The sequence below is a fragment of the Phoca vitulina genome, unplaced genomic scaffold (genome assembly GCF_004348235.1).
Source record: "Phoca vitulina isolate PV1807 unplaced genomic scaffold, GSC_HSeal_1.0 scaffold52, whole genome shotgun sequence".
In the NCBI taxonomy this organism is placed as follows: domain Eukaryota; kingdom Metazoa; phylum Chordata; class Mammalia; order Carnivora; family Phocidae; genus Phoca; species Phoca vitulina.
Genome location: NW_022589755.1, coordinates 8,800,352 through 8,869,392, shown reverse-complemented (window position 1 = coordinate 8,869,392; position 69,041 = coordinate 8,800,352). Strand labels below are relative to the sequence as shown.

At 54.7% G+C, this 69,041-nt stretch overlaps 2 protein-coding genes across 6 annotated transcripts; both read left to right on the top strand.

Annotated features, from left to right (window-relative positions):
- The first annotated feature begins 10,752 nt into the window (after positions 1 to 10,752).
- Positions 10,753 to 39,031, top strand: HIF3A (hypoxia inducible factor 3 subunit alpha). 5 transcript variants are annotated; one of them, XM_032388253.1, is made up of 15 exons: positions 10,753 to 10,836; positions 15,737 to 15,927; positions 16,781 to 16,926; positions 18,561 to 18,645; positions 18,928 to 19,040; positions 19,180 to 19,388; positions 20,814 to 20,920; positions 21,133 to 21,280; positions 24,672 to 24,790; positions 25,860 to 26,050; positions 26,993 to 27,097; positions 30,984 to 31,255; positions 32,353 to 32,470; positions 34,046 to 34,127; positions 36,398 to 39,031. In XM_032388253.1, the coding sequence occupies exons 1-15, from the start codon at positions 10,811 to 10,813 to the stop codon at positions 36,493 to 36,495; spliced, it is 2,010 nt and encodes a 669-aa protein (XP_032244144.1). In that variant the 5' UTR covers positions 10,753 to 10,810; the 3' UTR covers positions 36,496 to 39,031. The 5 variants fall into 5 exon arrangements, with proteins under 5 accessions (XP_032244144.1, XP_032244141.1, XP_032244142.1 ...); XM_032388250.1 differs by lacking the exon at positions 10,753 to 10,836 and having other exon boundaries at positions 15,372 to 15,927; XM_032388251.1 differs by lacking the exons at positions 10,753 to 10,836; positions 34,046 to 34,127; positions 36,398 to 39,031 and adding an exon at positions 33,093 to 33,459 and having other exon boundaries at positions 15,372 to 15,927.
- Positions 39,032 to 41,646: 2,615 nt separating this feature from the next.
- On the top strand, positions 41,647 to 63,584 carry PPP5C (protein phosphatase 5 catalytic subunit). Its single transcript, XM_032388256.1, has 13 exons — positions 41,647 to 41,870; positions 47,881 to 48,122; positions 54,732 to 54,879; positions 55,604 to 55,725; positions 58,061 to 58,126; positions 58,460 to 58,558; positions 59,389 to 59,494; positions 60,275 to 60,417; positions 60,570 to 60,657; positions 61,491 to 61,531; positions 61,622 to 61,800; positions 62,866 to 62,947; positions 63,065 to 63,584. The coding sequence occupies exons 1-13, from the start codon at positions 41,750 to 41,752 to the stop codon at positions 63,125 to 63,127; spliced, it is 1,500 nt and encodes a 499-aa protein (XP_032244147.1). The 5' UTR covers positions 41,647 to 41,749; the 3' UTR covers positions 63,128 to 63,584.
- The last annotated feature ends 5,457 nt before the right edge of the window (positions 63,585 to 69,041 follow it).

Genomic DNA, 69,041 nt, shown 5'->3' with positions numbered 1-69,041 from the left:
TAAATCCCTTACATTACTGTCAGAGCAATGACATCATCACATATCACATAGCGTCTGAGAAACCTCACTGCGCTCTGGGGAAAATAATACGCAAATAACATCTTAGAATTATTATGAGAATAGTTTTGACCTTGAGGATCCCATGGATGGATCTTAGAGACCGCCAGGCGTCTGCAGACCATACTTTGGGAACCACTGGCTTAGAACTTCAGTTCTCAACTCCATTCAATCCAGTACCCTTCTTTAAAAAAAAATAGATATTTTAGGAGCGCCTGGGTGATTCAGTCGGTTAAGTGTCTGCCTTTGGCTCAGGTCGTGATCCCAGGGTCCTGAGATTGAGCCCCGCATTGGGCTCCTTGCTCAGCAAGGAGCCTGCTTCTCCCTCTGCCTGCCGCCCCCCCTGCTTGTGCTCTCTCTCTCTCTCTCTCTGTGTCAAATAAATAAAATCTTAGAAAAAATAAAAATAGATATTTTATAATATCCTTTTATTATTGTGAAATGAAATCCGTACACAGCCTACCTTACCCATGCATATGATCTCTAACTAAAATTCATTGGGATAGGGGCGCCTGGGTGGCTCAGTCGTTAAGGGTCTGCCTTCGGCTCAGGTCATGATCCCAGGGTCCTGGGATCGAGCCCCGCATCGGGCTCTCTGTTCAGCGGGGAGCCTGCTTCTCCCTCTCCCACTCTGCCTGCTTGTGTTCCCTCTCTCACTGTCTCTCTCTGTCAAATAAATAAATAAAATCTTAAAAAAAAATTCATTGGGATATATTGTCTGTAATATAGAGAAGAAACAAAGGAAAAATACAATCTTCTGTCCTTCACCAGACACATGCGTTTAAGGATCGAGGAGGTGGTTAGATTTTAGACGGGCGGCGTACATACACGGCGCCTAGGCTGTAACAGCCCAGCTGGGGTCAGGGTGGCTCCTGGATTCAAGCTCTTCAGTATTTCGGCAGGGAAATGTGGCTCTTCACCTCAAAGTGGGGTGTATGCAGATTACCAAGAAGAGCCTGTGTCAGGTCAGGCTTTGCCATCAAATTAGACAACAGTCTTTCCTTTTCCAGGGGTATTTGGATCGTGGAATCATGAGTGGCTGATGGAGAGCCTGGAATTTATAAGGAATAGGAAGTGCTCCATTAGCTCAATGCTCACAGACGTAACAGAGCCAGCTGTCCCTGCTTTTGGTGAATTATACGTTTAGATTTCAGGTGAATAAGACAAGAGTCAGTGAAATGTCTATTTTATTTATCGTTGACATTTTGGAATAAGGGCTAAGCAAGGACATTGATCTGTCCATGTGGACTACCGGAGAAGTCAAAGCAGAGTGGCCGGCTAGATTGTCTGGGATCCAAATACCACGATGAGGGGAGACATCGATGATCGGATTCTTTGAAATGGCGAACGCTCCCAATACCAGCTTCTGCCCCAAACAGGGTATGATCTTCCCTTGATTCACATGGACTTGCTCTTCTGGAAAATTCAGAGCAGATGAAAATAGTGCAAAATTCTTGCTGTTTAGATATATAATGGGAGCCGCTGTAGCCTCTGACAGGAACAGATTCCTCCTGCACAAGCAGACTCCAGCAGGACCCAGGAAACCCCACCTCGTCAGGGCTGCCCAGTGCATCACAAGACGCCTAGGGTCCCTGATCCCAGCCACCAGTTGCCAGAAACCTTAGGTTTACATAGACCTCCTGGGGGCGCCCTGGCTCCTGAGGCTGCTCGCTGAGCTCTGAAAGGTGTGAGCAGGTGAGGTGGGGGGATCAGGGCTCTTGGGGGGGGACTCCCTGGCCCCGCAGAGTCTAGTGAGAGATTCTCTTGCAGGGGGCGCCAGGGCGCTGAGGAAGTGAGCAGGAGGGGAGGGCGGGGACTTGGGCTACAGCGTCCATCCATCATCCCAGTGTCCCGGGCACTTACCTGTACCAACACAAACATACACCTCAGCATCCGTACAGGGAACTATGACATGCGTGTGACCATAGAGGTGAATGTGAGCTTTCGCCTGTTTTCTGGATGACAGGTACCCTTAATTGCAGAACCCAGATATGCACTGGTGCCAACATGCATCCACGTGCCAACATGCATCCACGTGCCAACATCGACAGGCATGCTAGTAATCAAGGTGTGCCGAAGGCTAAGACACAGAGCTCAATCTTGAGCTACAACACGCGTATGTGTCAGAATCCACGGCGGTTGATACGGACGTGTGTTAACGGCAGCCTGTTTTGTGACACGTACATGTGTGATGTCGACATGCACGTGACATGTTTGCATGTGGACACGTGGGTCGCGAAAGTGCCTGTCTGAGCCTTTTCCATCCACCCTCCAGGCTGGAGCCCCTTGCCCAGCAGGGGCGGTTCTGGTGATATCCTGTGTCCTCTCCATCGGGCGGAGAATAGATGAATCATAAATGCCTGAATGAATGAGCAAGCGAATGAATGAGCAAGTGAATGGCACCCGATACTTGAGCTTACCACGTGTGGGGCGCTCTGCTAAGCACACACATGCCTGCTCTCATTAAACCCACATCACAGTCTCTGAGACATAGGGACTATTATATCTTCACCCTGCAGATGAGGAAAACTGAGTCATCAAGACACTATGTAACTTTGGGGCGCCTGGGTGGCTCAGTAGGGTAAGCGGCCAGATCTTGATTTCAGCTCAGGTTATGGTCTCAGGGTTGTGAGATCGAGCCCCACGCCGGGCTCTGCTGGGCATGGAGCCTGCTTGGGATTCTCTCTCCCTTTCCCTCTGCTCCTCCCCTCTCGCTCTCTCTTTCTCTTTCTCTCTCTCAAAAAAAAAGGGGGTGCCTTGGTGGCTCAGTCGGTTAAGCGTCTGTCTTCAGCTCAGGTCATGATCTCAGGGTCCTGGGATCGAGCCCCACATCGGGCTCTCTGCTCAGCGGGGAGTCTGCCTCTCCCTCTCTCTCTGATCCTCCTCCACTTGTGCTCTATCTGTCTCTGTCTGTCTCAAATAAATAAATAAAATCTTTAAAAAAAAAATTGGCAGGGGCGCCTGGGTGGCTCAGTTGGTTAAGCGGCTGCCTTCGGCTCAGGTCATGATCCTGGAGTCCCGGGATCGAGTCCCACATCGGGCTCCCTGCTCGGCGGGGAGTCTGCTTCTCCCTCTGACCCTCCTCCCTCTCATGCTCTCTGTCTCTCATTGTCTCTCTCGCAAATAAATAAAATCTTTAAAAAAAAAAATTAAAAATAAATAAAAATAAATAAAAATAAAAATAAAAAATAAAAAATAAAAAAAAATTGGCAGACCCTGTATTTGACCCAGGCCTCATAAACTCCAGACTGAGTGTGCTTAACCACTGGCCTGTTCCGATCCCCTCCCCCAGTTCTTGGGATCCACCGCCATCCTTCTAAGGCAGGCACTCGGCAAGCTAGAAGAACAGAAGGCAGCCTTCTATCATCAATTCAGAGAAGAAAAGAGGTAGACACAGTTTAATCCCAATTTAATTCAGGAACGCCTGATCCTGCGTGTGTGGGGGGGCGGTGCCTAGTGGACAATTAACTTACAAGCAGAAGAAGGGGGTCCTTCTCCCTCCGCCATCATCATGGATCCATAGCCCTTATGTTAGTGAGGATGTGGACGTATCGGAACCCTTGTTCATTGCCAGTGGGAATATAAAGTGGCACAGCCGCTGTGGAAAACAGTTTGGCAGTTCCTCCAAAAGTCAGAATTAGCAGCAATTCCACCTTCCAGGCAGGTACCCCCAAAGAACCGAAAACAGGCGTTCAAGCAAATACTTGTCCGTGAATGTTCACCATGGCGTCATTCATAAGGACCACAAGATAGGAGCAAACCCAAACGTCTGTCAGCTGATGAATGGATCAGCAGCATGTGAAACAGCCAAATAATGGCATAACGCAGTAACACCCACGCGAAGCAATGAAGTCGTGATACCCGCGACACCGTGCATTACTGCCGGAACCTTGCAAACGCTGTGCTCGGGGAAAGAAGCCAGACACAAAAGGCCACGTAGTGTGCGTGCGACTCCATTTATATGAGATGCCTAAAATACATAAATCCACAGAGACGAAGAGTAGGGTGGTGGTGGCCAGGGGCTGGACGGGGCAGGGCTGAGAGGGACGGGTTTTCTTTTGGGCAGATGAAAGTGTTTTGGGACTGCATACAGGTGATGAGTGCACAGCATCATGAACGTACTCAATGTCGCTGAATCATACACTTTAAAACGGTTCATTTTATGGTATGTGAATTTCACCTCAATAAAAAAAGATAGGGCGCCTGGGTGGCTCAGATGGTTAAGCGTCTGCCTTCTGCTCAGGTCATGATCCCAGGGTCCTGGGATCGAGCCCCACATCGGGCTCCCTGCTCCGCGGGAAGCCTGCTTCTCCCTCTCCCACTCCCCCTGCTTGTGTTCCCTCTCTCGCTGTGTCTTTCTCTGTCAAATAAATAAATAAAATCTTTTAAAAAAATAAAATAAAATAAAATAAATAAAAAATAAAAAAAGATAAAGGCGTACCTCTGGGGCGCCTGCGTGGCTCGGTCAATTGAGTGTCCGGCTCTTGGTTTTGGCTTAGATCGTGATCTCAGGGTCGTGGGGGGCTCTGCGCTCAGCGGGGAGTCTGCTTGAGATTCTCTCCCTCTGCCCCTCCCCCCACTCCCTCGTGCTCTCCCTCTCTCTTTCTAAAATAAATAAATAAATCATGGGGCGCCTGGGTGGCTCAGTCGTTGGGTGTCTGCCTTCGGCTCAGGTCATGATCCCGGGGTCCTGGGATCGAGCCCCGCATCGGGCTCCCTGCTCAGCCGGGGGCCTGCTTCTCCCTCTCCCACTCCCCCTGCTTGTGTTCCCGCTCTAGCTGTCTCTCTCTGTGTGTCAAATAAATAAAATCTTTAACAAATAAATAAATAAATCTTAAAAAAAAAAAAAAAGAAAAGAAGGAGCTATCCCAAAATTAAAAAAAAAAAAAAGAAGGAGCTATCCCAGAAACTAAAAATAAAAAATTCAGTTCCTCAGTCACACTGCGTACATTTCAAGGGCTCAGGAGTCACACGGGGCCAGTGGCCACCATACTGGATGGTACAGACAGAGAACATTTCCATCATCGTGGGAAGTTCTACTGGACAGTGCTGGCCTAGGGTTTCCCGCAGTCTCCATCTGGCTGATTGTTTTTTCATAGTGTTGTTTAATGTGTTCTTCTGTCCACTGTCTTTCCTATGAATGGATAGTTATATCCGGAAGCTTGATCTGATTCAGGTTCGGTTACTTTGGCGGAAGTATTTCATGGGCGCTGCTGTGTCCTCCCAACAGGAGGCACATCACGTTTGGTGGAGTCTTTGGTGTACGTGTAAGGACAGCAGCATCTTTCCCATCTCGTTGGCCAAGCGATGGATGTCACATGACCAAATGGGCCAGGGAATGTATGTGATTTACTCAGGAGGGCCTCCATGGGCACATAGTGAAATCATGGATGTGCGGTTCTATAACAAGGAGGAAATGGAGATCGGGAGACAATAATCCACTCTACCCCGGGTGACAGTGTGGTTTTTATCAAATGCGTTTTTCGGAAATGACTCTCTGAGTCGCAGAGAAGTTAAGTAACTTGCCCAAGGTCACAGAGCTGGCAAGCGAGGGATCCAAGGTTTGAATCCAGGCAGGCAGGCGCCAGCGCCCTGGATGGTAATGCTACACCACAGGGGTAATACCTGATGGGGTTGTCGTGATGTTCTAGTAAGAGCGGGAATGCGAAGGGCTTAGTACGGCACTTGGCACGGGAGCGGTGCATGATACTTCTGACCCGTGCTGTTTATTTCCATCATCTAATTCCAGGTTAGTCTTGGCTCGAGGTTGGAGGGATTTTCTGCCCCTGGCAGCATTCCAGGAATGCCAGCTGGCCTTTATAAACCCATATGATTAGGAGTCAGAGTCCGGGGAAGGGAGAGTGGAGAGAGAATCAGACCACAAGAGGTAGCTGTAAAGAGGTTAGGAGCAGGGGCGCCTGGGTGGCTCAGTCAGTTGAGCATCTGCCTTCGGCTCGGGTCATGATCTCGGGGTCCTGGGATCAAGCCCCGCATCGGGCTCCCTGCTTAACGGGGAGCCTGCTTCTCCCTCTCCCTCTGCTGCTCCCCCCTACGTACGCGCTTGCTCTCTCTCTCTCTGTCAAATAAATAAAATCTTAAAAAAAAAAAAGAGGTTAGAAGCAACTCCCGCCTGTCTCCAGCAGCAGGGAGGGTGAACATAGGGAGGTGAACACCAGGGGTAAAATGTCTGAGCAGATGTACAGGAGAGAGTGGCCAGAGATCCTGACTTATCAGATTTGGGTGTGTGCACAGTTCTGGGGACCCTATCCCCCTGCTCCTTCTCCGGTATCTCAAAGCTCAAGACTCCACCCCCCACCCTGGGGCTGCTCCTAGGCAGAGCTCCAAGATGGTCTTATGAGGAGTGTGGCTGATATTCCCCCTGCCAAATGGCCACAGGAATATTTTGAGTCCCACGCGCTCTTCCTTGTGCAAGCTTGCCCCTACCCATCAGGAAGTGGAGTCTCTTCCCTCCCCTGGAAGCTGGGCGGGACCTCGTGACTGACTTGAGAAAGGGGCATGGAGGTGACACTGCATGGCTTCCAGGTCTAGGTCATAAAGGAGACACGGCTCCTGCCTGTTCCCTCGATCGATCTTCCTCCCTCCCTCCCTCCCGGGGCCCCAGCTGCCATGATGTGGGAAAGCCCAAGCGACCACGTGGAAAGGTCGCGTGTGGAGGTTCCAGCCACAGCCCACAGGTGAGGTCCCAGCTGAGAGCAGCAACAACACGCAGGTGCGTGGGGGAGCTGCAGATCATGCCAGCCCACTGCCTTGGAGCAGCCCCTGCTGATGCCAGGTAGGGTGGAGGTGAGCTGTCTGCGCAGAGCCCTGCCCAGATGGCAATTCATGAGCAAAATAAATCTCTCCATGGGATGGTTTGTTTTGTAAACGAGGGAGCTTCCAATTCTTTCCCACCTGAAGGGAACGAGGACTTCATTCAAACCTAACCCAGATGTCACGTCCCTGTTCAAAAGCCTCCCATGCTCCCATCACCCTCCGAGTGAAAGCCAAGGTCCACACGTAACCTAAAAACCCATCCTACGTGATCTTCCCATACTGCTGTCCACCTCATACCCCACACCACCTTTTCTGACCTCATCTCCCACTCTCCGCATCCATCCCTCTGCTCTAGCCACACTGGCCTCCATGCTGATCCCTGAACTTATGGGCCAGTCCAACCTCAGGACCTTTGCACTTGCTGTTTCTTCGTTTAGCACACTCTTCTCCCAGAAATCCATGGTGTTTCCCCCGTCCTCATCTTCAAGTCTTTGCTCAGATGTCACCTTCTCATTAAGCTCTTCCACAACCAAACCATTTAAAATTATAGCTCCCACTGCCAAAAATCACTACGCCCTCCATTCTCTGGGTTACATCTTTCTATAGCACTTGTTATAATGTACTGTATATTTCACTTACGTTTCTGTGTATAGTCATTTTGCCCAAATAGAGTATAAGTTCCATGAAGGCAGGTCAGGGATCTTAACCTGTCTTGTTCACCACCGTATCCCCAGTGCCTACAACAGCTCCTCTTGTATATTTAGCACTCTGTCCCCTGAGTCCTTCGGCCTATCTATCAATATTTGTTTGCTCTTCAGATTTTTCTCTTTTGAGATAAAACTTACATATAACAAGATGCACAAATCTTAAGAGTACGATTTGCTGAGTTTTGACAAATGCATATACCTTTGTAACCCAAACTCTTGTCAAGATAAGGAACCACTGTCCTGATTTTTTTTTTCCCACCTGCGATCAGCCTGGCCCATTCTGGAACTTCATGTAATTGAAATCACATAGCATACTTTGTTTTGTGTCTGGCTTCTTTCATTCAGCATAATGATCCTGAGATTCATCCATGTCGGATGTGTATCAATAGTTCATCCTTTTTCTTGCCGAACAGTGTTCACCATATGGGTATACCACAGTTTGTTATTCATATTGATATATTGATGTGTTGGTATGTGAACCTCAATATCTCTTCAATCCATCTCCTCTCCTTCACCCCCCATGGCTCTGCCCTGGCCACGGTCTTCTTTATACCCAGCCTCCTTGCTGTTCTCTGACCTCCTGTCTCACCCCATCGTCCGCTCTCCACAGAGCAACCAGAGGAATCTTTATAAGGCACACATTGTGTTCCTGTCCTGCTCAAGACTCTGCCATGGCTCCCTAGTGCCCTCAGGAGATCGCCCAATCTTCTTCAATGCCTTTCAGACCTGCTTCGATCTCACCTGCATGCACCACCCCAGCGTCACCTCCCACCTCTTCTCTTTACGCTCCAGGTTGCAGGCAGTCTCCTTCTCAGGTCCTTCATGGTACCAAGCTCTCTTGCCTCCGCACCATTATATTCTCTTCCCTCTGTCCAGAGTACTTTTCCCTAGCCCTCTCTTTACCTTCCTAACTGCTATTCATCCTATTCATTCAGATGTCTCCTCCTTAGGAAACCTTCTTGAGAGGCTGGGTGAGACACCTCCACAGAGCTCCCATGGTCCCTGGTGGCTCAGATCACTCTACATTTTAATAACAAAAAGGTCTCTGCTAAACTTCCGTTCCAGGAACAAACCTTGTTTCTCGAGACAAACAAGAACACATCCATTCAGCAAAAATGGGAAACCATTTCAGTGAACACATTTCCCCTATTGCCTTAGCTGCCAGGAAGCACCGAGTGAAGCTTCATGCTAACCTAGATCATAGATGCCTGGTGCATCCATACGTATTTGTAAATTCTGTTTTGATGTGTGTTTAACAAGTGCCAGTTTTCCTTGGGTCCTGTAGATCCTCACATTGGCTCTCTGCTGTGTCTTGCATAGCCCCTACTTCTTCGTGTAGGATACTGCTTCCCCTGCAGCCCTTTCTAATTTAGGCCTCTTGTTTTCTCATACTCCACATGCCTGCACACTGGAGCGTGGGAGATATTTTCTCTGTTTATCAAGATTCTTTCTTTTTGGGTGAAAGCAGCTAAAATCAATTCACACCAATCTAAGCACAAAGTAAATGAATAAAGTAATATTTAACAACAACAGCAACAGCCAAAAAATCCCATAATGGTTCTGAGATTAAAGTGGAGTTCATGTACGGCTGGATCCAGGTACCCAAGTGCTGATGTCAGAACTGTCTTTCACAAATTTTCATTTCTGCTTTCTTCTGTATAAACTTTCATCTCATAAAGCCTCTTCTTTCCTGGTGACCAGCTCACCTCCCACCAGCTGGGCAACTCCAGTAGAAATAAAGAACCTTTTTCTTTAGTTGCAGCAAATGTCTCAGGGTTGGTTCTCACTGGCCAGGTTAGGTCACATGTCTTCCCTGAACCAATTACTGTGACCAAGGAAACAGAATAAACTGATTGGCTAGGTTTGGATCCTATGTCTCTGGAGCTGGTGAGGGGAGGGTTATGGCCAGCCCTATTCAAATTTAATAGAGTGAGAGCAGAAAGAAGTGGTTTCCCACAAGAAAGCTGAGTGAGGGCAAAGCTGGGGAGGGCAAATCCTACAAACTTTGGCTATAGTATCCTTTTCCCTGTCCAAAGCTTCATCCAGAATACCGGTCCCCTGTGGATTAGTAAACCGTCCCCTACATACACACACACACACACACACACACAATACCGGTCCCCTGTGGATTAGTAAACCGTCCCCTACATACACACACACACACACACACAATACCGGTCCCCTGTGGATTAGTAAACCGTCCCCTACACACATACACATACACACACACACACACACACACACACATACACACACACACACACAACACCGGTCCCCTGTGGATTAGTAAACCGTCCCCTACACACATACACATACACACACACACACACACACACAATACCGGTCCCCTGTGGATTAGTAAACCGTCCCCTACACACACACACACACACACACACACACACACACACGTGTACACACACTTCCCTAGCCAATCCTAATGCTTTAGCCACTCCTTGGTGACCTTGTACCTCTCTCTTCTTACTTCACTAGTAGAAAGATACCATTTCTCTGCTCTTTTAAAAAGTGGGTGTGTTTGGGTTTTACATATTTACTTGACATAAACGTAATCATTCAACAGTGGGAACTTGAAAAGGGAGTGAGGGAGGCAAGGAGGTGGGACTGGTGTACAAAGGGTGGCAGACTGGAGGAGCGGGGTGAGGTGGGGGTACTGGCTGCAGGGATGGGGGCAGAGGGGCTGCGGACCGAGAGGGAATGGGGGAGTACAAAGGGGGAGGGATTGTAGAGCTGCGGTGGGGGTGGCGAGAAGCGGGGGTTCTCAGTGGATAAGGAGGAGGAGATGGAAGAAGCAGAGCTGGGCGACTTGCAGGGGGTGGGACTGGTGGTCTGAGGGGCCCAACCGGGGGGGGGGGAAATGGAGGGGTGGGCCGGGGCTGAGGGTTGGAGGGTGCGGTGTCAGGTCAGAGTGAACTGGGTGGCTCGGGAGAGGGCTGGTGTCGGAACTTCGCGAGAGAGGCTGGGCCAGGAGGCGCGGCCCGCGGACCCTGCGGGTGACACTGCCGAGGAAGCCCGCGGCTAGGGGTGTGGCTGGGGGGCGGTGTACGCCGCGGTATCCCCCCACTCCGGGAGTTCCAGGTCTTCGCCTCTGGTCCCGCCTCTTTCTCGGAAGTGGCACACCCGTCGTCCAACCGGAGCCGCGGGCCGGGCGCGGCGCAGCCAACGGCGCGGCGGGGGGCGGAGCTGGGGAGGGGGCTCGCTGGGCCAGGGGAGGGGGCTAGGGGCCTCGAAGGGCTCCGGAGCGGCGACGGCGAGCCATGGCGCTGGGGCTACAGCGCGCAAGGTACTGGGATTCGGGGCAGGAATGATGGGAAGCGGGGGGCTTTCCTTCCAGGGAACCCCCCGAGCCGGGTGGGAGATGCGCGGGTGCAAGCCGAGGACGCCCCGGGACGCGCGGTTGGAGGCACATCCCCGGCGCACCCTCCACCCTAGGGGATTGCAGGCGAGGGGGATTTCCCCAAGTCCCCGGCTGCCCCGCCCCGCCCCTTTAGCCTGGAGTGACTTCAGGGTGGTGATCCCCAATTTCCTGCTGCTCCGGGTTCGCTTTCCCTCCTGGTTAGGGTCCGTACGGAATTGGGGGTGCTTGTGTTCGAGTAGTTCCCGGGCTTCTGCGGAAGGCGTTCTCCTTCCACGTACTGAACCTACCGGCCTCCGAATTCCCAGCATTGAGGTTGTTCCTTGCCACGGGACCCCGGGGATCCTAGGGTATATTGGATACCCCAAAACTGAGCCTTCCCAGATTCAGGGAGTCCCTTGGAATGGGAAGTCAGATTCTGAGTTCAAGAGCAGAGAGATCCCTTATAATTGGATGCTCCCTGACAGTCTCTCAAACCTTGGGTTCCTTAGAAATAAGCGGGGGGGGGGGGTCCCCTTTCGGCAACTACCTGGGACCGTTCCCAGGGACCTTTTTGTATCCTTTTGAAAGGTAGAGTCACCCCTTTTAATAACAGAGAAACAGCCTGACCTACTTCCCAAACTCTAGCCCCTTATCTCCCTCTCCACCCCCACTCAGTGCCTGTGACTGTGGACAGGGGCACACCATCCAAGCCTTATTTGGGGAGTCCCCCATGGAGGGTGCTGTGCCTGATTCAGTGCAAGCCTTGATGGGAGCACCCCCTGCCGAAGTGTTCAGCTGGGTCCTACTGGCCAGAGGGTAGGTTTCTGTGATCACCTCCATCTGCTGAGTGCTCTGGGTCCAATGCCAGGGGGTCTACCTGGCCATGTTTTCTTGGGGCCCTGGAAAATCTTGCAGGCCCTTGGTTTCCCTTGTCCAATCTGAGGCATCCAGGAAGCCTCACCCCCTTCCCTCCTCCCTGGCTTCCCAGGTCTGATTGGGTCTGTCCACACCCCCATGTTTTTTAGTCCCCCCTCCCCTGCTGTTCCCCCCTTCAGTTCTTTTCCAGTCTCTGGCTCTGGGCCTGCCAGGGAACTCCATCCCACCCCTTCTGGGCCAGTCTCAGCCCAGCCCCTCCCAGTGCCCCCTCCTGGCTAGGTGGGGGCCCCTCTTGGCTGAGCTGGGGCGCTCCCCCCTCCCCACCAAGGCCAGCCCTTTCCTGTGGTGTCATCCCAGTGCTGTGCACCACCCACTTATAACTCGCACCCGGATCCTGGCCACGCTCCGTCCCCTCCTGCACCCCTAGGATGGCCCTTGGGCCAAAGGGGGCCTGGGTGATGGTGAGTGGGCCCCCATACCTCCTCACCCCCTTCCCTTCTTCCAGCTCAGGCTTACTGCCATCCTACCCCGGGCAGGGATGTTCTTGGGAAGTCCCTGATGGGTATAAGCGCCCAGGTGCCCCCCAGATCTGAGGGTTCCCAGAGAAGATGGACTTTGGGTACAGGTACCCCACTGGATTACCATGTCCTTGGGAATGAGCAGAGGCAGAGGCAGAGAGACTCCTGACTGACCCCACCCCAAGTCCTTTCTCAAACCCAAACCCTGCTTCTGGACAACCTAAGGCCCCACAAATCCTCTATACTTTCTTCAAGACCCCCACTACCCTCTCAGTGTCAGAAGCGAGAGGGCCAAGAGCAGCCCTGAGTGTGGCTCAGGGTCTTCCTACTTTCTCCTTGCCTTTGCTCTCTGGTGGCAGTTTCTTCAGAGGTGGGCTTCTCCCTCTCATGGTTGGGCGGGGCGGGGGTACTGGGCCCCAGCCCCCATTCCCAGGCCTCACTCTGGGGCCTCCAGACCCTGGCCCCGCCTTCTGTTCTCTGCTGGAACACAGAGGAAGGGTGGCAGGGTTCCAGCCGCACGTCCCAAGCTGGGCAGAGTGCCAGGGGGCTGGACCAGGGCTGGGCATGGGGCCAGCTGGGGAGGCTGGCCAGCTGGGGAAATCCGGAGGCAGCAGAGGTGGGACAAGGGGAAGGCACTGAGGCCACCGGGCAAAGGAGGGACAGGGCGGGGGCCCCTGGGGTGGACGTGCCCACCCAGGCATGCATTTAAGAGCAGAGGCCCTAAAGTCAGGTTCAGATCCCCGCTCATCACCTTCTTGGGTGTGTGGCCTTGGGCCAGTGACTGCCTCTCTGAGCCTCAGTGACATATCCTGGAAAATGGGGGGTCATACCTCCCCTCCCCTGCACCACATCAAAATAAGGAGCAGTGAGGGAACCGATCTTTAGGGGCAGGATACCCTACAGGTTGCAATAAACTGTGTTCAAGTCAGACAGTGTTCTGGGTAGAAGTAGATACACCGTGGGACTCACTGAGATGGGGGGGACACAGTTGCCCTGGGGGGGGGGGGGCTGATTACCAGCTGGGTTACTTGGGCCAGTGATGCCATTGCTCAGAGCCTCGGGTTCAGGCCCTGTGAAAGGGAGACCACTTTTCCTGCTGCATCGGGCTGTTGAGAGGATTTAAGGGTGTCTCTAGCTCCTTGAGCGCTCAGTACAGCAAAGCGATCATGATGATTACTCTCATGATGCTTTGGTCTACTTCCAAGGCGCCTGAGTGAAGGTCATGTACACACACCACACCACGGGGTTACCACCAAAGCCCACGGGTCTCTCCAGTGCGCAGGAGACTCCGGAGCCTTCCATCCCTGATGTGGACAAAGAGGGAATAATAAAAAGTTTAGCCTTCTCATGGCACTTATCAATTGCCAGGCCTGCTCTAAGTCCTTGACGTATATGAATTCATGTACTCTTTTAAAACAACCCTGTGGGGTCGTGTCGTTATGCTCAGGGAAGGCCTGCAATTTGTCCCAAAGTAACACAGCTCTTAAGTCGTGGAGTCGACACTGGAACCCTGCACCGGGCGAACTCATCCCTACTCAGTTTAACGAAAGAAAGGCCAGAGACCCAGGCTTCTCTGAGCCAGGACTTCCTGTCAGAAGAACATCCGGAGGTCAGGCTGGGAGCTGGAAGGAGAGTCCCGTGCAGCCACCAGCTGGCTCCTTCTATGGAGGGAGAAGTCAGCCACAGAGAGGATTGCTGAGCCCAGCTGCCCAGGAGGTGGGGGGCTGGCCCCACCCCATCCCCCTGCTCCCACTCCCTCTTCCCTCTGTCTGGGCCCCCAGCTCGGTGAGGCCCGCCCACCCCCACCCTCTGGGCAGGAAGACAAACAGGGCTGGAACAGAACAGGACAGGACGGAATGTCCTCTGGGCAGAGTAGGACTGGAGGGAGGCCCCTGCCTCCCACCAGCCAGGAGGGAGGGGATGGGGGTGACTGCTGGCTCCCTCCACCCCTCCAACCCAGCCTGCCCCCTTCTGTGCCTCCCACTGGTTGCATGGAGTTTTTTCCGTCTGCAGCCTGACAGGACAGTCCCCTCCCCTCTCCCCATCAGGCCTGTGGGTGGGGCTGCAGGTCTCCTGCTTGGCGGCGAGGTTGATGCCATCCCCAGGAGTGGCCTCTGGTTTTTGGAAGGGACAGCCTCCCTTCCTAGAGTTCGGCTTCCCTGGGGTGGGTCACAAGGAAGGAATCAGAGAGAAGAAGGCAGGCTTTGGAACCGCGCTGCCTGAGTTCGAATTCCGGCTCTGCCGGTTACTAGCTTTGTGACTTTTTGGGGAAAGGACTTTACCTTTCAGAGCCCCGGTGTCCCCTTTGTGAAGTGGAAATTTAAGGTGCGTCCTGGGATTGAATGAGTGCACATAGGCAGAGTACTTAGAACAGTGCCAGACCCATGCATGCTCAGCAAATCGTAACTGCTTATTAACGGTTTTATCAATATTATAAATATACAGAAGATTACGCATACTGTACTATATGTAATATACTCCAGTTGTTTTTTTTTTTCTTCAAAACCTATGTTGTTTGGATTCAGACATTTAAGACAGTGAGAAGCACTAACCTGGAGATAACTGAAGAGTTCAGGCAGACGACTGTTCAAACCTGCCTTCACTCCTTAGGAGCAAGCACTACAACCTCTCTGTGCCTTGGTTTCCTCATCTGTTCAATGGGGATAACGTTATTACCTTCTTTCTGGGGTTGTCTGAGCTCTTAGTGGGTTAATGTAAGTTACCCACTCGGCACAGGGCACTGACGGAAAAAAGCTGGATAAGTGGCAGGTATTTCTGACAAAACAGTCCTCATCCTTCTACCCGCCCCCCATCCCACATTTGAAGTGGATTAAAGGGTAGGGGTGAGTGGTTAGCTGTTGGCTGCAAGAACACTAGGGTTGGTTTGCTGTATGACATCGGCAGGGCCCCTGTTTGGTGGGTGGTTGGACTTTGAGATCTGTGTTCTAAGATTCTGAGGATTCAGCTCAGCTGAGGAGGGGAAAGGGCAGGAGAGGGGGTTCAGGGAGGCTGGAGGGCTGGAGGGCAGGGGGCCCCGGAGGCTGCTGACATCGTCATGTTCCCTCCCTTCCCTGGCTTGGGGCCAGCTCGGCCAGCCCCCTCCCAGCAGGAGGCCTCCCTGTCCCCCAGGCGTCCCAAGCCCGGGGAACAAACAGCAGATAAGTCAGGGAGGGGACAGCGGGCCCCGGGCACGCCTCAGAGAGCGAGGCGCTGGGGGCAGCCTGGGCTGGCGCAGGGACAGATAAAATCTGCGGCTAGGAGCTGGCCCGCAGTATAACCCTCGCAGGCCCAGAGAGCTCCGGGAACTCGCCCGGGCCACACAGCGAGCCCTGCCCGGTCGCGGCCCTGCCCTCTGTGAGCCCGGGCCCCATGTGGCAGCGCCCCACGTGCATGTCCCATCCAACTCTTTCCCTTCCGGGGGCGCCGCCAGTGAACGCTGCCGATGCCCGCAGGTCGAGCACGGAGCTGCGCAAGGAGAAGTCCCGGGATGCGGCCCGCAGCCGGCGCAGCCAGGAGACCGAGGTGCTGTACCAGCTGGCGCACACGCTGCCCTTCGCTCGCGGGGTCAGCGCCCACCTGGACAAGGCCTCCATCATGCGCCTCACCATCAGCTACCTGCGCATGCACCGCCTCTGCGCCGCAGGTGAGCCCCGCCCCCGGGAAGGCCCACCTCGACAAGGCCCCGCCCCCTAACGTGTTCCCGCCCCTTGGGAAGCCCCACCTCCTTCGAGTTGGAATTCTAAGGCGTAGGGAGGCCAGCTAACTCCCTTGGGTGCTTCAACCCTTAGGATTTGGTCCCCAGGGAGACCTTCTTGCAATAAATATCCCTGCGAGGCTTAGCTGCCCGATTTTTAATGACCACTTGAGAGAGTCCCCTCCCTAGCTCCCCGGGTCCGTCTCCCCTCCCCTCAGTGCCATCCTCTTGAATTCCCAGCCAGTTAGAATTCTACCCTGCAGGGGGCTTTCATACACACACACCCCTTGGAATCCCCGAGACCCTGAAAAGATTTTATTTACGAGGTCACCTGGGAGTCCCTGCTTCTTTAGAATTCTGCCCATCTCCCCCCCCCCCCCCCCCCCCCCCCCATCTACAAGGTCCTGGCCCAAGAATTCTGAAATTCTGAACTCCTGGGAGGCTTGCCCCCCGCTTAGAAATCTGACTCCCTCTAGCTCCTGGCCCCTTAAATCTTGACCCCTGGGAATCCCATCCTTTTAGAAGTCTGTCCCCCTAGGAGGCCCACCCCCTTAGAATTTGATTCTCGTGGGAGACCCCCACCTCCTTAGAATTCTGTGCCCTTGGGAAGCCCTGCCCCCTGAGGATTATAATCATTGGTGGCCCTGCCCCCTTCCTTGGAACTCCCAAACCACTGGCATATGTTCTTGCTCACCTGGGGGCACCTGTAAGTTCTTCTGAGTGAGGGAAGGCAGAGGGAGGCTAGCCAGGGTGGCTCCGTGGCTGACTAGAGACACTCCATCCACCCTGATGCGGACACCAGGGGAGTGGAACCAGGTGGGAGCAGGGGGCGAAGCTCTGGATGCCTGCTACCTGAAGGCCCTGGAGGGCTTCGTCATGGTGCTCACTGCCGAGGGAGACATGGCTTACCTGTCGGAGAATGTCAGCAAACACCTGGGCCTCAGTCAGGTGAGAGGGGCTGTCTGCTTTGTGCCTGGCCCTGCGCAGGTGATGCCAGGATACAGAGGTGACTGAGACTGCCCTAGCCCTGCCTTTACAGGGCTCACGGCACAGAGGGGAGACAGATGTGTCACCAGCCCGGAAGATGCAGAAGGGTCAGGGCTGGGGTGGAGCAGCCTAGGGGGCCCTGTGAGCCAGGGGAAGGGGGTTACCTGAGCCAGCCTCAGGGGGAGTCGAGGGCTTCCTGGAAAAGAAGACATCTGAGCCGAAACCTGAAAGACTTAGCCAGTCAGAAGTTATGGGCAACGGATGGGAACAGCGAAGACTGGGAATGTGCATGGCTGAGGGAACAGAATATGCAAAGACCCAGAGGTGAGAGAAAACAGAGCATTGGCGGGGAATAAAGATGTTTATCCTGGCTAAGTGCAGAGTGCAATGGGAAAGGTGAGAGAAAAAAGTCTAGAGAGGTCAACAGAGCTAGATAATTTAGGGCCAAATTAGGTTTATTGCCAGGGCACCGGGGAACCGTGGATGGATTTTCATCAGGGGAGAGGCTGTGAGAGAGGCAGAATCGGATTTACCATTTGAAAAGCTCCCTCTTGGTGCCCACAGAGGTAGAGTTGGAGGGATAGGACTAGAGGCTGAGGGTCCATCCACAGGGAGGGGTACAGGGCCCTGGGTGGGAGACGAGGAGTATGAGCAGCGGTCTGGCGACGGGAAGGCAGGAGACACGGGGAGAACTGATTTCAGCGAATCCATACAGCATGCCCCACCGGAGAGTTATTGTTCTTTTTCCTATTTCACACAAATGGGCTCCATAGTTGGCATCTATTCCTTTCTCCTTCCTTGTTATCCCACTCCTGGTACCAGTTTCTCTGTTAGCTTGAGCTCTTCTTGGGTTCAGACAGGTGAATGTCCCAAGGCCCCAAAGCTAGGAAGTGGCAGAGCCAGGATTTGAATCCAGCTATAGGAGGTGCTGTCAGAGGAGAGAGATCCCTCTCCACTGGACTGTGAGCTGTGAGGGTCCCCTCCTGCCAGCACCATGCCCATTTCCTGAATTGAAACAACCTGCCGAATCTTTGGCTTGGCAAAGATTGGGATCCGAATGGGGTCTCACCTCAGGGCCTTTGCACTTGCTGTTCCCTCTTTCCAGAACACTCCAGAGAGCCACATGACCACCTCCCTGGCTTGGTTCAGCAATTTGTTTAAATATCACCTCAAGACACAGACTCTGACTACGGCCTCTAAGATAGCATGCCATCATTTCATGGCCTTATGCTAGTTTTCTTCCTAATACTTACCATTTTGTTTTATATCTGTGTTGTTTTGTTTTATTTGTTTCCTTATTGACCATCTGCCCTGCTAGCCAGTAAGCTCTGAGAGGCAGGGATTTTGTCTGTGTGGTCACAGAAGCTCTGCCTACCCATCTGGAAGGGGGCCTGGCTATAGCAGGTGCTAAAGCGATGGTTGCTCAGTGAGCGTGTGAGTGAGTGAGTGAATGAATGAATGAATGAACAAATGAATGAATGGACTAGTGAAGTAATCCAGGCTCGTGAATCAGGGCAGGGATGGTGAGGATGGGAAGGAGGACTCCGGTGAAAGTGCTCTTCCTCCCAGACACCCCCTGCTTCCCTCCCTGGCAGCTTGAGCTCATCGGACACAGTATCTTTGATTTCATCCATCCCTGTGACCAAGAGGAGCTCCAGGACGCCCTGACCCCCCAGCAGAGTGAGTTCCTCAGAGGCCTCTGACCCTGGTTGTAGAAGCCGAGGCTCCACCCTCCCCTCAGCATATCCCCTCCTCCTCTGGACGACTGGACTGAGGAAGATGGAAGAGGGGACATGGCCCTGCCCTGGGGTATCTGAAGGAGCATTCCCTCCCCGTGGGGGCCCCTCCCCGGTTCCAGGTCTCAACTCTGGGGAATGAGGCTGGCGGGGCGCTGGAGGGAACTGGGCCCTGTCCAGAGCCTCCTGGTGACCTGCTCACCCCCCTCCCCGTGGCCCTCCCCAGGCCTGTCCAAAAAGAAGCTGGAGGCCCCCACCGAGCGGTGCTTCTCCTTGCGCATGAAGAGCACCCTCACCAGCCGCGGGCGCACCCTCAACCTCAAGGCGGCCACCTGGAAGGTGGGCAGGGCCTGGCCTGGAGGAGGGTAGAGGTTTCTCCTTCTCAGCTCCCAGTGGGGCCCCCAGAGACATACTTCCCAGCCCCATGGGAGCCCCAGGCCCACGTGCATCCCCGCCTTGCCCCCCTCACCCCAACCAGGTGCTGCACTGCTCTGGACACATGAGGGCCTACAAGCCCCCTACACAGACTTCCCCAGCAGGGAGCCCCAACTCGGAGCCCCCCCTGCAATGCCTGGTGCTCATCTGTGAAGCCATCCCCCACCCGGGCAGCCTGGAGCCCCCACTAGGCCGGGGGGCCTTCCTCAGCCGCCACAGCCTGGACATGAAGTTCACCTACTGTGATGAGAGGTGGGCAGGAGCCCCGCTGCCCCCCCACCCCTCCACTGGCCCGGCTCCTCTTCCTTTCTGCCCAGGGTCCCTCACTGGTTCTTCTCCCACCCCCCGGTTCTCCCTCTGGTCCAGCTCCGTCTCTCTCTGATGCCATCTATCTGTCTCTGTGGCTGTCCGTCTTGGCATTCTCTGTGGGTCTTTTTACCTTGGGTTCTCTCCCTGTCCGCTTTGAGTCTTCATTACTCCCTCCCTGTCCTTCTGTTGCTTTCCTTAAGTGAGTAGGTGCGCCTCAAGCAGTTAGCGCAGTGCCCAACACGGAAGGCAGCACTCAGCACACTGTCCTTACTCATCGCCCCCCATCCTTCCCTTTCTCTCTCCTTCTCTTCCTCCCTCTCCCCCTCTCTCCCTTCAGCCCTTCGTGTTCCTGCGTCTTCCCTCCTTCCCTCGGCCTGGAGTCATGCTGGGGAATGGCAAGCCTGGGCTCCGTCAGCTCGGGTTTAAAGCCTGGCTGTGGCCAGACGTGGGCACCTCTCTGCACTGTGCTCTCCTGGTCTGTCCTGTGGAGTGAAACCAGAACCTCCTTAGAGCAGTTGTTCTGAGCACCCAGCGCGTTGCCTGGTGCAGAACACTACAGAGGTGTGTTTTAAAAAAAAAAATTTTTTTTTTATTCAGTGGGGCTCGAACTCATGACCCTGAGATCAAGAGTCACATGCTCCACCGACTGAGCCAGCCAGGCGCCCCCGGAAGTGTATATTTTTAATCCTTATCATCATTATTACGTCTTATTTTATTCATTTCTTCCTGTCTTTCTTTTTCTGGTTTTCTTTCTTCCTTTCTCTTCCCTGCTCCTTTCCTCTCTTTCTTTTCTTTACTCTCCCCATCCCCGTCACCCCTGTCCCTTTCTTGCTGTGGCGGTAACAATCACCACAAGCCAAGGGGCTCAACACAACACACGTTCACCATCTCACAACTCTGGAGGCTCCTTGCCTTAAACACTTCTGGAATCTTCCTACATTCCTTGGTTTGGAGCCCCTTCCTCCATCTTCAAAGCCCATGGCCCTGCCATCTGCCTCCAACAGAACAGAACAGAACAGAACCTGTGCTGTTCTCCGAATCCCTCTGTAAGGGCCCCTGTCGCCACATGGGGCCCATCTGGCTTGTCCAGGTGAAGCTCCACATCTCAAGACCCTTCCCTTCATCAGCCCTGCAGAGTGCCCTTTGCCCTGTGAGGTCGCGGTAGTCACAGGTCCCCGGGATTAGGAGGTGGACCTCTCCGAGGGCCATTGTTCAGCCTATCACAGTCCCTTTTCTCTTTCTGACTCTCCCTTTCTCTCTGTTACAACCCTGTCCATCTCTGCCTTGCTGGCTTCATCCCCGTGTCCCCCAGCCCCACCCTCCACCTTAGCCAGTTGAACTGACCAGGCCCCACTGCACCCACCCCAGGATCGCGGAGGTCGCTGGCTACAGCCCCGATGACCTGATCGGCTGCTCCGCCTACGAGTACATTCACGCTCTGGACTCGGACGCTGTTGGCCAGAGCATCCACACCCGTACGTGAGACCTCCTGGCACTCTGAAACCAGCTCCCCAGCCCCCCATGCTCCAGGGAGCCTCCCCCCACACCCCGACACCAGCTCCCTGCTCCCCATGCCCCAAGGAACCTTCTCTTCCCTGGTCCCTCGTACCCAAGCCCCTGCCCCCAGCGCCTTCTCTCCCCATCTGCCCCTTCTATGGCCCTGACCCCTCCCCGTCCCCCTCCCCAGTGCTGAGCAAGGGCCAGGCAGTAACGGGGCAGTATCGCTTCCTGGCCCGGAGTGGTGGCTATCTGTGGACCCAGACTCAGGCCACAGTGGTGTCAGGGGGCCGGGGTCCCCAGTCTGAGAGTATCGTCTGCGTCCACTTCCTGATCAGGTAAGTGGGAGGGGGTGTGCGTGGGTGTGGTCTGCATGAGTGTGGTTAGGTGTGTGTGTGCGCGCATGACTGTGAGAGGGAGTGCTCACATGTCTGTGTATGCAGACCATGTGTGATTGGATGCACACGGGTGTGTCTGCATGTACACACACGTGCGTGGGTGTGTGCACACCCACGCACGTGTGCGTACTGTTCACTGAAATTGAAAAGTACTCTATATCCAAATTAAAGTAAGAAATCTAGCAGAATCATGGGGGCTTTTTTGCTTTTTAAAAATTGAAGTGTAATTTACATATAATAAATTCACTTCTTGCTCTACGGTACTATGAGTTTTGACAAAGGCGTGGGATTGTGTAATCACTTCCACAATCAAGCTATAGAGAATCACCCAAAAATATTTTGTCATAGTGAATCCCACCTCCCCTAACCACCCCCACCCCCACCCCAAGTCCCTGGCAACCACCGAGCTGTTCTCTGACCCCTAGCATTTTGCCTTTTCCAGAATGTCATGTTCATAGAATCCTGCAGGATGGAGCATTTTGAGTCTGGCTTCTTTCCCTTAGCATAATATATTTAAAATGGATCTCTGCTGTGTGTATCAGTCGCACCTTTTTAATGTTGAGTGGTGTTCTATGGTATGAATATGAACAGACCACAGAGTTTGTTTATCCATTCGCCAGTTGGAGGACATTTGGGCTGGTTCCTATTTCGGGTGATTACGAAAAAAGCTACTGTAAACATTCTCATAGAAGATTTTGTGAGGTCATGTTTTTGTTTCCCTTGGGTAAACACCTAGGCATGGTCAGTGTATATTTAACTTCATAAGAAACTACCAGGTCATTTTCCCAAAAGGCTGCACCATTTTGCCTTCCCACCAGCAATGTGAGGGTTCCCGTTCTCCTGCATGGCTGCCAGCATTTTGTGTTGTCTGTTTTTGTCTTCTTTGCTTTTAATTTTAACCATTCTAATGGATGTGCAGTGGTAAATCACAGGCTGTTCTCCACTGCATTCAGCATATTAGAAGTCTTTCACCACGACAACATTGTGACAAGGGGCAGCAAATTAGCACAGAAAACAGAGAATTACAGCTTTTCTTTGAAAATTATCTTCCAGGACATGGTATCAATTTCTAAAGCCTTAGGTGTTTCCCTACGTCTTTTTGATCAAGGACAGGTTCTATTCGAAAACGGAAGTGGGGAGGGGAGCCTGGGTGGCTCCAGTCAGTTAAGCATCTGGCTCTTGATCTCAGCTCCGGTCTCGAGATCTCACAGTCGTCAGCGTTGGGCTCCATGCTGGGTGTGGAACCTACTTAAAAAAAAAAAAAAAAAAAAAAGCGGGTAGCAGGAATATCCGTAGTCTTTGTATTGCACAAGAAAACAAGACTGATCATCTGTGGAATGTTCTCATGTTAACACTTTTCCAAATCAGAGTCTGAATAACTTGTCCACGTAGCAAGAGGGGCCTCGCCATTGTCACTGTGAAGGAGAGGGGACCTGCCCCCGCATCTTCTGGAAACTCCTTTTATTCATTGTGAAGATTTGCCTTTCTATGGCCAGGCCCTGTGGTTTCAGTCTTCTGTACTCTAAGCAAAGAGCAGGCCGGAGAGTTCATTTTTATTGGCAGACATGGGTGAAGAAGGAATAGCTTACTTAATTACAGTGAAATAAGGAGCATATGGTATTAATTGTCCTTGTTCTGTGTACGTTATGTGGTGTGCAGTTGTGTGGCTATTTGTGTGTGCTCGGGTGCTTATACTTTGTAGTATAAAAACTCCTCCCCTTCCAGACCTGAGCCTCCCTCCATTGCAGTGAGCAATCGCTTTGTAAGAATAAAACTCATTTACACAGGGCACTGCTGAATCTTCAGCACCTAGAACAGCGCCTGGCACCTAGTAGTTGTTCAATAAACAAGAATCGCAAATACTTACATAGAGCTCACCATTTGCCAGGCACAGTTCTATGCATTTTATGTGTATTAGCCCACTTAGGCCTCCTAATAACCTGGGGAGGAGGTTTGGTTTTTTTTTTTAGATTTTATTTACTTATTTATTTGAGAGAGAGAGCATGATCAGGGAGGAGGATTAGAGGGGGAGTAGTAGACTCTCTGATGAGCAGGGAGCCCGATGCAGGACTCGATCCCAGGACCCTGGGATCATGACCTGAGCTGAGGGCAGACGCTTAACCAACTGAGCCACCCAGGCGCTTGGGAGGAGGTATTATTTTATTCCTCCTCTTTACAGAGGAGGAAGCTGAGGCGCAGAAAGGTTCAGCCACAGGCTCGAGGTCACACAGCTTCTAAGTGGCATGACTGGGATTTGACCCCAGGCTGCTGGCTGTAGGTCCATTGCTCTTAGCCACCAGACAGTACTAGTTGTCTAGGACATGTTTATGGAATGAACGAATGAATGAACGAATGAGTGAACTTCATGTGCCGAATATGCGTGAGTGTGGGAATAGGGATTATGAGTGCACATCTGTCTGTGTATACACTTGGATGTATATGAGTGCTCCTGTTTGTGCTCGCGTGAACCGTGCGTATACATGTGGGCCAGCTGCATGCTTGCGTTTTTCAAAGGGGAAGGTGTGGCTTTGGTCCAGCCTAAACTGGGAGGTGTTGAGCCCAGAAGGGGTTTTGGTGAGGGTGGGGAAGGGGCATAGCTTCTCAAAGAGCCAGTGGGAGGACCACCCATGTGCCAGCCTGGGTATTGTTATGCAAATGAGATGCAAACGAGGGCCTGGTTTTCAGCCCCCTGGCCAAATCTCCAAAAGCCGATTGGGCTCAGAACATTTGGGTTGTCTCAGCAGCTAGAGACTGGGGAGAAGGTAGGCGCGGGGGCATAAGAAGGATATATTTATAAATCCATTCCCTTGAATATGAAAAATGTCTATGAATAGAAACTTCATAAATAAAATCTTATTCATTAAAATATATCCCTCTGAATTCTTCATATTTGGTAATGTAAGAATGTTAAATATATATACTTCATCAATCATTTATAAGAGTATGTTTATAAGTAAATATAAAGAGAATATTTCGTTCTTACGCCTTTTGACTCTCCCCTTCTCTGTTCCCCGTTCCCCCCACCCGTCTCCCCTCTCTATCCAAGCTGTGTTAAATGCCAACTTTTTTTTTTTTCCCCGTCTCCTTCCACAGAGAGAGCTTGGGAAGACACACATAACTTTATTTTAAATGCTATTATAATAAAAAGCATCCAACCAAAATTAAATCCATAAAAGAAACAAGTAAATGTGGCAAATTATTTCCTGCACAATGCCCTCCTGCCCCTGAACAAGATCACCTCCTGTGATGGGACATCATCTAAGGGGGCTGCCTGGGCCGGGGCCCGAGGACGCTCCCTGACTTCCGCTCCCCTTTTTGCCCTATACCCCAGCCGGGTGGAAGAGACCGGAGTGGTGCTGTCCCTGGAGCAAACGGAGAGACACTCTCGCAGACCCATTCAGAGGGGCACCCCCTCCCAGAAGGACGCCCCTAATTCCAGGGACAGCTTTGGTATGGGGCAGGGCTGGGACTGGGAGGGGTTGTGGCCCCAGGACGCTTGAGGGAAAGCCCAGACGCCTTAAGAATGGGGCCCACCAGGCCCTGTGTGACCTGACTCCCGCCTTCCTCCCGTGAATGGGGCTCACCAGGCCCTGTGTGACCTGACTCCTGCCTTCCTCCCCTTCTCACTCACTCTCTGAGCTCCCAGCTTCCTTAGTGCTGTCGGAATGCTAGTCTCTCATGCCTCCGGGCCTATGCACTGCCAGCTTCCTCTGCCCAGGATGCTCTTCTCTCTTCTGTCCTTCCACTTATCCTCTGTCCCTGGGATGATTGCTTCAGTCTTGTTGCTCCTCTGCTCGGAATCCTGCTATGGCTCCTCATTGCCCCCACCCTTCAGCTGGTTCCCTGCTCCCACCTCACTGCTCGCTGGCATCCAATAATCCTGATCCTCCTGAGTCTGGCTCCTTTCTCCCTCTTCCTTCTCTCCCATCTGACCCCCGCCAATCCCGGAGGAGTTTCTCTTCCTGTTGGTTCTTCAAGGCCATCACCTTCTTCAAGCTGTTGCTGGCAGCCCATGCTCCTGGGTGTGGTGTGGGGTCACTGATATCCTTTCCTTTTCTGGCTTAAAACTCACCTCCAGGGACCTTAGAACCTCCTTGAGGGCCTGGGGCCAGTCTTTTCTCCTAATATGCAAGCCCCCCAGAGCAGAGTGGCTGATTGCTGCTCTGTGCCATTGGAGAATTGGGTCAGTCGTATGCCTTGGTCTGGCCATGCTAATTTTAAATACTAAAACGTTTCCCCATCACTGGGCAGTTGCTACTCTCCCCAGCCTACTGTGTGCCCCCCACCCCCCACTGGCCCCTCTAGGACCCTCCAGGGTCTCACCACAGTCTGGCAACTGGAGGGATAGAACCTGGTCCCACAAGGGTTGTCCAGAACTCAGCTCCTCAGCACTGTGAACAGCCTCCACCCTGACTGGTTATAGAAAATGTCAACGAGGCTCCCTGGGGTTGGTGGGGAGGGCTCTGCCCCTCAGCCCTGGATGACCATCCTGTGTCCTCCCCATCTGTGTGTCCCGTAGATGCCTCTGGTCCCCGGATCCTGGCCTTCCTGCACCCCCCCGCCCTGAGCGAGGCCACCCTGGCCGCTGACCCTCGTCGCTTCTGCAGCCCTGACCTGCGTCGCCTCCTGGCACCTATCCTGGATGGGACTTCAGGAGCTGCCACCCCGAACGCACCCCCAGCCACACGGCGCTCCCAAAGTCCTCTTCCAGTAAGCCGTCCCTCCCAAGTAAACCCTCAGCATCCAGGCTGCTTTTGGCCTTCGGCTTGAATCTTGCTATTCTCCGGGCCTCAGTTTCTCCCACTGTGCAGTGGGAAGGTTGGGGTGAGATGGGGTTCCTTTAAGACCTAGATCCCAGATTCTTCAACTGTTATCTGGACCAAAACCTAGGTTATTTGGGACTGGCATGGGTGACCCCTCCCTCCTCCTCGCTTGTGACCCATCATCCAGGCTCTCAAAGAGTCAAGAATGTCTAATGTCTTAAATGACACAGACCAGGATTCAAATCCTGAATCTGCCACTTACCAGCTGTGTTACCCTGGACATGTGGGCCCTCAGTGTCTTCATCTATAAAATTAGGATCATAGCAAGTAGCCATCTCATTGGCGTAAGTGAGGGTTCATTGCGATCATTCATGGGAAGCACTTAGTAGACACCTGATACCTAGTAGGTGCTCAATATACCATACCAGTTACTTTTTTTTTCACTTGAGTTCAGATAGTGTGACTTGACTTGGGGGCCCATATTATCTGGTATTGACTCTCCTCATCCTTCCCCAACCCCCCACACCTCCAAGATCTTCTCTCCACCAGAGAAATAAGACTGTGGCCTTTGACCTCACCTGTACACCTGGGAGAGTGGACTCTGCATCATTTTACCCAGACTCCAGACACCAAGAGGGCCTGAATATCTTGGCCTCAGGCTTTGGTCTTTGAATCTTCGAGTTTTCCCTGTCAATCTATCCCTGGCCACTTCCACCTTCTGAACACCCAGGTCCAGAATTCACTCGCTTTTGCTGTTTGACCCCCTTGGTGTCCCAGCTCTCTGACATTTAACCCTCATTTCTGCCCCTGAGCTCAGATGTCCACACTATCTTACTGTTAACATTTCCTAGACTCCAGATTTCCTTAAGTGTCTACTCTCTCCCCACAGGCCGATCTCCCAGATGAACCACTCGTGAACATGGAGAATACACACAAACTCTTGGCCTCGGGGAAAGACCTTGAGGCTGTGGAGACGGATCTAGATATAGCTCAGGTAAGGGCTGGCCTGGAAAGAACAGTCTTTACCTCTGTGCTCTGGGGGCTGACATATCTGAGCTTTAGAGAGGGTGGTAGCATGGTTGAGGGGACGAGTGGATGGATGGATAGAGAGGCCATTGTATTCTTTAGGTGGATGACGGTGGATAGATGGATGGGTGATAGTTAGAAAGATAGATGGAGGGATGGATGGATGGACAACTGTATTCATTAGGTGATGATGGGGGATAGATGGATGGGTGATGGTTAGATATATGGATGGACGGGTGGCTTGATGGACCACTATATTCATTAGGTGGAGGATGGGGGATAGATGGATGGGTGACGGTTAGACGGATGGATGGATGGATGGATGAATAATGGATGTTTGGATGGGTAGTTAGACAGACAGGCCACTGGTTCATTGGATAGATGATAGATGGATGGATAATGTTTGGATGATTGAGCGGCTAGATGAATGACAGTAACATGATGTAGTAGTTATCTATTGCTCCATAACAAATCACCCCCAAACCAAGCACCTTGAAACAACTAACATTTATCATGCACACCATTTCTGAGATTCAGGAATCTGGGAGCAGTTCAGCTGGATGGTTTTTGCTGAGTCTCTTCTGAGGCTGAAGTCAAGCTCTCCATCAGGGGTACAGTCATGTGGGGCTAGAGGATCCATGTCCAAGCTCACACACATGGTTGTTGGCAGGCATCAGTCCCTCATTGGCTCTGGCTGGAGGCCTCAGTTCCTTACCACGTAGGCAAGGAACCCAAGAGATAATGAGAGTGAGCCCAAGACAGAAAATGCAGTCTTGTATAACCTAATCTCAGAAGCAACATACCATCACTTCACTGTATTGTATTGGTCATAGAGACCAACCCTGGTACAATGCAGAAGGCATCCGCATACACCAGAAGGCAAGGGTCATTGGGGCCCCCAATAATTCATGTCTCTCCCTCATGCAAAACACACTCACCCCCTCCCAAGTGCCCCCAAGTTCTCTTCCCATGACAGTATCAGCCTAATGTCTGGAACCTCATCACCTACATCGGGTCTGGGCATGAAGCGCTCACTGTGTTGGCCCGTGAACTAAAGAGACAAGTGATGTGCCACCAGCCACATGCCCCGCATACAGTAGTGAGACAGGCACAGAGTAAGGCCATGCATTCCCCTACTCAACTAGAGGGAGAGGACTGGAGTGCGTACAGGTGTCACTGGTCCACAGCAGTTTTGAAATCCGGTTGGACAACTATGGGAAGTTCCTTGATGGGAAGCACTCATTCCTACTACTTCCTGGGGCCTTTCTCCATGGTTCTTGTCTCCACTGTCTAGACGCTGGGCTCCTCACTTGGAGTCCTCCTTGCTTTTTCATAAAGGGTAACGTGTATTTGCAGCTGAGAGGGTTTTCATGACCACCTTTCTCGTTAGGGAACTTTGGTGGCCCAAAGGTCTCTTTTCATTTAGTACCATCTCTGTCCCTTCTAGTCCAAGCTGACAACGTTTCTGTTTATATAATAATCTTAAAAAAAAAAAAATGTGTGGGTTTTATGTGAATCTCTTCGGAGGTTACTCCTTTAGACAAAAGTCATGCCCATGATCTCTTTGAGATAAGCCCTTCTCTACTTTGGGCTTTTACTGAGATGCTGAGTGACAGTCCTCAGAAATTTAACAGAAGCCCCATTGTCTGATTGAGAGGATATGTGAGGCACATCCTTAAACTCCAAAGTGCCGTTGTCTGACTGAGGGATATTCTAGGCAACATCTTTGATCTTCCTTAACAAAGAATTTTATAGTCATACCCTGGGCTTCATCGTTAGACCATGCCCTCCCAAGAGTGCTCTTCTCTGCTCAGTTTTCGCATCCTTTGCCACCTGGGGAGTTCCCAGGGTCAGCCAAACCCAAGGTGAGGGCCGCAGTCCTCCTGTCTGCCAAGTCTGTCCAGGACTTCTAACATCAGCTGCAAGCTCGGGGTGGGAGGGGGGTGCCCAGGGCCACCCTCACTATAGACCAGCTGCCTACAAATTCAGAGATCCCCACTGACTCCCCCAGTCTCAATAATTTGCTAGAAGTAGCTCTAGAACTTAGGACAGCACTGGACTTATGATGATAGTTTTATTACTTCAAAAGAATATTATAGTCAAACGAAGAGATGTATAGGGTGGAATCTGGGACTGGGAGGGTCCCAAATGCAAAACTTTCATGACCCTGGGGACATGTCATGCTCCCAGCAGCACACATGGCGTGTTGCCACACCAGGAAGCTCACCCAAGTTGTGGTGTCCAGAGTTTTTTTTTTTTAAGATGTATTATTTATTTGAGAGAGAGAGAGAGCATGAGCAGGGGGAGAGGCAGAGGGAGAGAATATCCAAGCAGACTCCTGCTGAACTCAGAGCCTGAAGTGGAGCTCAATCCCTGAGATCATAACCTGAGCCGAAACCAAGAGGCAGACACAACCCACTGAGCCAACCAGATGCCCCAGGTGTCCAGAGTTTTCACTGAAGGATCATTATGTAGGCATGGCTGAATTATTGCCCATGCAGTTGGCCTTGATCTTCATCTCTACCTCCTCAACACACACGCTTCCCCTGGAGGTCAGGCTGATCTCACATGGCCCCAATCCTCTCATCACATGGTTGGCTCTTAGGGCACGGCCAGCCCCCAGCCTGAATCATCTTGTTGGCATACACTGTCAGATGTGGCCCCAGAGGCTCACCATGAGGAGCAAAGACACGCCTGTCACTCAGGAAATCCCAAGGAGCCGGGGCAAAGGCCGTACCTCGTTTTGGGTAAAGTTAATTCTTCATTTGAACGGTGAGGTTGAGAATCTTCCAGACGTTCAAGTCCCCAGCTCCTTCGTGTTTCACATTTCTCCTTCAGCTCCTCTCTCCACTTGCCTTTACTCCAAGTGGCAAGAAGAAATCAGGCAGCCGTTCAGCACTCGGGCTGGGAATCTCGTAGCTGGATCGCCCGGCTCACTAGTTACCTGTTCCGCGTTCCACAAAACTGCACGCGACACTAAAACTTTAGCCACCACACAACAAAAACGACCTTTCCTCAGACTTCTGGTCACGTGTTCCTCACCTCCCTTTATGCCCTCACGGGCCGGCTCCTCATGCTTCACGTTTCCACTAATAGTTTGTTCAAGGCAGTCTAGGCTCCGACAGGTTCTCCAGAGCCCTTCTGGCCCCCACCCCCTGCCCAGTGCCAAAGCCCAGTGCCAAAGAGTGCAGCACCCCACTCTTGGGATCAAAATCCTACCTGTCATTTGTTTGTGGGTAACAAATTCCCGTAAAACTGAAAATAACAAGCATGTACAACCTCACATAATTTCTGGGGATCAGGGGCCTGGGAGCCACTTAGCGGGGTGGCGTTTGCTCCGGGTCTCTCTCTCGAGGTTGCAATCAAGATGTCATCGCCCAGGGCTGCCATCACTTGAAGGTTTGCAAGGGACTAGAGGATGCGCTTCTAAGATGACTCGCTCGTCCGTTGGCAGGATGTCTCAGTTTCTTGCCATTTGAGCCTCTCTGTAGGGCTTCCCCCAGAGCACGTGACCCGAGAGAGTTTGCAGCAAAAACAGAAGCCATGGTATCTTTATAACCTAATGTTGGGAGTCCCACACTATCATCCCCTCAATATCCTATTGTTCCCAGCTCAACTCCAGTCACTGTAGTGGGGGATTACACTAGGGCTCAAATACCAAGAGATGAGGATCCTTGGGGGCCATCTTGGTGACTGGCTACCACAGAGTCCTTCCACCCATTTTACAGATGAGGAAAGTGAAGCTCAGACTCTTGACCTCGGGCACACAACTCAGAAGTGGTGGAGCTGGGAGTCCAGCTCAGGCCCACCTGAGGCTGAGGCCCTTGCTCTTAACCTCCTCCTGCCTCCCGCAGGACGTCGATGCTCTGGATCTGGAGATGCTGGCCCCCTACATCTCCATGGATGATGACTTCCAGCTCAACTCCAGCGAGCAGCTACCCAGGGCCTTCCACAGACCTCCAGGCGCTGTCCCCCGGCCCCGTGCTCGGAGCTTCCATGGCCTGTCGCCCCCAACCCCTGAGCCCTCCCTGCTGCCCCGCTGGGGGAGTGACCCCCGGCTGAGCTGCTCCAGCCCTTCCAGAGGGGACCCCTTGGCACCCTCCCCCATGGCCGGGGCTCGGAAGAGGTGAGCCACAGTAGAGGGAGGATATAAAGGGAGTGACCCCCTGTCTTGCTCTTGCCTCCTGTTCCAGCCCCATCCCTCATCATTCCTCCTGCTGACCTGCTGATCTCTGTTCCAGCCAGGCCACGTCCCCAGCCCGTGCCATGTTTGTTCCAGCCTCCGGCTCTGCCTCGGCTGTGCCCCCTGGAGTGCCCTCCACTCTTCTCCTCGTTTATCCAAATCCCACCAGTCCACTAGGGCCCTCTCCTTTACGACATATTTATATCTGGCCTCGTCAGGATTTTTGTCACAGTTAAGAGAACATTGCAACAGTGTCAAAGAAACTGTCTAGAACCAAGTTTCCTAACACCTTTGAGAATCTGTTGAAAGCTATGGACTCTTTCCCAAGAACATTTACACATACATACACATGCACAATTTTGCATATAATTTTAGAGGGTCCACGTCCTCCTTCCAGAGACATTAAATTACTAATACTCGAGCTTTTGCTCTCCACGTTGCAGGCATGGGCCCATTTAGTGTCCAGAACGGTTCCTTTACTATCCGTATGAGGTTTTATAGATACATCTCATTATTTCCCAAAGCTCTCAGCTTTGTGCTGGATATAGAGTGGGTGCCTAATAAAGACTCACTGAATGAGGGAGGGAGGGAATTAATGAATATAGTAGGTGGATGGATGGATGGTGAGTGGGTGGGTGGTAGATGGATCACTGGATAGATGAATGGGAAGATGGATTGGCGGGTGGGTGGATGGAAGGATGGATGGATGGGTAGATGGGTAGATGGACGGATGGGTGGGTGGATGGGTGGATAGATGGATGGATGGACAGATGGGTGAACAGATGGGTGGGTCGATGGACAGATGGATGGATGGATGGATGGACGGGTGGACGGGTGGATGGACGATCGGTAGATGGATGGATGGGTGCGTGGATAGATGGGTGGATGAATGGATGATGGATAGAAGGATGGGTAGATGTATGAGTAAAGGAATAAATAGGCACTTGGGAGAGTGAATGAGTGCTCATCACCTGCTTACAGTGGTGCCCACACCTGCTCAGGTTTGTTGTGTTCTGAGATTCTGACCTGTTTCCCTCCAGAACCCTGGCTCAGAGCTCAGAGGACGAAGCCGAGGGGGTGGAGCTGCTGGGAGTGAGACCCCCAAAACGGTCCCCCAGCCCAGAGCCCGAAAACTTCCTGCTGCCTCCCCTCAGCCTGGTATGTTGGGGGATTTGTGGGATTCTCTGGCCCTCAGAACCTAGTGGGCTTAAACCTACTGTTTTACGGGTGGGAAAATCAGAGGGGCAGGGGCTGGCTGAAGGTCAAATGGAAGGTCAGTCATCCAGGTGAGGCTAGGACCCTGATTTGCTAGCTCAGGTCATGGGTATGAAAAGGCTCTGCAAATTTATATAAGTTGGTGGTAAGTTCTAAGAAGAAAAATTAAGCAGGGTAAAGGGGGGAAATGACAAAGGTTAGTATGTATAGGAACTTCTCCTGTGGGCCTCCCTCCCAAACCTAGAACAGTTCTTGGCCTTGGATTATTAGTGTAGCATTAAGAGTATAGACACTGAAGTCAGACTGACCTGGGTTCAAGTCCCAGGTCTGCCACCTAGTAACTGCAAGGCCTTGGGCAGGTGATGGGACCACCATGAACCTCAGTTTCCTCATCTGGGAAGTGGGATGGTTACATCTCACAGGACTCATGAGAAGCAAATGAAAATAGGCCGATCCTTAGTGGCTATCGATAAATAGTATAAAAACAACCAAGCAAAGGCAACATACCCCGTCCCCCTCCTTCCCCCACCTCCCTGCTTCCATCTTGCCCCTGCTGTCCTTTCAGCACAATGGCAACCAGGACGCCCTTTCCAAAACCTGGCCTAGGCTGCGCCCCTGCCACCAGGCCTCCCTCCAGGACCTTCCATGGCTCTCTGGCTCCTCACTCGGAGCAGGGCTGTTTGAACGCGAGAGGTGTGTGACGGTATCCACAGCTGATGGTTACTGAGTGCCCACCTTGCGGCAGATGCTGCACGAAATGCCTTGTGTGATTAAACTATTTCATCCCCACGACCACTCTTCAGATACTGTCGCCGTGATCATTATTCTTCGCGGTCACATTTGCACACGAGAGGACGAGCAACTGCATGGGTCAGAGTCTGGGCAGGAAACAGCACGCTCACATGGGGGCATTGAGGAGCATTTAAAGGCAGGACCACTGGGGCGCCTGGGTGGCTCGGTCGTTAAGGTCGTGATCCCAGGGTCCTGGGATCGAGCCCCACATCGGGCTCCCTGCTCGGCGGGAGGCCTGCTTCTCCCTCTCCCACTCCCCCTGCTTGTGTTCCCTCTCTCGCTGTCTCTCTCTCTGTCAAATAAATTAAAAAAAATCTTTAAAAATAAATAAGTAAAAGCAGGACTGGCAAAGGTGTGGGCAGCACACTGGGAATCAGCAAGAGGTGGCTCATCGCAGAGAAGCAGCTGGATCAAATAGCCCCGCTTCCTCCTCCCTCCTGCTGGCATCTCCTGTTTGGCGGACCCAGCAGGAGCACGTGCAGCAAGGACTCCGTGATTCTGGAGCCCACATGCACGGTCCACCTGCTGGGGCACAGACGAAGGGGAGGACGAGGCTCTGGCGGGGACGCACGGAGGAGATCTAGGACGCTCGCTTCACCCACAGTCAGATAGCCCGTAAGCGGCCGCTGGGCCCCGCCGGGCTCTGAACCACCACCGCACCATTGTACCTCCTGGGACACTGACAGTGACGATGGTGGTGGTGGCAGCTTTGTCTTTCTCCCGCAGAGCTTCCTTCTGACAGGAGGGCCAGCCCCAGGGAGCCAGCAGGACGCCAGCACCCACCTCCTGGAACTGAATGAGCCCCTGCGTGAGTAGCACGGCCCTGCGTCCCTCTCTCCGCGAGCAGGTGCCCCAGATGGCTGAGAGAGGGGAGGGGTGGGGCAATCCAGAAGGTGGGAGGGGGCGCTGTCAGTGGCTGGACGTGACCTTGGTAAAGACAGACAGCCCTACCCTGCTCTCAGCGGCACTGAGGGGGGAGAGAGAGGCCCCCAGGGAGGCAGGGGCTTGCCAAAGCTGCCCCTTGGGGTGGAAGCTGAGTCCAGGCCCAGGCTAGGCCTCCGGAAGCCTGTGTCTGATTACCATTTGGGCTTGCCCTTCCTTGGTCGTTCCCAGCTGTGTGGCTTTGGGAAAGACTTAGGACCTGTTACAATAGTTCTAACCTTAAGGAGATGTTTTCAGGATCTGTGGAGGGGCAGCACAGGAAAAGCTTATTAGCACCAGACCTGATTGGTAGTAAACGCTCGAGAAACGTCTGCCCTCACGTGATGTTGGTGCTGCACGGAGCGAGACAACCGCTAGGCTTCTTTAGGTTACCGATCTCATCTTCCAGCACAATTGTCGGTCGCCAGAGCTCCACCCCAAACCTCCACGCATCAGCTAGGGGATCTTCTTCCCAAAGCACAAATCTGACCCTGGCCTCCCTCTGCTCCCAACTCATCCATGGCTCCCTAGTGCCCTTCTGAGAAAGAGCAACCTCCTCACCTTGTGCTCCAATCTCTGCGGGGTCCAACCGCTGCCTCATCTCAGACCACACTTGGCTTCACATCCTCTCTTCCAGCCACGGTTACGGTCTTTTGGTTCATTCTGTCCTTTATACACGTAACAAAGATTTACTGAACGCAGAGTCAATGCCAGGCACTGTCCTAGGAGCTGGAGACACAACTGTGAACAAAAACAGAAATCCCTGCTGTCACAGTGCTGATGTTCTAGCGGGGGACACGGTCCAGAATACAGACACAAATACAAGAAGGGGCGCTAGAGAGGTAGATAAGTGCTTCTGGGAAAAAAATAATGCATGCAAAGGGAAAGGGAACTCGGGGGTGGGGGGATTTCAGTTTTAAGTAGTACGATTAAGTGGTCTTATTGAGAAGGTGACATTTGAGCAAAGACCTGAAGGAAGTGAGGGAGTAAGCCGTGACAATTTCTGGGGGAGGAGCATTCCAGGCAGAGGGGACAACAAATGCAAAGGTCCTGAGGTGGGAGTATATCTTAGTTGAGGAAAACAAGGCCAGGATAGCTGTAGCAGAGACAAGGGGAGAAGGGTGGGGGGCTAATTGCGTGGGGACTCTGTAGGGCACTGTGCTGACCTTGAAGTAATCTCACTTGAGGAGACAGCCTCAGGACCTTGGCATATGCTGATCCTTCTGCCTGAATGCTTTTCCTTCTATTCTTCGCCTAATTACTGCATCCTTTAGATCTCAGATCAAATATTACACCTTCCATGAAGCCCTCCCTAACTTCCTAAGCTCATGGCTCATAACATCGTAGACCATATTTATGTGGGTGTTTATGTCATTATTTGATTTTTGGCTGTCCTTTCTCTGTGGGTGTGAGCCGTGTGAGGGCAGGGGCCAGGCTTGTCTTGTCACGGCCCTACTCTACTGTCTGTGAGGCAGGGCAGTGGCTGGACACAGAGCAGGGCGTCCGTACATATTTGGAAAGGAAGAGCTAATATTTATCTAGCACTCACTCTGTGCCAAGTTTTGTGCAAAACCTATTGTGTACATGACCGACGGACACCCCTCCCTGGCACTCAGGGCAGGGAGTTTCGTCTGTCCTGTTAACTGCTGGGTCCCGGGTGCCTGGCACAAAGCAGGTGCTCAATAAATATTTTCTGACTGGGTAAATTCTCACGAGTGGGGTAGGTCTAAGTCTCCCTGTTTCCTGGCTAATAGCAGGAGCTCACTTACTGAGCGCTCACCAGTACTAATTATTGTTCAAAGCACTTTACATGGATTCACTCATTTCCTTCCCACAGTAGCCCTGGAAAGGAAGTATTGTTGGCTCGTTTTACATATCAGGTAGCCCGGGCACAGACAGGTGAAGTCACCTGCCTCAGGTCACACAGCAAGTAAAGAGCAGAGCCGGGGATTCAAACTCAGGCCGCATGTGGCTCCAGCCTTCTTAACTACTGCCTTGCACATCCTGAGCACCTTGAGGTTCAGAGACTAGAACTTGCCCAAGATTTTACCACGACTTGAATCTAGGCACGCCTGCCTCACCACCCACGCTTTTAACTGTCAAGAGGGGAAGACGGGTTTGGGGAGTAATCCCCCACCTTCCATCTTCCCCCCACAGGCCTGGGCCCCTCGCTGCTCTCTCTCTACCCGGATGAGGACACCGCTGAGCCCAGGAGCCACTTCCAGCCAGCAGCAGGCTTGGCCCAGGCCAACTGAGCCAGCCCCCCTTCCCTTCTACTCCCCAGAAAGGACCTCAACCACACTCCACGCCGGCAGCCAACGCACAGGATGGGGGTACCAGGAGAGGGGTTCCCTCTCTCCTCTCAGCGGCGCCCCCCCCGCCCACCTTGGGCCTACCTCAGCCCTCACCCCTCTGCCCCCCCACGTCTGGGGGCTCTTTGGGGTGGTCTCAGCTCAGTGACCTCTGGGAGGGGGGCCCCTGGAGCCCTCCTCCTCCTTCTCTCAGGACTTCCCTTGGGGTTCTCAATACTGGTGACCTCATCCCTTTCTCCAACTCTCCTGGCTGAAGGTTGGGGTTCAGATCTGTGTTTCTGGGCTCTGGGGAGTATTGATAACCATAATCACATTTCTTTTCCATCCATCTTTTATTATTTCTTTTTGTCATTTTCGTGATAGGTTTTGAATTGCTATGAATGGCCTGGGGTCCATAGGAATGCAGGACTCTGATCCCCCCTCCTCCCTCAGGTGTTAATGGCGGGGGGGTCTCGGGCAGACCTCACCCCTAGCAACTCGATTAGCCCCTTAGCCTTCCAAGTGGCCACCCCACTCTGCCTGCCCCTCCACTGGGGACTTCCACTGCCCCCAGCCTCGCCTGGACACTGGTCTCATTTCCGGGGGTAGCCTCCAGCTTCCTCTGCTCCCAGACCAGGCAACCTCCGGCTCTCTATGGTTCTAGACCACACAACTTCTGACCTGCTCTTCTAGACTGCCCCGCCCCCAACACATCCTCTAAACCCCTCTGACTCCAGACCTCGCAAAGTCCAGCTTTCTCATTCTGGACCTCCCCGACTCCAGCACTGTCTCTTTTCATACCTCCATGGCCTCCCAAGTTATCTGGTTCTAGGTCTCCACGGCCTCCAAGTCCCTCAAGCTCCAGAGCCTACACCCACCAGAGTCCTCTCGTTCTAGAACTCACTCTGACGTCCTCTGGTTCTAGACCTTTCCTTGTAAATAAGTCTCCCTTGTAACAGATGTCACATGCTCTGATTCCTGCTGATTCCAGCTCTTACAACCAACAGCTGCCTCCGATTCTGGACCCCATGACCCAAGCTTCGTATTGGTTCTAGTCTTCCTGATCTGGAATACACCTGGCTCCAATTCCAGACTTCCTAATTTCTGAATCATTTTGGTGGTACGCTTCATGATGCCCAGCTCCTTCCTTTTCAACTTTCTACCCTCAAGACTTACTTTTCCCATCAAAAAGAAGTAAAATGAGTTTTAAGTCGATCTTATAACCATTATAGTACTTCCGGGGCAGACTCCATGCTCTAGCTCTCTCCTGCTCTAGACCTTGTGACCTCCACCATCCACTGGTTCGAGACCACCCAACCTTTAGAACTTGCAGTTCCCAGGAGCCTCTGATTCCGTATCTGCTGATCTCACTTTTCTCTGATTCTTGAATTTGGCTTCAAAGGTCTTCGGGTTCCAGACCTCACCCTATCGATTCCCTTGGTTCTAGACCTCACAATCTCCAGTTTGCTCCCCAGATCTTATGACCCCAAATTACTCTAGATCTAGAACTTAGCCTTCAGACTTCTGATTATAGACCTTGCCTTTACCAGTTTTTCTGGTTCTAGACCCTACAATGCCCAGCTCCTGATTTTAGATCTTATGACTCCAAAATCCCTCTGGTTCTAGAACTCGGACCTCAGAGTTTTTTTAATTCTATTCTTACTCTATAGATTCCTCTGGTTCTAGGCCTCACAGCCTCCAACTGTCTCTGATTTCAGATCCAAATTCTTTTGGTTGAAGAACTCAGCCTCCAGGTGCTTCTGATTCTAGAATCTGGACGTCACCCTGTGGATTCCTCTGGTTCAGAATCTTAAGACCTCTGACTCTCTGATTCCAGACCCCACCCTCCTAATTCTATTCTGGGCTTCCTGCCCTACTCAGCTTGCCCCAATTCCTGCTCTGTCTGAAGTCTTCCCATTCCAGGTCCCTCCACTAGTGGACCTCATGCTCAAGCCTCGCCATCCTTGAGCTCATATCCCTACAGTTTCCCTGTCGTGGAACCCTCAGCTCTCCAGGGATGCACTTACCTTTACTTTACCCCAGGTACCTGGGGGGCCTGGGGCTCCCTTACAATCCAGGAGACTTCCCCAGCCGTGCAGACACACGCACAGCCCTATCTGCATATCACGGGGGTGGGGAGAGAGGCCAGGACTCCTTAATACTCCTGCCACCGCCTGTGTGTCGCTCTTACCCTCCAACCCTGTTTCTATGATGGTGCTACTTTTGGGTCTCCCACACGAAAAGGCCCCCCCTCTCTCAGCCCAATTCACCCCCTTTTTGGAAGGCACTTCTCACTCTGTTTTGTCATGGGATGGCCTATCCAGATTGGTGCTATGGGGAAGAAGGGTCGGGTCCCTCCTTCCCTCAGGGGGTAACCTGGGCCCTCAATGGAGGGAACTGGGCTGGGGTGGGGAAGGGAAGGGACTGGCCCAGCCACTCTGGCTCTGAAACCCACTAATCTCTACGCCGCCATAAAGACCTCGCCTTGGTAGGCACCAGAGCTCTGTGTGTTGACTCATCTTTGGGGTCGCCTCAGGGTGTGTGGGTACACTGGTTGTCCCCGTGTGGCTGTGATTGTGTGTGTACGTGTGACTCTGTGTTCCTGCATGGGTCTATGTAACATTGTGGGTCTGGTGATGTTGTAATTCTACATATGTGTCTTTGTGACGTAATTCTGTGACCCTGTGGGGGTGGGGAGTTGTAATTCCATCTACCTGTGTGTTAGTATCCGAGCGCAATGATCCTGCTTTATGTGTGTTTCTGGTGACCCCGGGTTTCTGTGTTCCCGAGTGTGGGAGGTTTTGTGGTGTTGAAATTGTGCTTACACATATAGGACTCTTTGACACTATCATTCTGTATACTGATATCTATGTGACATGGTTTTCTGTACTTGAGTGTGTGTGTGAGAGAGATGGTGTGTCTACAGATCCATGGGCAGATGGGCATGCCTGTTGTGCCCCATCTCTGTGTATCATTCTTGTAACCCCTCTCCTATGTTCCATGTAGGAATCTTTTTTTTGGTCATGTTTTCTTATTTTTTTTTTTTAAAGATTTTTATTTTATTTATTTATTTGACAGAAAGAGACACAGCGAGAGAGGGAACACAAGCAGGGGGAGTGGGAGAGGGAGAAGCAGGCTTCCCACTGAGCAGGGAGCCCTATGCGGGGCTCGATCCCAGGCCCCTGGGGTCATGACCTGAGCTGAAGGCAGACGCTTAACGACTGAGCCACCCAGGCGCCCATGTTTTCTTATTTTTAAGTAATCTCTATGCCCAACGGGGGCTTGAACTCATGACCCCAAGGTCAAGAGCCACATGCTCTACAGGGCCAGCCATGTGCCCCATCATGTAGGAATCTTTTCAAAGAAAGACAACACTTTCAAGCCTTGACACGTGTTGCCCCCTTGCCTTAAATGCCTTTCTCCCTTCCTTCTTTTCACTTGGTTATCTCCTACTCACACTTCAGATCTTGGTTCAGATACCCCCTCCTCCAGGAAGTCTTCCCTGCCCGCCCAGCAAGATGAGGTCCTCCTAAGACCTCCTGAGAGCCCCTCCCCTCACAGCTCTAGGTACTCAGTCCCACTCTGGATATTTATAATGGAGTAGATACTAAAAAGTACTTACTCCGTGTCAGGCCCTCTGCCAAACACTTTATTCCTACGATCTTATCAAACTTTCCTCTAATCATCTATAATAGGCACAGTTATCGTCCCCATTTCGCAGAGGACGAAACTGAGATTCAGAGAGGATGATCACTTGCTAAGGTCACACAGCAGGGAAGGACTGAGCTGGATTTGAATCTGGGATTCAAATCCATTACAGCAGCTTTCCCATACACACTCCTAAAAATCTCAAAAATCTAACCCACAAGGTGGGCTATGGAGCGTAGAGACAGTAGAGTAGGACTGAAGAGCACAGAATCAGGTGGGACAAGGTGAAGTCCTGGCTCTGCCGCTCTCATTGTATGACCTTGGGCAAGTTTGTTGACCTCTACATATCTCAGTGCCCTCAGTGGTAAAATGGAGCTGATACTAGTATCTACCTTCTAGGCTGATGGTTGGCTGTGACAGGAGGTGGTGGGATCAGGCTGCCAGGACAAGGAGATAGGGGAATGGGATAGCTCATGCTTCCAAGAGGGGAAGCCACAGCAGGGCCTTAAAGGATTTAGTGCTATAGTTCCACAGGAGTCCCAGCTGAGGGCTTGGAAAGGACGGCCGGCAAGGGGGTACAGTGGGGGGGGGGGGGGGGGGGGTAGCATCTGGAGCTACCGCCTGAGGCTGTACTATTCAGGGTTTCCTAGGTCATTAGAAAGAGTTTAGAAGACCCTGGGGCCTACCATCATTATGCATTCAAGATTTGAGTTTGAATAACTTCATCAAGACTTAGATCCTCTTCAAAAGCCTCAAGTCTCATCTGCATTAAAGCTCTCCATTGAACCCTCTCACAAAAGTAAAAGCTTACAGGGACTAAAATCCACTAATACATTCCATTTTATATCCTTAAAAAAAAAAAAAAAAGAGTTTAGGGTTTTTTTCCTAAGGGCACTGAGGCACCTTGGCAGGCTGGGGACTGGGGGATGAGGATGAAGAAAGGAGATGGTGTAACAAACTTCTGAGCCTTGCTCAGGACTAGGGGATCCAGGGCGCCTACAGTTAACAGCTAGAACCACTGACCTCAAGATTGGAACTTTATTCTCTTGGTTTGAGAAACCACGCATTTTTCAGAGGGGGGGAACTGCCCCTAATTGCTCAAGGTCACACAAATAATTGCCAGGAGGTCTAGTCTCCCGGCTCCGGTTCTGCGCTGGGCCCGGGGCTGCCCTGCAACCACACCCACCCACCCGAGAAGCCGGGGCGGGGAAATCCCACCGTGGAAGCCCTTCTCCCCCTGCCCCCTCCCCCCCAACTTCTGCGGCCTTGGCACACGGGAACTTTGGGAGCGGGGGCCAGGCCAGACCTTCCTCCCCCTCGCCCCGCGCGCCCCCTTTCGCCCTCCCCATTGGCTCGTTCTAAGAAGGGCGCTGTCTAGGGACCCTCTGGTCACCTTGTCCTCCGCGCGCTCTACGGCGAAAGGGCCCTGCGCACGCGCGCGAAGGGCGCCTTCGGGGCCCGCGCTTTACGACACTTGTGCAGCAGCGGCAGCAGCAACTCGGCACTCCTTCGCGACGATTCGGCCGGGTGCCCCTGGCGGCCGTTGCCAGGGTGGGGGTCGCTTTGCGGCATGGCGATGGCGGAGGGCGAGCGGACTGAGTGTGCTGAGCCCCCCCGGGACGAGCCCCCGGCTGATGGCGCTCTGAATCGGGCAGAGGAGCTCAAGACGCAGGCCAACGACTACTTCAAAGGTGAGCCCACCCCGGAGGGGACCCAGGGAGGGTGGAGAGCGGCCCAGGGCAAGGGGTGCCCGGCCCGCGCGGAACCATGGCAACGCGGAGCGGCAGCCTGGGCGCGGGGCAGACACTACCAAGTGACCCGGCGTGGGGAGGCCCAGGATGGCGCTACGAGGGGGCGACCAAAGGGGCTTCTGACAGAAGGGGTAATACCTAGTAGTGGCATTCGGAGCGGGTGCTACTGAGTGGGGAGACTGGGGAGGGCGCTACCAAGTGTGAGGCGGGAGGGGGACGGGAACGAGGGCATATCCATACGTGAGATCCTTGAGAGGTGCTAGTTATGGTGAGACCTGAAGAGGGCGCTGTCAGGTAGCGACGGGGCTGGGGAGTGATGGTGCTACCATATGGGGAGATCTGGGGTGGTGGCACCAGGTGGGGCGTGGGGGGCACTGTCCCAATAGAGTAGGGAATTGTAAGGGTGGGGAATAGATCATTAGGTGGGAGGGCAAGGAGATAGGAGATTTGGGGTTGCAGGAGGAAAAGGGATGCGTGGGAGGCCCTGGGAGTAAAGGTGGGAAATCCCAAGAATAGTATGACATAAGATCTTGGGAAAGAGTAAGATGTGGGGGCACTCATTCATTCACTAATTCAGCATGTTTATTGAGCACCTGCTTTGTGCTAAGGCCTGTGCTAGACTCTGGGGATTTAGCAGTGAATGAGGCAGATGTGGCCCTGCCCTTTTATAGCATGTAATTTAGCAGGAGAATCAGACATTGGGTAAAAACACAAGAAATAATAAAATACTTAGAAGTTGTGAGGAATGCTTTGAAAACAACCCCCACAGGGTGTGAAGTAGAGAACAAGGGCTGGAGGCTACTTTAGAAAGCATGGTCAGGGAAGGCCTTACTGAGGAGAAGGCATTTATGTTGAAAAGAATCTCAAAGGAGTGTTCCAGGTGGGTGCAGCCACATGTACAAAGGCCCTGAGGTAGGAAATGAGAGGCTGGCGTGGCTGAAACTTTAGCGAGTTAGCGGGGAGACTGATACAAGATGAGTTTAGAACAGGGGCCAGACCAGATAGGGTTTTACAAGTCACTGCAAAGCTAGTTTGGATTTTACTCCAAGAGGAGACATTGAGTAGATAGATGGGCCAGTCTGGAGCTCCGAGGAGAATTTGGGCATGGTCATCCTATGAATGGAATAGAACACCTGGGAATGGATGAGGTCATATAGGGAGAGAAGGGGCCAGAACCTTGAGGAATTTTAATGTTTAGAAAAGAAGGAGAAGAGGCTGAGGAGGAGTAGTCAGTGAAGTGGAAAGAAAGTCGGGAAAGGTGTCAGGAAAGATGAGAGAAGAGAGTGCTTCCAGAAGGAGAGGGCTGTGCCTTGGGTCGGGTGCTGCCAGGGTGAGCACTGAGCCTTGACTGTTGGATTTGATTCCACGAATGTTGGTGGTAGCCTTAACAAGAGCAGTTTGCAAGAGCAGTTTCTGGGGAATAATGAAGGTGGTAGTCAGCTAGGTAGTCACTCACCCAAAAGTGAACAGGAAGTGAGGAAGTAGAGACAGCAGATGTTGACAAAGTGGTTTGAGTATTTTGGTCCTAAAAGGGAGTGGAGAAACAGGGAGGGGGAGCTGCTTTTTTTTTTTTTTTTTTTTTTAAAGGGTGGATGAGTCCAAGAGTCTGGTCCGATAGCCAGAATTGATCCTGCAGGAGAGAAGGGAGACTTACAGCAGCAAAGCCGGGAGAAGGGAGCAGGGGAGGAATCTAGAGCCTTTAGCGGCCTTCAGTTGGCCTTTAGTGGGAGCACAAGGGGATTCAGAGTGGGAGCATTTGGTCGGGCTGCAGCCACAAGGAGGTAGGACCTGTGAGGGATGAGGCTGGAGGTGGAGCGTTGGAGGCCTGGTCAGGGAGTGTGGATGTCATCCTCAGGGTGGTGGGGAGGCATGGTAAGATCCCCCAGCTTCCTGGCTGGGATTGGATGCAAAGGCAGAGCTGGAGCCAGGAAGGAGACTAGGATGGTGGACAGGTGAGGGATGGTGGCGTCGCTGACCAGAGACAGAAACCAACTTAAGAAATGTTTCAGAGAGGAAATGAGGGCTGGAGAGAGGGAGGAGGGAATGCCAGGCAGAAAGAACAGGATGGCAAGGGCCTATCCTGGCAAAGGGGAGCAGAGCCTGGCACCGAGGAAGTGAGTGGGGCTGGAGTGTAAGAGGCAAGGGAGGGGTCTGAGCTTTCTGCTGGGGACTCTGGGGAGCCATGGATAGTTCTGAGAAAGGGAAGGACAGTGTCAGGTTTGTGCTTTAGCCAGACCCCTGCAGAGGGGCAGGACTGGAGGCTGGGAGAGCAGGGAGGAGGCTGGGGCAGGAACCTGGGCCGAACAGGATGAAGGCCAGACTGGGGCAGGGCGGGGCTGTAGGGATGGAAGTGGATGAATAAATCTGAGATGTTGGGGAGGCTGACTGCACAGAACATGGCCACTGTCTGGCGTTGAGGGGTTGAAGAGTCAGGAGAAGTGTCCAGGACAAGGCACGGTCTCCAGCTGGCGGATGGCAAGGAAGGTGGGGCTGTCCCTGAAATGGGGCTAGGAAAGAGCAGCAAGTACGAGGGTTGATGCTGAGGCGAGGTCAGAATTCTGGGAAACAGTAAGCCATGGGGAGGGGCCCCCTGCTCCCCAGGACCTGGGCGCTCAGAAGCCCTGAGGCTGGGCAGGCAGCCAGAGGTGCTCGCGTCGAGCTGGCACAGAGGAGAAAGCTCCTCCTGGTCCAGGCCCCTCGCTGTCTGGCAGGCAGTGGCAGGCACAGAGCCCCAGCCTCGGGGGCTGTGGGAATAACAATAAAAAGAATAATTACAGCTCTCCGTAACTGAGCCCCTGTGGTGGCCCAGGTACACCACTTTGCTCAATCTTCCCCCGCGGCACTGGGAGGTAGGTAGGAGCAGCCCTGTTTGTTTTATAGAGGAAGCTGAGGCTCAGAGAAGTGAAACCACTTGCCCAAGGTCAGAGTGTGAGCAGCAGAGCCCGGATGTCCCCCTTCCTCGCCACGTGCTTGGCTCCCATGTTCAGAGTCCTTACCTGGAGCCTGCAGGGGGAAGAGGATAGTCCCCCTGCCAACACGGCTGGATCCCCTCTGTGAGCTCAGAGCCTGGTCCCCGATGTTGCTCTGCTCTCTTCCCCTCTCTTTGGTCCTCATCGTCCCCCCTTCCGTAAAATGGGAGGGGTTGTATTTAACCCCCAAAGAGGCCTCTGGGTCTAAGACTTTGTAGACATGGTTAAGATCTCAGGCTGCCTGGATCCAAATCTTGTTTCTTTCTCCTACATGCTGTGTGACCTCCGGGCAAATGACTTAACCTCTCTGTGCCTTTGTGTCCTCATCTCTAAAGTGGGGACTGTCTCAAGGGTTAGATGCACCCAATTTGTAAAGCAGATAGAACAGGGCCGGGATACGGTGTCGGGTAGATGCATGAAGTGCAGTCTGCTCCCATTTCCTCTGATTCTCCTCTTCTTTTCAGTTAGTCATGTATTCACTTCTTTTGCAAGTATCTGCTGATGGTTTTCTCTGCTGTGGCCACATTCCATATGAAAGTTTATTTAGCCCTCACAGCTCGGCGAGGCAGGGCACGGCCGATAGTGATTCCTGCATTTTCAGATGAGCCAGCGGAGATGCAGGGAGGGAAGGCTGTTTGCCTGAGGCCTCGTGGTCAGCATTCGTAGAGCCAGGTGTCAGGCTCGGAGACACCTGGCTCCCCACCCCAGGCCAAACGGCCACTTGAGTAGCACCTCAGCCGTCGAGAGAGCTGGCCAGCTGGCCTCTGGAACGTGGCCGGGAGGCTGGAGGTAGTCTCGAAGGCACTGCGTTCCAGGGAGGGTCTGTCAGACTTCGGCTCTCTGATTCTGCCCTTGCTTGTTTCTGGGAAGTCCTGGGCCTGCCCTCTGGGGCTCCCAGGCCTGAAGAGACACACTCATCACCTAACGGCGACAAACCCGGAACGGGCAGGGCTGGGATAGGTGAGCCCAGAGGCTGGGGCAGCCCGAAGGAGTGCCTGACCCAGCCTGGGGGTCAAGGAGGGCTTCCCGAAAGAGGGGACATCGGAGCCATTTGACAGATTGCCAGATATTAGGCTGCAGGAGGAATTGTTCTATTGTTCCTGGCCATCTCCCCAGGACCTGACTTCTGCTTTTCCTAGTGTCAGTCTGTCTGCCTCTGTCTTCCTTCCTTCCTTTATTCATTGAAGAACTATTCATGAAGCCTGGAACCCTCTTCTTCCATTTTCTTCACCTGACTCACTCTTGCTCAATCTTTCTCATCCTCCAGGTCTCCCACTATGGCATCCTCTTGGTCTGTCCCTGTGCTGAACACTCTGGGTCATCAGTGTCTGGAGATGTGTGTGTGTGTGTGTGTGTGTGTGTGTATGTCCGTGTGTCCTACTGGACCGTGAGCCCCAGAAGGGCAGGACAGAGGGGGTGCTGTGTCTTCAGACAGGGCAGGGCCCAGAGAAGTAAGACAAACAGGGCCCCAGCCCTCACAGGGCTTAGGTTCAAATTGGGGAAATGGATTATAAGCAAACAAAACAAAGGTTTATCATGGTTTATACAATGGCACTGGAGAAAAGAGGTGGGAATTAGGGCAAGCATTCCCATTTTAGGCCAAGTGCTAGGAGAAGGACTCAAACTCAAGTCCAGAGTGGGTACGTAAGTTGCCGAAAGATACCTGGCAAATAAGAGATGGAGCCAGGGATTGGGCCCAGGCCACCAGCCCTCATGCTAGGCTCCCTCTCAGGGGCCACCTGGCACAGAGAGTAAGAATGGGAGTGTTTGGGTGTCAGCTTGTCCCCCAATTCCTGCCTACCACTTGCCTTGTGACCTCAAGCATGGGCTTTCCCTCGCTGAGTGTCAGGACCCTCATCTGGAAAATGGGGCTAATGCAGCTGTCCTCAGGGGTATTGTGAGGGTTCAGGGAAGGGACTCATGTACCAAGAGCCCCACGTGGGACTTGGCACATCATGGTCCGCCGAATCAGGCAAGCCTCTGCGCCTTAGCCTCCTCCTGTCGAGTGGGCACGTGGGAGGGGTCCAGGCCTGGCTCTGCAGATACAGACCAGGCGTCTGGCCTTGAACAAGACCCCCGTGGCTCATCTGTAAAGTGAGCACCAGACGGTGCCTATGCCAGGGAGATGTGAGGATCCGTGGGTCAAGATATAAAGTGCAGGGCACAGCCGAAGCTCATTTCAGATAAAATGAACCTTTTCCCCGTGGCCAGACGGCACATCCTGCCGCTCTGCACCTAGAACCGCAGCATCCGCACCCCGCTGTGGCTGTGGCCTTTGGGGTCCGTCTTGCCGGCCTCCCCGCCCTCATCCCCTTCCATCTTCCCGCTCGCTCCACCCCAGCCACACCAGCCTCTCACTGGTCCTGGAACACAGGCTTGTGCTGGCAGCACACCCCTCCCCTCCCCGCCCCAGGGCCTTTGCACCTCCTGCTCCTTCTGTTGGAAATGCTTTTCCTCTTGTCCAGTTTGTTGCTTCTTTTGGGTCTCTGCTGCTATGTTCCCTTCTCCCTGAGGCCTAAGTAGATTCCTTCTCCTTTCCCACATCCTATTCTCCTACTGGGCCCCCTCTTTGGGCTTGTTTACTTGCCTTTGGGGGCTGGACAACCAAGGGGCTCAGGACAAACTCACATTTGCTGATTCACAACATCTCAGCTCTGGTACTCGAATATATCTTCTCCAGGCCATGGGACTGCAAGAAGACCCTCCTGAGGTTCTGGAAGGAGTATCGCCCAGGTTGGGGCCTTAAGGGGTGATGGCTGGGTGGGTGTGTGGAAGTGACTTTGAGTCCTGGAGATTTGAACCTGAGGGGACAGTTGGGACAGAGAAGAGGGGACAGGCTGAGTAGACATTTCTGAGCTCAGCTGCGGACCTCGGTGTCCCCATCAGTGCATGGGGAGACTGGGCCAGTACCCAGCCTAGGGCCCGTTCTTACTGGGTGGCAGCAGCCCTGCCTCATGCCGCCTCCTCCTCTGTGTCCACAGCCAAGGACTACGAGAACGCGATCAAGTTCTACAGCCAGGCCATCGAGCTGAACTCCAGCAATGCCATCTACTATGGCAACCGCAGCCTGGCCTACCTGCGCACCGAGTGCTACGGCTACGCGCTGGCTGACGCCACACGGGCCATCGAGATCGACAAGAAGTACATTAAGGGCTACTACCGCCGGGCCGCCAGCAACATGGCCCTGGGCAAGTTCCGGGCCGCCCTGCGTGACTACGAGACGGTGAGCCGGGCCTCGGGGAGTGGGCCGCCTCTGGCCAGATGGGGGGGGCACGGCCTCAGGGTGCGTGGCTGGCGGGGGAGGGAGGGTGTGAAGAGGCGTCTGCCTGTTCATCCACCCCTCACCCATCCGACAGATAAATGCCCGAGAGGTCCCTTGGCCTGGAGCACACTTTGTGGGTTCACATCCCAGCTCTGCCGTCACTTGCTGGGTGAGCCTGGATGGGTTACCTGGCCTCTCTTTGCTGCCTGTTCCACGGCATGAAATGGGGAGAACACCAAGACCTGCCTCTAAGGGTTGCCATGAAGAATCAATGAGTTTCTGTTTTTCAAGCGTTCAGACCAGTGCCTGGCCCGTAACCCGTGCCCTGTAACAACGCACCGTTGGGGTTTTTGTTGCTGTTGGTGACCAAGAGCCACGCAGCCCATCTTCCAGCGGAGCCATAATTTGGGGGAAGGCAAAACGCAAACCCGTGACCTAGAGTAGGCAAACAGATTCATGGCGGACGAGGATATGTGCTTGGAAGAAGGCAGAACAGGGCCATATGCTGTAGAGGGCAGCACATGGGGCACGTGTTGTGATGAGACGAGGGAGGGGACCTAGAGCATGGCAGGTCACCAGTTGCCCCGCTCATCGGCCACTCCCATCCCTATGATTCCCTCTCATGGTCATGATAGGCGTGAGGATGTCAGGGCGTGTGTGTCCCTGCCACGCATGTCCTGTGCCCTCCGTGCAGACTGGCGGAACGAATCGTTGTGGCAGCCCTGTGGGAGGGGGACTGGTGATTAACCCCACTGTGCAGATGGGGAGGCTGAGGCCCAGGGAATCGGGTCACCTGTCTGCCAACACGCGACTGGCAGGTGGCAGACCCGGCACCTGTGTCTCCGGCTTCGGAGAGCCTGACAGGAGGGGTTTTGCTTGTTCTGTTCATTGGGTCGTTGCTTGGCACCAACAGGGGCTCAGTCAGAATGTGTTGCGTTATTCTGCACCCCCCCTCATACACACCCCCGTACTCCCTCCTTTTGTTTCATTCACCACCGGGCCCTGGGCAGCTTCTGTTGTGTGGGGAGGGGCGCCTAGGGGCTTGAGAGCCACGGGCTGCAGTTGGAGGGAGTGGGCTGGCTGCTGGCCTGGGGTGGAGGGTGGGTTTCAGGCAGGTGAAGGCTTGAGCCGAGCCCTGGGCCGGGGGACACGTGTATCAGGGTGGGGGCAGGGGCGTGGAAGGGCGGTAAGGTAGAGCCTGGGGACAGGATGGAGGAGGGAGTGGGGCGACACCCAGGAGGATGGGGGAAGGAACGTGGGACAGAGTCCTTCAGAGCTTCAGGTCCCAGGCCATTCCCCAGCCTAACCTGCACCTTGTTGTCCCCTGGTGTCCTCATCTAGAGAACAGCAACAAGATGAGTGGCCACCTCCTGGGTGGCCGTGGCGTGAGTAGAGGTTATTGGGGCGAAGGGTCCATTAATGAGTAACCCAGGAGGGCCCTCGGGGTTGGACGGGGGCAGGGTTTTTCTGCAGGGCTCCCAGTGCGGGGAGAGGCCTGGAGGAGACAGGGCAGGGCAGAGGACCGACGAGCCTGAGCACAGGTCTGTGGCAGGGTCTTCACCATGCGTGGAGTTGTAGGAAAGTCTTTCCTGGGGTACAGTCCCCTTCTCCTCATGGCTCTGGCCCCTGGTCAAGCAAGGGCCTAATCCCACATACTCCATGAGACTGAGATGGTTGGTTCTAGCCATTGTGTGGACATAATCACATCTGAACATCTTCCCAGGCCTTTTGGATGCCATGGAAGGCTGGTGGCGGGGGTCCACAGCTTTTTGGGAACCAACCTGAGGTGGGGCCACACTCAGCATTTAAATCGTCACAGCCTATTTCCCTGTAGAGGTTTCGCCAGGAGCAGTGGCGAGTCCCCACATGAGCCCGGGATCCTTGCCCGTGTGGGTCCTCCCCAAGCCTTCAGGCTGTCCGCTTCTCCACTCTGACACATTTCATCAGGCTCTGTGAGCACCAGGCAGCTCCCCGTCCAGAGGTCTCTGCCTCCTGCCCCCCTGCCTTCCAGAGGTGCCCTGCGATATGCTAGAGCTTCAGGCCCCCGCTTAGATCGCGGCTTCCATGGAGGCAGAGCCAAGATGTGGCCTTGGATGAACACAGGCCTGAGACTTTCTTTCTCTTTCCTTCCTCAGCCTCAGTGTCCTCATCTGCACGCTCACCACGGGCCTCGCTCTGTTGTGAGCTCTTTACGTGCCTGGGCTCAGTCCATTGTGCGGGCAGGAAGCAGAGGTCTGGAGGGGAAGCCCCTCCTCCAAGGCCTTGGGGAAGAGTTGGGCCTGGAACCCGGAGTCCCGTCCTGTGACTGTTCGTGGGCCATGCAGTCAGTCCAGCGGTTTGACAGCAGCACCTCTGTCTTCCTCAAATAGAATAGAGTAGAAAAAACAGTTCCTTTGGAGGAAGTGTATATATATATTTGTGAAAAAATGTTTCTCGCGTATGTGCATATGGGTGTGTGGTATAAAATGTATCTTTCCTTACCGTGAGTCATGATCCAAAGCCTCAAGGCTACTAATGGCGGAGCTGACGCTGGCAGCAGCCCGGCGCCCAGCCACGGGCCGGCTCCGAGCGCTCTGGCTCTCTGCCCTCGCTGTCCTCATCTGTAGACGGGGGAGACACTAGGGCCTGCCTCAGAGGGCTCCTGTGAGGAATAAACGGGATTAGCACGTGGAGAGTGGGGCCTGCCCCCACTTAGCGCTCGCTGCCCTTCCTTCTGGGGGTGTGGGGGGGAGAGCCCCTGGCCCGTAGGAAGGCTGTGTGCCCCTCCAGGGGCCTCAGCAGGAACGGGTCTCCCTTTTCCGTGGGTCCATGCTGAACCCCGCCCCCCATCCCTCGCACCTCCAAGTTAATCCTTTCAGAGGGACCCTTGCTCCAGGATTCCTTGTCCCTTTTTTGGGTCCTCTTCTCGGAAGACCGCTCCGCCCCTGCCGTGTTCTTTCCTGTTTGTGGTTGGAATGCAGCTGGTCATCTGGGCTCAAGCTGGATCCAGGGGACTCCTTCTACGCTCCCCACCTCGGATTTTGGAGGTTTGGTTTATGATAGGGTTTGCATTTGGGTTTCTTCTTCCAGCATCGTCCAGCCTTGCAGGCCCGTACGGCGTGCGTACCCCTAAGGGATGGCGACCCCGTAGTTCCAGGAGTCGCCGTAGCTGATGTCTCGTACAGCCCGCACCGTGTGCCGGGCCACGGTGACCTTCATGCCCTAGGAACGGGCAGTGTTCACACCAACTCTGCGCCGTGGGGTCTGTCCTGCTCCCTGATTTATAGATGAGGAAACGGAAGCCCAGAGTGTGGGCCTCTCCCTCAAGGTCCCACAGCCAGGAAGTGACAGGCTGGTACCCGAGCCAGGCGCGTGACCACCGGCCGTACGCAGCGGGCAGAGCGCCTCGGCACAGCGCGCTCCCATCGCTCAGCCCGACTCCGACCGTCTCTCCTCTTCTGTTGCGTTTTATAAAAGGAACGTTGAGTATGACTCGCTAAATCAAGTCACTAGAGGGTCTTGCCCTGGAGGATGACAACCTTGGTGTCATGCTTGAGACTGTCCCTGTGCATTGCCTGCCCGAGACCCGGCCCCGCTTCTGCTGCCTGTGTGCCTCGGACGGGCCCCTCCGGGCCACATCTCAGCACATTTAGAGTCAAGTTCGGGCAAACTGTTTGGTGGCCAGATCTGACCCGAACTTACGAGCGGGATACTGTGACTACCAGTGCCGCTCGGACCTGCCGGGGGCGTTACGGTCCCCACGGCATTGCCCGGTTGCCACCCGTAGGCGGCCCCCACGGTGTCATGTAGGGATCGCGAACCCGGCTTACCGTGCGGTCAGGTCGAACACTGTGGTTCTTGCCTGTGAGCGCTCCCGGCTGAATGGCACTTGTCAAAACAGCTTCTCGAGGGCATCGTGGCTTCACACGCGGTTGTGAGAAGTGAAGTGAGACCGTGCTCCTGGTTTCCCCCGTAACCACGTAGACACCACGGTCAGAATCTGGACCGTGATACAACCCACATACCACTTTCTAAAGACAAGTCCAGTGTTGAGTTCTGACTCGCCAGGCCCCTCCAGTCTGGAGGGAATGACCTTCCCTGGGAGCAGTGGCGCCCGGCAGGGCCACTTCCCCTTTCCCAGCCTGTAGTGAGTCGAGGCGGCAGCCACCGGGCCTGGAGTGAGTACTCTCTGGCTGTCGGCCCCTGTGATGGGCCCTCCGCAGGGGTGCTGGCACCCTGCCCTCTTCCTAGGAGCTGAGGGGGGCTCAGGCCGGGGACAGGTGGCAGTGGGCAGGGAGGGGGTGCAGCCCAGCGTGCAAGGTGGAAGGGAGGATCCTAGGCAGGGACAAAACAGAATCCTGGCTTTTTGGGCCTCGGTTTCTCTGCCTCATGTCTCTGGGCCTCAGTTTTTTCATCCATCAAATGGGGATTGTGTTAACACCCGATAGAGCTGCTTGGAGGATAAAGTGAGCCAGTTCAGTGCGGACGACAACATCAGGTACATAGTAAGGGCTCCGAAATTTAGCCGTGTATTGTTACTGCTACTGATCCTCTTTTCCCGGCCTTGTTAGTATTCGTCCGCATTCTCCAACTACCCTGCGAGCTCTCTGAGAACTGGGACCGGCCGGAGGAAATGCGTAGTGGTTCATCCTTCCCCTGGGACGCGTCCATTCCCTCCTGGGGTGCAGCCGCAGCCTCACCCTTGTGGGGCCACCTTCCAGTGGGGAGACACCCACCTCCAGCCGTGTTTAGGGCTGGGCCTGGTGAGCCCCAGGGCTTGTGGGAGCACAGAGGGGTGCTTGACCCCGCCCTGGGGGTGGGGGTGCTCCTGGAGGAGGAGGAGCTAGGAAGGAGCTGGAGGTGGAAGGGAGGTGTCCTGGGCCGGGGGCAGCCTGTGCAAGGTGACGGGAGCTAGCACATGGCACTCGTGGGTTTGCTCTGGCTGGGTTGTGCTGGTCGGACAGAAAGTAGAGGGGTGGGCAGGCCCGCGTGGGCCTGGCCGAGTGGCGGTTTGGACTTGATCCCAGGGTGTGGACTCATACCCTCTCCCTGTTGGGAAGGGCTCCAGGGGATGTCTGGTGCCGCCTCCCGAGCCTCGCACCACACCCACAGCCCAGGTGGAGCTGCCTGGCAGGCTGCCCTAGCCTGAGCCTGCCCAGACAGGGAAGAAGCCATCGCCTGCCACCACCCAGCTCCTTGCCACCCGCTGGGTCTGCGCACCCGTCCCCAGGGTGGATGAGCCCCCGTGATCCTCGGGGGTTAGCAAGTGCCTCCGCACAGGCTCCTGACTCCCCCCGGGGGGGGGGTGGCATCCCCGCACTTGAGGGCCAGCTCTGGCATCTCTCTCCGGGCCCCCGGCACAGGAGCTGTGGACCTACTCCTCGGGCCACCGTGGCGTGGGCACGTCCGGCAGGGTCCGCTCATAGCAATTACAGTTACAGATAAGGAAACTGAGGGGGGTGGCGGGTGACGTCCTTGCTGAAGGTGACACAATAAGGAAGTGGCAGAGCCCTGTCTGCTTCCGAATTGGGAGGGTCAGAGTTTGTAGAAAGCGGGATAGAAGGTGGGGGGTGGTGGGACGGGCTCCTTTTATAGAGAACTTACTGTACCTCCAAGTCCCGGACCTGGTGCTTGTTTGCGTGTGACCGCATCTCAAGCACAACGGCCCATGAAAGGGGCCATGAGGTGCAGCCACCACTTGTGTGGACTTTACTCTTGCCAGCCCGGCGGCGCACGCACGCTGTGTGCAAGTTCGCGCCTGTGATCCTCACGGCCGCCCTCGGAGGCGGAGACCGTTACCTCTTCCCTCCCGCGGAGAGGCTGCCCGGCTGCTCCCGTGACTCGGCTGAGGATCGGTGGAGCTGGGCTTTGAACCCCGGGCGGCCTGCCTCTGCCCACAGTCTCTGCTGCCCTTCAGAGGCGGAGACTGAGGGGGCAGCACTCGGTGCCGGGGCTAGCTGCAGCGGGCGGGGCCCTGGATTCCTTACCTGTGCTTCCCCACGGCCCTGCCAGGTGGAGCCTGCCCTTGTGTCCCCCCACCCGTTTTATAGATGAGAAAATGGAGGCCGGGGGGGTCCAGGTTATCCAGCAGGTCGTTGGTTCTGTTGCGTCTGGGCTGTTCCTTATGACTGTGGACCCGGCCCACCCCTCTCCTCTTCCTCCCACGCCCCTCGGTGTTGACGGTCATGTCAGTAAAGTGAGCCTCAGCCTGCTGGGGTCCCCATGAGGAGCTCCAAGCTGAGCACATGCTCCGAAGCTGGGACACTTATTTTAACGACACAGCTAAGATTTTTGTAAGAAATCCCAGCTGCTTGGGTTAACAGTGTTTACCAAACCTCAGGACAGCCCTGGGTGGGCAGCTCTCCTTGCCCAGTTTCGGGAGGCACAGGCTGCGGCCTGGAGATTGATCACGGTCAGGGTTGCACCGCTAGCGCATGGAGGCCGGTGGTCTGGCTCCAGGTTCGTGGCGCCCAGGGCCAGGCCGAGCGAGCACAGCCACGGCGTCCCCTCTTCTGCCTGCTCCTCTGCCCCAGGCCAGCTGTGCCGGCGCGTTGATGCCTCTTTTCTTCCTTCCTCTGCCTGCCTGCCCAGGTGGTGAAGGTGAAGCCCCACGACAAGGATGCCAAAATGAAGTACCAGGAGTGCAACAAGATCGTGAAGCAGAAAGCCTTTGAGCGGGCCATTGCAGGAGATGAGCACAAGCGCTCCGTGGTGGACTCGCTGGACATCGAGAGCATGAGTGAGTCGGGCCTGGGTGCCCCGCCACACCCAGCCCCGAACATTCCACATCCTTGCACGGGCCCTCTCCATTCCCCACGCACACTGGGGAGTGGTGGCGCGGGTGGCCTCTGGCCCCGGGCTGCTGTCTTTTGCTCCTCTTCCTGCGTTCCTGGGAACTCCACAGTCCCACGCTGGGGCTTGCGTTCCCCAGGTCAGGCCAGGTGGGTGAGCCCCTCCTACCCCCCGCCGGGGTCTAACTCCCTGCCCGCCTCTGTACCGCCCAGCCCACCCTTCCCGGGCCTCCCTGTGGGACTTGTCTAGGTCCTGCAGGCCCTCCGACGATTCAGTTATTCGTTCCACAGCTAATTACCGAGCACCTACTACGTGCCAAACCCTGTTCTAGGCACTGGGGATACAGCTGTGAATAAAACAATCTCTGCCCTCACCAAGCTGATGCCCTGGTAGGGAAAGAGATGATTAACAAGTCAACAAATGAATGAACTGTGTTAAGTGCTATAAAACCAAGTAGGCAGTGGGGAGAGAGGGTGCTGGAAGAGGGGGGCCCACTGGACAGAGAGGAAAGCAGAGCCGGCCCGAACAGAAGGAGCAGGCAGGGAAAGGACCTGGCTGGGGAGTGGGACCTTCTCCCTCCATCTTCCTCTCGCCCTGTGCCCGGGAGCCCGCCCCCCCCACCATGATGGCTGTGGTCACTGACTCGCCCCTGCTCCCCGTTCACACACCAGCCATTGAGGATGAGTACAGCGGTCCCAAGCTCGAGGATGGCAAAGTGACAATCACCTTCATGAAGGAGCTCATGCAGTGGTACAAGGACCAGAAGAAACTGCACCGGAAATGCGCCTACCAGGTAATGCACCTGCCAGGTGCTGCACGGGGACCTGGGGCCTCCGCCACAAAGGGCAGGTCGAGGGGCAGGGCGGCCACGGCGGCCAGCACTGCGGAGCCGGGAGCGTGCCGAGCGCAGTGCAGAGGAAGCCTTTATTTCTGATGCTGCGTTTTCGTTTCTGGCATTTCCATCTAGTTATTTTTATTAATAGTTTTCATCTCCCTGCCCCATATGTTCATGCATGTTGTCTTTTCCACTAGATCTTTTACACATTTATCATAGATATTTTTAAAGTCTCTGGTAATTCCACCATCTGGGTCATCTCTGGGTCTGCTTCTGTTGTCTGTTCTTCGTGTGTCTCATCGTTTTTTATTGTCTGCCAGACATTTTGGGTAGAAGAACAGTAGGGACTGAGCTAAGTAAGAATTGTTCACAGACGACGGCGGCCCTGTCTTCCGTCAGGCCGCTGGTGTGAGGGGCCCTCTCCGAGCGAGCTGCAGTTGCACACAGCTCTTGCTGGAGTTCACTCCTGGCTCGCACTGTTTTCAGACTGGAATCAGGACTCTCCCGTCAGCCCTGGCAGGATCCCAGGGATGTCTTTATGTTGTAAAGTCTCCAGCTTCTGGAACTGTGGGAGCACTCTCTGATTTTCAGCTCCACGGCCAGATTTTTGGGCTGCTGGGGGAGCTCTGTGCTCTCCAGCGTTGCCCCCACTCTTGTGCCTCAGGAGGCTCCCCCCTCACACGCACACCATGCTCACACCTCACTTTCTGTGATGGCGGCGTGAGCAGGTTGGCAGGTGAGAGCAGAAGCGTTCGGTGGCGGGGGCTGCTCCGGGCTCTCCGCGTCACCAGCCCGCACACGGCCCGAGCGCTCTGCTGGCTGCCCTCACTCTGGGCCTCGCGGAGCCTCTTGGCCTCCTGCCCTCCTGCCACGCTGCTGGGAGGCGCCAAGGAAGGGCTTGTTGCTATTACAGTTGATGCATTTAGGTTTCTTTGTGAACACCCTCAGCTCTCAGATGGTTTTCATGAGATTGGTTGGATTTTGTGGGTTTGGGGTTTGTTGTCATTAGGGCAAGAGTGACAGTCTTTTGTAACCTTCTCCATTCTGACCAGAGGTGGACATCTACGTTTTTTTGATACTTTGGGCCCCCCCCCCCAACTTTTTATTTTGAAAATTGTCAAACAGAAACATGGAAAGAACAGTACTGTTCTGATATCCAAGGGCTGATATCCATGCCCCCTTCACCCAGATGCTCCCGTTGTTAACATTTTGACACATTTACCTTAGCTTTCTACACACGTGTGTGCATGCACACTCACTGCGGTCTTTCTTTCCTCATTTCTTGTCCTGAACCGGAAAGAAGTTGCATCGTAACCTGTATCTCCTAAAAGCAGGACGTTGTCCTGCGACCACAGTTCAGGTGTCTCCCCTTAGAAATTAATACTGCCTGGGGCGCCTGGGAGGCTCAGTCGTTAAGCATCTGCCTTCGGCTCAGGTCATGGTCCTGGGGTCCTGGGATCGAGCCCCGCGTCGGCTCAGGTCATGATCCCGGGGTCCTGGGATGGAGCCCCGCGTCGGGCTCCCTGCTCAGCGGGAAGCCTGCTTCTCCCTCTCCGACTCCCGCTGCTTCTGTTCCCTTTCTCGCTGTGTCTCTCTCTGTCAAATAAATAAAATCTTTAAAAAAAAAAAAAATTAATACTGCCTAATGCAAACAGTCCGCAGGCCATCCATAAAATCTGGAAACACTGTCAAATATACACGACAACATCAAAGTCATCTTCAGTGTTTTCTTAGCAAAAACTAGTATTGTCTGCATTTCCAGACAAATACTTTAATTTCCCTCGGTTCTCCCAAAAATGTCCTTTTTAGCTATTTCGTTGGTTTTGTTTTTTATGGGTGTGTGTTTGTTTTTAATCCAGAATCCATTGAAAGAGCAAATGTTGCATTTTTATCTTCTTTCATCTAGAACAGTCTCGTGCCCTTTTGGGGAGACGCTTTCATGACACATGTAGACATGTCCCGGCCAGTTGTGTTAGAAAATGTTCCACATCTGGATTCATCCATGTTTCTTCATGTTGCTGATTATATTAAGGGGAACCCAGAATCTCCGTTTTCACGTGAAATATCCTGATGTTGAAATGCCACAGAGGCCGCTGGGGCCACAGCTTGAGGGCCGCCTGGGGCTCCTGCCAGCGCTCACTCGTCCAGCCTCCCCTGCCCATTCCTCTCCCCTCCCAGCCTCTCCCTCGGCCTCCACGCAGCAGTGTCTCCCGGTTAGCCCAGGCTCCCCAGGGCCCGGGATGGGCGGCAGGCCCTCCCTCCGGCTGCACTCACAGCCTGCCCTGCCTTCCAGATCCTGGTACAGGTCAAAGAGGCCCTCTCCAAGCTGAGCACGCTCGTGGAGACCACGCTCAAAGAGGTGCGCGCCGTGGGGCAGTGTGCGGACGGGCCAGGGGTGGGGGGCTCCCCGGCTGGGGAGGGGCTGTGGAGCTCAGAAACTCACAGACCCCCCTGGCTTGGTCTGCCTTTCCTCCCCCCCGCCCCCCGCCACTCCAAACCTCTCCCCCGATGTCCCTCCCCTCTCCTGGCCTCCTGATCTCTGTCCCACCCTCTTCATTTCTGTGTCCCCTGCCTGTGTCTTTTGCATGCTTCTTCTCGGTCTGCCGTGACCTCTTGCCCCTCCCCTCACCTTTGCCCCCTCCCCACGTCTCTCTCTGGGCCCCTCCCTCTCCGGTGGCCTCTTTTCTTCCAGACAGAGAAGATTACGGTGTGCGGGGACACCCATGGCCAGTTCTATGACCTCCTCAACATATTTGAGCTCAATGGTTTACCCTCAGAGACCAACCCCTATGTATCCTTCCGCAGAAGAGCACACCCTACCTGTGCTGGTCCCCTTCCGGGCTCTGGGAGACGAGCCTCCGCCGGCCGGCAGGGCACGCGCCCGCAAAGGGAGAAGCCGGAGCAGTGGCTCGGGCGCGGGGGTGCGGGTGGAGCGGCCGGCCGGCACCAGATGGGCCAGGGCCCGTCCCCCCATGCCGTGTGACCTGGGCAGGTGGCCCGGTCCCTCTGGGCCCCAGCCCCTCTTCATCTTCAGAGGAAGCTGCTACAAGAGCGCACGTGTAACAGCACCAGGCACGGCCACTTCGAGCTGTGGGACCGTGGCACGACCTCTTCTCTCGGGCCTCAGGTTCCTCGTTTGCACAATGGGCGTCGTAGGGTCTGCTTCATGGGATTGTTGAGAGGGTTGTGAAGAGCCGAGCGGCCCACAGTCAGAGCTGTATAAGTATTTGCTGAGGGTACGACCGTTGCTTGGTAAATGGCCACCGTGTGGGGCCACCAGGCCTGTGCAGTATTGGGGGGGAGGGTCTGTGTTCTGTTTCCCCTGTGGCTTTAGGGCTTGTATTTGGCGGGGGGAGCAAAGCAAGCTGACCACCCCACGTCCCCCTCCACCACCCGTTTCCCTGAGAAACAGGTGAGGTTGGGGACGTCAGTACTGTCCTGCTGAGCCTCGGAGAGGCCCAGCTGCCTGGCCAGAGCCAAACAGCAAGGAGAGAGGGCAGCACAGACCTCCAGCCCTGCTGGCACCCCCACTCCTAGGGAGGGAATGGCAGGAGCTGTGGGACATGGAGAGGCTGAGGAAGAAGGCAGTGCCCGCCCCCCTCGTTTTCCTTAGCAGAGCAGATATTTAATGGCGACTTCGTGGACCGTGGCTCCTTCTCAGTAGAAGTGATCCTCACCCTGTTTGGCTTTAAGCTCCTGTACCCAGATCATTTTCACCTACTTCGAGGTAAGCTGGGCAGCAGCAGGGTCTGGGGTCAGTGTGGCCTTGTGCAGGATGAGCTCGCCAGGGAACGAGGGCTCCCTGGTGTTGGGAGGGGACCTGTCCATGGAGAGATGAGCAGGAGGGAGTGAGGGCAGTGGGCTGGGTTGGGGGCTCCGGGGGGCCTGAGTGCCAGGTTCGTGGCCAGGTTCAGGGGGTTCACGCAGCAGCGCTCGGCACATGGTAGGTGCTTGGGAACCACCTGTTGTGGGCTTCCCTGTATGAGGTGGTGAAGAGCTGGCTGCAGCAGACATGGGGGCCTGGACAGCTTCCTTGTCCCCCCCCAAGCCCCAGGAGCCCTGGGAGGGAAGAATGAGGTTGCGTGGGGGACGCTGGAGGCACAGCCCGGGGCCGGCCCACGTTAGGTGTTCTGTAGTAGGCCCGCTTTTTTGTTAAGACTTGCCCCCTCCTTGGTCCTTCTAGCCTGGAAGGCATGCACCTTCTCCAAACAGGAGCCCAAGGCCCACAGGGGCAAAGGACACAGCCGTGGTCACTCGGGGCTGGACCAGGCCTGCGCCTTGTGGCCTCACACCCAACGTGTGCCCCTCAGACTGTTTTTCCCTCCAGAAAAGGGACTGAGAACAGTGTCTGCACCTCCTTGGGTTTCGCTGAGGGGCCAACCAGCTGATGTGTGAATATTGTTGGCTTGGGGCCGCCGGGCAGTCCTCCCCAGGCCCCTGGACGTGGGCCCCAGGGGGCGCCCAGGCAGGGGGTGCTGAGGCTTCTCTTCATCCTGCTGCTGGCCAGGCAACCACGAGACGGACAACATGAACCAGATCTATGGCTTCGAGGGCGAGGTGAAGGCCAAATACACAGCCCAGATGTACGAGCTCTTCAGCGAGGTGTTCGAGTGGCTCCCGCTGGCCCAGTGTATCAATGGCAAAGTGCTGGTGAGGGCGGCGGCAGGACCGCGGGCCCCTCCGCACCCTCGGGGGGCCGCATGCGGGCACACGTGCTGGGAAGCAAGTCGGAGGGTTGGGGTGTGGCCGGTGCCTCCACCCACACCGCTGTTTCCCCTCTCCCCCCACCCCCTGCACCCCAGATCATGCACGGGGGCTTGTTCAGTGAGGACGGCGTCACCCTGGACGATATCAGGAAGATCGAGCGGAACCGGCAGCCCCCAGATTCAGGTGACCAGGGCGGGCCGGGTGGCAGCCCCTTCCCTCGCGGGGCTGCAGCATCTCCAGCGGAGAGGGGTGGCCCTGCGCCGGGTGGGCTTCGCGCCCTTGGCAAGGACGGCAAGGCTGAGCCTCCGTGTCCTCACCTGTAACTCGGGATGGCGCGCCCCCCTCCCGGGGCCGTGCTGGCGAGGGAGCGTTCGTGTTCACCACGGGGAGCACACATTGATCACTTATTTGTGAGTTTGAGCTGAGCCCGGAGAGTGACGTATCAGGGCTCCTCCTGGAGCCGTGAGCGCAGACGGGAGAGCGCGCACACGTGCGCACACGCACGCACAGCTGTGGGAAGTGTGGCATGGGGCCCGGATCTGGTGGGTGGGTGCCCTCTCTGGGGACACCGCATTAGAACTGATGGGGAAGCAGGCACCTGGCACCCAGAAGAACGTCCTTGGCCAGCAGCACAAGGGGGTCCCACGTCGGGTGAGCTTCACCGGTGGGAGGAACAGCTAGCAGGCCAGCGGTTTGGGGGTGAGCAGGGAAGGGGTGGGTGGGGCCAGACCCTGCAGAGCCTCACACACCTGGGTGAAGAACATGGGCTTGGTTCCTAGGGCAGTGGGAGCCACAGCAGGCTTTGAGCAGCAGAGGGGTGTGATCTGAACTGCACTGTTAAAAGTTCCTCCCATTGTGGGGCCAGAATATGTTGAACGGGTCTAGGGGGGAGGTCACGGAGCTCAGAACCCCACTTCACGGGCCCCTGCTCAGGGATGCCCTGCCCAGCCCCCACCCCAGCTGTGCTCTGGGGTGGGCCAGTCCCTGACGTCCCCTCTCCTCCCCCCCCTCCCCAGGTCCCATGTGCGACCTGCTCTGGTCAGACCCACAGCCGCAGGTCAGTGTGCCCAGGGCTGTGGCCGGCAGGTGTGGGCTGCGGGCAGAGAGGGGTGGGGCGGTCAGCACCCTGAGCTCCCTGTCTTCCCAGAACGGACGCTCGGTCAGCAAGCGGGGCGTGAGCTGCCAGTTTGGCCCTGATGTCACCAAGGCCTTCCTGGAGGAGAACCACCTGGACTACATCATCCGCAGCCACGAAGTCAAGGCTGAGGGCTACGAGGTGGCACACGGCGGCCGCTGTGTCACCGTTTTCTCCGCCCCCAACTACTGGTGGGTGCCGCCTCCCCCACTGGTCTGGGCTTCTCTTTCCCACCCACTGTACTTTGTGCTGTGGATTTTTTTTTTTTTTTAACTTTATGATCAGAAAATGTCAAAGACAGGCAGGCGTAGGTAAAATAGTATAAGGAACGCCCACGTGGCCATCACTCAGGTTCAGCAGTTCCCAACTCCCCGGGCTCTTTTAAAGCAAACCCCAGTCATCCCCTCTTTCATGCGCTGACACCCCCGTACGTGTCTGGAAGAAAGAACTCTGCTTTTCTCTATGCAAGCAGAACACCACTGTCACGCTGTTCAGGTGTCAGAAGAGGTCACCTGAACCCAGCGCTCTCTTTCCTCATGTCTCTCACAAATGTCTTTTCAGTTTGATGTCTTCCAAGTAGGACCCGAACAAGAGCCACACTCTCAGTCTCCTTGTCTTCCTTTTCCCTGTCCCTCCTCCCCTGCCGCTTGCCGGGTTTTGGTTGAAGAAACCAGGCCCCTCGTCCTGCAGTTGCCTGTGCTCTGGATCAGACCGCCCATATCCTCCAGGTGCTGGGCACCACGTTCCTCTGTCCCCCGTGTTTCCGGGTGCTGAGGGGCAGGGTGTGCTCAGGTCAGAGTTCAGGTTTTGGCAAGAGCCCTGCCTCCATGGGGCTGTGTGTGCCCCCGGCCTGTCGGGTCAGGAAGGCCCTCTGCTGGCCCCGCCTGCATGACCCCTGCCCCCGTCCCACCTTCACCCTCCTTCCCCTCCTCCCCCACCCTCCCACCCGAGCCTCCCCGGGGGGGCCCCCTCCTTCCCCCTGGAGTCTTGCCTTTCCGGGTCGACCTCTTTCTCACTTCTGTGTCTCTCTGTCCACCTGTGTCTGTGACTTTCTCCCTCTTCCGGCTCTCAGCTTCTCCGTCCCTCTGTTTCTCTCAGAGTCTCTGATGGGTTCTGTCCGTCTGTCTCACCCTCTTCTCTCGGACTTTCTGCCATCCAGCCTCCTTGGACCTTCCTCTCAAAACCGCCCCCCCAGCCCCTCCTTGTGTTTCCCCCTGCCCCACCCATGACCGGCTCCTCTGCCCCTGTCCCCACAGTGACCAGATGGGGAATAAAGCCTCCTACATCCACCTCCGGGGCTCCGACCTGCGGCCCCAGTTCCACCAGTTCACAGCAGTGGTGAGTCACCTGCGCGGCCCCCTGCTCTCCCTGGCCTGGGCCTGGGGAGGGCTGCTCTCTGCATCTGGTGCTGTGAAGCTGCCCCATTTCTGTCTCCCCTGTGCTCTCGTTCCCCAGCCTCATCCCGACGTCAAGCCCATGGCCTACGCCAGCACGCTGCTGCAGTTAGGGATGATGTGAGGCCCGCGCGTCCCAGGGCCTGCTCCCCATGTGACCCCAGGCCCGGCCCAGGGCAACGTTGGACCCCCTTTTACTTTGTAAAGTTTGTATTTATTCCCCTTTAGGTTTGCAGAGGGGGTGGGGAGCCGACCAGAGGGTCCGCTCCCTGGAGAAAGAGAAAGGAGGAGGTAGAGAGGCTGGGGTTGGGGCACACCCGGGCATTGCGGAGGGAAGCCGCGGGGGGGGGGGGGGGGGGGGGGGGGGCCCCCCCCCCCCCCTTCCCATGGCCCCTCCCCCTGAAGCAATAGGGCCCCGCCATAGGAAGACCCCCCCAGAAGGAGGGTCATCAGGGAGGCCTCACCTGCATCCCCCCCCTCCTTGCGGCCCCGAGACGGGGCGAGGCTGGGGCTCACCCCCTTCCCCAGCTATTTTATGTCTGTAATTAAATATGTTAAAATAAAGTCGTTATTGTAAGTCAGCTGGTCTCAGATGGTGGAGCTGCTGGGATTGGGATGACTACAGCATCCGGAGGGTAGGGGGTCCACAAAGCCCCACACCCCTCCTCTTCCATCTCACGGGGGCTGGACTGGCTTTACCGCCGGGCTCGGAGCTCTGGAGGGAGAAGCCCCAGCAGCCCCAGGGCGCACACCGGGAAACAGGGCGCAGGCTGGGCCGGGGCGGCCGGGCCGGAGCGGAAGCTGGAAAGACTCGTCCTTCCCTCTCACTCAGTGAGTGGCAGCAGGCACTCACCGAGGCTGCCGCGTGCCCTCAGTTGCTCACAGTGTCCGCCGGACCGACCCCCCACTGGCTCTCGCAGCACCCAACGAAGCAACATTTCCCCCGCCAAGGAAGACCAGAGGTATTTTCTACCGCTCGTCTTTCATTCTCCATCAGAGATTAATATCGAATCCTGTCTAGGCTGTTCTTCCTGCCCGTGGCCCTGCGGAGACATTCCTGTTTTCAGGTTTGAGCTTCTCCAGACCTACCTTTTTCCGGGGAGATGTTGTCTACGGGCAGGTGACAGCAGTAGGACGGGGGGAGTCCTGTGGGCACTTTGAGCCCGTGGGTTGCCTCCCCGGGACAGAAATGAGGAGATGGCGGCCCTCGTTCTGCTGTGGCATCCCGAGAGGCTCTGCGGTAGGGTCCTTTCTCGAGCCGATGAGCAGCGTGGTGTGTGAACCCCCGTCCTGGGGGACAGGGCCTGGGGGTTAGAGTATCCTGAGGAGGACAGGCACGGATCCCAATATGCCGAGTCCATTTCCTCCCCGTGGGAAGGACGTGTCCTGAGGAGGCCTTCAGCCCTGCACGTGCACCCGGCTTGGTGAGAGGCCGCCGTCTCCGTAGGCACACTGGGGGTCGTGGCTCTGAGAGCTGCACTCGGGAGTCCCCAGGCCACCCCTCCTGTTCAATCACTTGCTAGAAGGACTCACAGGACTCAGCAAAGCTGTGATGGTTCCAGCTTATTACAGCAGAAAGAGATGAAAGTAAGCAGAGACAAGGGGCACGTAGCAAGGAGTTCAGGGCAGGCTGGAGCTCCCAGGTGTCCCCCACACGGTGGAGTCACACGCACTGATTTCTCCCAGCACACACAGAAGAAGCGCACTCAAGCCTTGGTGTCCAGGGTCTTTATTGGGCTTGGTCACTTTGCCTTGACCACACACTGACCTTAGTCTCCAGAGACACAAGCTGATGTCTCATGACCCAGGGTCCCCAGCATAAACCACCTTGAGTGACACAGGGCGCTAGGTAAACAAAGACCCTCATCAGGGAGGACATTCCCAAGGCTTCGAGGTCCCCTCCCACGGGCTGGGCAAGGGCCAGAGTCCTTTACTTAACTGCACGGCTGCACAGCAAACTGCTGGCTTCAGGTGCCTACGTATCTGTCTCAGCTCTGTGGGGTGACTGGGCTTGGCCGTGCGGTTCCCACTTGAGGTCTTTGGCATTTGCGGTCAGGTGACATTTTGGGGCCGGAGTCATCTGGACACTAGAAGACTAGCCTAGCTGGACATCCACGTGGCTCATTCCGACGCCTGGCAGTTGGTGCAGGCCGCTGGCTGGGAATGGTGCCTGGAGCATCCACACAGGGCCTCCTGTGGCTTGGGCTTCTTCCTGGCGGGGTAGCCGGGTTCCCCGGGGGGGGGGGGGGGGGCGGGCCCCCCCCGGCGGGGGCCCCCGGGGCTCCGGGCTCGGCGGGGGGGGGGGCCGGGGGCCCGGGGGGGGGGGGGGGGGGCACTTGCACACCCAGGTGGGAGCCCACAAGTCTCCATGACCTGATCTTGGAAGTCCCACTGCATCACTGCCACCACATTGTGCCTGTCGAGCAAGTCAGTAAGACCACCCCAGATTCAGTGGGGCAGGGAAATAGAAATAGTTATTTGTACAAATTTCTGATTCAAAGTAGAGTTTTGGGTTGAGCTCACAATGCCAGAATTAACTTTAAGCCCAGAGATGCAGTTTTTCCTATAGAAAGAGGCCCAGAGCTAGCATTTAATTGGTCAGCTGCTTGGCTTTATGTGTTAAGGATGACTCGATTCCAGATTGTATATTACTGGCATTCCTCATAAAATCCTGATTGGTTTGTTTTTTGACTTTTTATTTGGGAACAATCTTTAACTGCACAAAAAGCTGCAAGAGAAATGCAAAGAACACTCGTATACCCTTTAGCTAACTTCACCTATTATGAACAAACGGTTTTGTTCCGTTTGCTTGACACTGTGTGTGTGTGTGTGTGTGTGTGTGTGTGTCTCTGTGTGTGTGCGCGCGCGCGCCCACCGGTGTTTCCTGAGCCACTTGGGAGACCGTTGCCTAGCACGGGTCATGGCCCTTTACCCCTGTGTCCTTCAGTGTTTTTCCTACGAGTCAGGGTCCTCTGACATAACCACACCCCACCCACCCGCTAGGAAAGCCTCACGGTGCTAGCATGTCTGTATTTACACATCCGTCCGTGTCAGTGGACCCAGGCGTGCCCTGTGTCACACTTAGTCGTCCACCTTGGTCTGCTTCGGTCTGGAATGTTTCCCTAGCCTCTGTCTTTTATGACATTGACATTTTTGACAAATACGATCCTTCCCCCTTTATTTTTATTATTATTATTTTTTTAAAGATTTTATTTATTTGACAGAACGAGAGAGCACAAGCAGGAGGAACAGTAAGAGGGAGAGGGAGAAGCAGGCTCCCCGCCAAGCAGGGAGCCCGATCCGGGGCTCGATCCCAGGACCCTGGGATCATGACCTGAGCTGAAGGCAGACGCCCAACCATCTGAACCACCCAGGCGCCCCTCCTTCCCCCTTTAAAGAACTGTTTATTTGGGGTTGGTCTGGTGTCTCTTCATGAGATTCGGGTTGGGGACCTCTAGCTGGAACAGCACGTAAGGGATGTACTGGAAGACCCTGTGTTTGGGAAATAAGCAGCAAAGAATTTCCTCCCAGGCTTTCTCTCCCCCCCCCCTTTTTTTAATTGTGGTAAAAATGTACTTATGTTCTGTGTAAGTCTTAACCATATTTCAGTTTATGTGCCAGTCCTTTCTCCTTAGACTTGGCTTGGGCTGCATTGGCCAGGCAAAAGTTTATTTTGATGAGGTCGAATGTATTGGTTTTTCTTTCGCGGTCTCTGCATTGTGAATCTCGGTCAGAACTTTCTCTACACCCAGGTTTCACAGGAATCCCGACAGGTATTCTAACATTTGTACAATTTCGTGCTTTACGTCTGGATCTCGGGTCTGTTTGGAGTTTATTCTGGTACATGGGGTGTTCTCTTTCCCTGAGTGGCTACTAGAGGAATTTTTTAAATGAAAAGACAACCCACTTCAGGAGATGCTGTGAGGGATGTGGGAAGGTCTGGTGATCAACATCTTGGTAACATTTACTGTCTTAACAAAAAAAGGAAAGAAAATCAGGAGTTATACCCACAAGCGCTAAAACCGTGAACATCAGCGTGACGAGGGTGGGGGGTGGAGCAGGAGGGACCGAGGAGGAGAGGGACTCGTTAGGGGAAGGTCTCAATCCGTCCATAAGTTTTAAAGGAATCAGTAGGAACAGATCTATATGAGCATAGGTCTGAATGAGGTTCAAGGCAGTTAGTTGAACAACCACAGAAACAACCAATGTCTAAATTCTAAAAGGGAGTTTGGCCAAGAGATGTCCGTGAAAACAGGAAATTAAGAAGCAGGGCTGCAGATGCTGGGATGGGGGCCCCACCCTGGTTAGAGTTTAGGTCAGGGTCACCAAGCTGGGGACATGGGAGGTGCACAGGGGTGGCGGAGTGGGGAGACGCTGAGGTCAGGTGTAGACACTGTGATGCGTGGTCAGGTCAGAGGCCACTGGAAGGTCTTGGGGTCTGAGCAGGAGCAAATACGGGGGTCCCCGGAGTCTGTGCATGAATGAGGGGCCCCTAAGATACCTCCCTATGTGAGAAGGGCCTGCCGGAGGCGGGGTTGGCTGCAGTGCGGAAGCTGGAGAACCAGGAGGGGTCTCAGGAGTCTCCCACCCCCGCCGGCTGCGATGGACCCAGGCAGCTGCCCCACTGGACAGAGCCGAGACTTGGGAGGGAGCCGGACCTGGGGGTCTCTGGGGTCACAACATGTTGCCGCATCTTACAAATGAGGAGACGGGCACAGGGGCAGTCAGCCACCTGCCTGGGAACACGGCGAGGAGGTGGGTCCTCACCCGGGAAATGAAAACCTTTGATGCAAACGCTAAAAGCAGAACATCTGGGGGGAAAGCTTTTGACCCTTTCAGCAAACGAAAGAGACAGACGTAATTTTCAGTGAAGTCCCTCGGTAAAGGGGGTGACTTTTTCCCGATGCACCTGATTTGCCCTAATCCTCATGATCTGTACAGGATACATGTATTTCTAACTGCTGTAATTTGGTTCCAACTACCAGTTTTAACAAAGCCTGGATCAATGTACTCGGGGCTTACACTTCTCCATTTCCCCTTCTTTCTGGGCCTCAGTCTTCCTGTCAGGAAGGCAGGGGTGTTTGAAGGAGTTTTGTGGGGGAGGGCTCTTTCTCACACGTGCCCCATGGGAGGCAGTTTCTCTCTGGAGCCTGAAGCTGGTTTAAGGCTCCTGGCCGCTGGATCCCCAGGTGGCAGGGTGCACGCTCCCCTCCTTTCCTTCCTTACTGGCCCTGCCCTCCCTCACTCAGCCCTTTCTAGCTCCCTCCTCGTTCCAAGGCTCCAAAACCCTGATTCTAAAATAGTTACCGGCATGTGAAGAGGAGGGAGGTGGGCACCGGACCGCTGTAACGCGCAAAGGCAAACAGGATTTAAACAAGAAAGGAAAAAGCGAGAACCCTGCAGACAGTCTGGGAGCAGGATTTGTTTCTACATTTTGGGGCACAAAATGGTTATTATCCAGAAGCCGGGAACGAGCAGTCTTGCTGGGGGCATTGAAGCGATTACAGGACGTTTGGGATTTTCCAGAAAACCTTGAGAGTTCAGCTGCGGAGCGTTTTTGGGGGGAGACTGTGCCTGTGACTTTGGCGGCGGCGCCCCACACTCAGCCCGGGCTGGCTCCGGTCTTTCATCGGGGCTTCCTCAACACCTGGATTCTGTCTGTCTGTCTGTCTGTGCCAGACATCTGCCTCCCCTGACAGCTACATGGGTGGATACGCGTCTCATCTGGATCTGGATCCGCAGTGATCTCACTGCCACCTTCCAGACCCATCTGTGTTCCTCTCCTAGGGCTGCCCTAACGGATCCCCACAAGCTGGGTGGCATAAAGCAACAGAAATTTTTTTTTTTCCTTTGCTCCCAATGCTGGAGGCCAGAGGTTCGAAATAAAAATGTTAGCAGGGCCACGCTCCATCCCAGGGCTCTAGGGGACCATCTTGCTTGCCTCTCCCAGCTCCTGGGGGCTCCTGGCATTTCGTGGCTCCCACCTCCGCCTCTGTCTTTGCTCCCTCTTCTCTCTCTCATGATCTTGTCATTAGATT

Excerpts from the sequence above, each read along its gene's own strand:
- HIF3A (XM_032388250.1), top strand. The coding sequence starts at position 15,654 with ATGTGGCAGCGCCCCACGTGCATGTCCCATCCAACTCTTTCCCTTCCG. Across the intron at positions 21,281-24,671 it reads TGCGTCCACTTCCTGATCAG|CCGGGTGGAAGAGACCGGAG; the intron begins GTAAGTGGGAGG and ends CCTATACCCCAG. Across the intron at positions 26,051-26,992 it reads GCTCCCAAAGTCCTCTTCCA|GCCGATCTCCCAGATGAACC; the intron begins GTAAGCCGTCCC and ends CTCTCCCCACAG.
- PPP5C (XM_032388256.1), top strand. The coding sequence starts at position 41,750 with ATGGCGATGGCGGAGGGCGAGCGGACTGAGTGTGCTGAGCCCCCCCGG. Across the intron at positions 60,418-60,569 it reads GTATCAATGGCAAAGTGCTG|ATCATGCACGGGGGCTTGTT; the intron begins GTGAGGGCGGCG and ends CCTGCACCCCAG. Across the intron at positions 62,948-63,064 it reads TCCACCAGTTCACAGCAGTG|CCTCATCCCGACGTCAAGCC; the intron begins GTGAGTCACCTG and ends CTCGTTCCCCAG.